We start from the raw sequence: 72,089 nt of genomic DNA on the forward strand, positions 1-72,089 counted from the left end.
TGTTGTTAAAATATATTTGTATTKAGTTTCAGAGCTGCTCCCCTGATGTGTGTAGTGACCAGTGTTCCAGTAAATACAAAAGCCACGAAGGGTGTTTGACTCACCTGTAGTGCAGCCCACACACACGTGTGTCCTGGGGTTTTGCCGGGGCCGGGAGCTGGTCAAGCTCCATGTGGCTTTTAAAGCAGTCGCTGAAGACTTTCAAGTGACGCTTCTAGTCCTGCATCCTCTGTACAGATAGASACTCTTCACATTTTGTGATTGAGATGTAGTTTTCTATTTCATTATATGGTAGCGATTCATTTYGGTTTGCAGGAGTATCTTTCTTTTGAATAAAAACAAAGCAACGCTCCCACAAAACCGTGGTTGTCCTTTTCTCCTGTTGCCTGGAGCTCTGTGTGGTTACCCCTGGTCGAAGGGCTGCTGCAGGGACTCTGGTTCTTGTTACTTTCCCGCTGCTTCCGGTGCTGCCTCAGGAGCATTGCCTGCTAATTATAAACAATGTTGATGTCTACCATATGTTTGGGGGGAAAACACGGGATTCCTGCTGTCCCACTCAAGTCAATGTCTAGTTTACAAGTATTTGTCAATCTGTAATGGAAACATTGAGTCCTTTGTCATGTAACTTCATAATAAATTCTTGTTTTCAATCTGCAAATAAATTAAGGTTTATATTAATTTCAGCTTCTAAATATATAGTCAAATCCATTTTTCATTTAAATTTGCAGAATCCAGGATCCAGAGCTCAAGCTTGTGTCCATAACAGATATTCCAGTGTAAATGGTAAGTAAGATCAATCTGTTGTAAAATGAGATCATTAAAATCTTTGTGTGTTCTTCTTAGATCTGATGAATACAGTGTCTTGGATAATGTCCTTGCCACTAGTGTTGTACAAATGTATTTAAACTGTAATTCAAACTCATGCGTTGTTCATCTTGGGTGTGCTACTTGGGTTTTGTCTTGTGTCTTTCCAAAATCTTGAGAAGTTAGTGTACCAAAACCAAAGCTTCACATATTTAAGTTACAGAATTTGGTTTAGACATCTCTAATTCATACTTAAGCTTACTAAAATGCTACACCTTGTGAATAAAGATATTGCTGTTTACAGTGTATTTTTAATGTATCAGAAAATGGCAAGACTGGCAGATGGAAGGCTGGCAGATTCTAATTTAAAGAAGGAAATAAGATTCTAGGTGATGAGGAAGAAAGAAAAAAATAGTGTCAAGGAAAATTGCTGCTGTTCTCATAGTGTGGAGAAACTTGTGCAGAGAAGAGAAATGAGAGAGTGAGCACCTAGAGTGAAAAGTAGAAAGATCCACTGGTGAAACTTTCTACCCTTTAGCCTAAATGAGAATGGGAGATTATAAAGTGAGGTTTTGCTCACAAGGGACTCTAAACTGGATAAGGAAGCAAGTGAAAATATGGAATATGGAGTATTATTTTCCCATTCTAGGTGAGAAGATGAGCTGCTGCATTTTGGACAAGCTGAAGTTTGGAAGGCGAGGACATAAAGAATCCATTAAGAAGGAAATTACAATAGTTAAGAGGAGATGAAGGTATGATGTAGTGCTTGACAGAAGCAGTGATTGAAGGGAGGTAGTTGTAGTAAGCACACAAGAATTTAGAGTAAAGCTAAACTCTTGTGGAATTGGCAGAATTACATTTGAGAGAGATTTCATGAAGGATAAATGTTGACCAGACCAAATAATGCAAAAAAAAAAAAAAAAAAATTGAAAGAATAAGATGAATAGATTTGATTCTAACCTAATGAGATGTTTTGATCATCAAATGATACGTATGGCTAAACATCAGAAAATAAATGCCCCTTCTTAAGGGAGAGAGTCAGGATGAACACAAAATACGTAGGTAAAAGGTGCTGCCGCTCACCTGTGTCTGGTGTTTATGAAAATGTTGCTTTCCTTCCGATCAGTGTGGGTTGTTGGTTTTCTTTATGCCAACATATTTTTTTGCTCTATGCAAGTATGTTACTTATATATAAGATGCTCCAGGCAGCAGGTCACAAGCTTGTCTTTATCACCTCTGAAACATGTGCCCTTCTCTGAAACATATCTTTGTATATAATGGTGGAATGTAATAGCCTTTATTCTGAGGGGGTGGGAGACGTGCTGCGGCTATTGCAGGTAGTTGCTCCAGCTGGTTTAGTTTGTGGATTGCAGAAGAGATTTAGAAATGTATTTCTTTTTGTTTCCCTATAGTTGTAGTGATATTATATTGATCTGACCTTTGGCACTGAAATGTTGGAGGGTCTGAGCCACACACAGTTGTGGCCAAAGCTGTTATGTGTGTTGTTATGTGGATGCAGAACTTGACTGTTCTCTTACGTAAATGTTATAAAGGGAACAAGAAGTACTAATCTTGCATCCCAGAGGAAAGTTTGTGTTTGCTCCACGCTGCCAACAGTCACACTCATCAGTGCAGCTGTTTCTTTTGACTTTGGCTTTTGACTCAGCTCCTCCTGGCCTGGAGTAGTCCACTCTCTTTGCTCCTGCTATCTTTTTAGTGAGTTTTTATAAAGAACTGCAGACTTGAGTGCCATGACTTTTCATCGCAGAAATCATTACTTTCAATGCTAGTTTTTGTGCGTGTTGGCTTTCTCAGTAGAATTAGCTGGGGAAGAAAGTGTGTCATTTTATTCTTCAGTAGAATTAGCTGGGGAAGAAAGTGTGTCATTTTATTCTTCAGTAGAATTAGCTGGGGAAGAAAGTGTGTCATTTTATTCTTCTCTTCATTGATGTTCTTTTTCCGGCATGTGTCCACGAGGTTTTACAAGCTCTGTGGTTTCTGTCTTGCTTCACCATGAGCTCTAACTAAGTAAAATTTTAGGAGCTGAACTTGTGGTTCTTGTTGGTGTCACAAAACTGTGATGAACAGAAAACTTCTGTGTGATGCTTTGAACACAGCATTTCAGTTGACCTATTGCCATGTAGAATGGGATGGAAGAAGCCACCTCCCAAATTGCATCATGTTGCTTATTTGTGGTCACTTTAAGCTCTGATGCGAGCTGGAACTGTTCCAGGTGACTGCCATTTATGCTGTTTTGGCTGTGTGTTGCAAGAGAGGGAAGAAAGTTGATCTCACTCTGTTGTTGCCTGTGGTGACAGCCTGCACAGGCAAGCTATAGAGTTCTGCAGAAAGGTAAACACAAGGTCTCTTTCTGTAAATGTGGTGGAAAAGGAAATGTGGAAGGGCATGTAAAAACCTGAGACTTATTTTCTCCTCTATCCTAAATTAAAGATGTCTGGAAACTACTGAAATTTAACGTATACCATGTATGTTTGGGAAGGCCTGAGGCTGAAAAGGTTAGAAAACTCTAGCAAAGTGTCATTCTGGTGTATCATGTAGCATCATTAGAACCTTCTGCAYGTAAGGGCAAAACAGCTTAGAGCTGCTGGCCGTGGACATGTTGTCTGCTGAAACCAAAAAGTGAGATTCTTCGAGCGTGCAAACTGCTTCAGACTGCCCTGTGCCTGCCCTTGTGTGAAGAGGCTGAGGTGTAGGGTTTCATAGCTGTGTGTCTGCAAATGTTGTGGCTCCTCTGTTCTGGTGCTGCTCTGCCTTCCTTCCCTCTYGCATTGCTGTAAAGCAGAGGAAAAGGACTCCCCTTCTGTGAAATTAATAGTTAACTGAGATCAAAGTAAATCCTTTTTCTTCTCTGATGGCATAACCTCTCTTATTCACTAGTTCTGCCTTTGCTGCCTCACTATTCATTAGATTGTTCATCCTTCCTTTTTGCCACTCATCTTTTACTTCACTTTTCCCAGAATGTTAAACAGGAAGCAGTTAACAGCTGAGGGCTTTTCTTCATTCTGTTATTGGAAGGACTTAGCAGGCCCCGTGTATAAGTTAATACTGAAGCATCCAGCTGAAAGAGGAGAGGAAGAAAGTCCAAGAAACGGACTCCAGCTTCCAAGCTTTGATTTTCGTATAGCTATGACCATATGCTTTAGATGATAACTTYGCATGTTGTTAACCCAGGTATTAACCAGAAGTTGGATGCCTCTTTTTTTTCAAACCACGTGTGCATCTCCTGTTACAGGTTGCTGGATTAGAGTACTGATGGCTTGTGTGTCATGGAACTGATGAAATATACTTGATTAATTTTAAGGCAAAAGAAAAAAATCAAGCTTACATATTGATGAAATTTATATGGTCTATGGCTTTTGTTTGCTTAATCCTATAGTATGAGTTAATTGCTTGTGGAAGATCAGGAACATTTGTGTACTTACAACTTGAAAACCAGGTGCAACAAAGAACTTCAGAATTCCCTTTTTTAACTGATAGTTTATTGATCAAAAAGAAATAATCAGCTTATAATGGAAGAAAATAGTTTGAGAAGGTGAAAGCTTGATTTATCTTACAYGAATGTGTGAAGTTATCTTTTCTTTGAGGTCTTAAAGGGCTCTAGCATAGAACAGCTTTTATGTTGAAGAATAAAGCAGTTGAAGAGCAAGCGTCTGTTCCTCTGTCAGGTTTTATTGTTGTTTTGAAACTGTGCAGCTGAGTAACTCTGTGCCACTGTGCTCTTTAATTACGAATTAAATCAATGAGTGAATGTTTACAGCTTTTGTCCACTCTTCAGGCCCATGTGTTTGGTGTGTCTCAAATTACCCCTGGCTAACAGCAGYCATAGGGAGATACCTTCATTTGTGTTCTCCCTGACTTGGTGGCACCTACGTGCCCTCTCTCCCACTGCTCTAAGATAGCTTCAAAGCAAGGTGGCCCAAAAAGCTACATGGATATTAGTGTTAYGGAGCTTTCTGTCTGTCTTATGGGCACAGATTTTGTTTCCATGTGGGACAGATGAACTTTGTGCTTTGTGGGCTGAAGTTAGCATATGAAAAAGTTGCATGGTAGCTTCAGGGAATTGAGCTGTTCATTTTGAGAGCTGTGAATTCAGAAGCTGATTTATTATTTATTTTTTAATCAACATATATGGTGAAAGGTTTTTTCTTTCTTTTATTTTTGCAGTACGTCAGAGATGTCTATTGTTATTTGCTCTATTGTTTGTGCCTGGACTTGCAAGCTGCTACAGTTTTGAGTGTAGCTGCCCATCTGCTTCTTGGTTATTTATAGGCAGATCTATAGAGTTTCTTACAATCTCTCAAGTCTTCAAAAAACTTACTGAATTAAACATCATGCTACCCTTGTAAAGGGAGAATTAATATATAACAGCTCCATTTTACAGATGGGGAGATCGAATGAAGACTAAACGGGATAATTGGCTTGCTGAAAGCCATATGTATATTTCATAGTGGAACAAGAAATGGAAACCAGCTTTTTTCTGCTCCTGTATTTAAAAGAACAGCTATGTTCTCTTGCTTGATATATGATGAGAGAATGAAGAAATTACTCATTCTTTGAACCTTACAGTGCTTGTTTGTGCACAGACTAATCCATTTAAAGATCCTGCTCCGTGTGCTGAGAGTATTAAATGTTTTTGGATCCAAAGAATTTGCGTAATCATTTTTATCTTAATTCTCTTTGAGCCTGGGTTCATTTTGGTTGTTAATGCTTTTTGTGGAGTGGTTCCAACTGGATCACTTAGGAAGAAAACATTAACTGCAGGGCCAGGTTCTCCCTATGCTCTTCAGGGCATCTCACAGTTGATCCTGTAGTCAGTTCCGTGTCCTTCAGCTTYGTTCTTCCTTTTCTTTCGAAAGGTGTCTGAGCTTCTCCCCTCTATTTGCTATGAGGCTCAAGATTTCTAGTAGCAAAATCAGATAATATGCTTTTAGTTATCAGAAACAATATGTGTAGGGTAATGTTTTTTTCCTTAAGAATTTTAAACTTTCTTTGACAATCTTGTGGAACCTAAAAATCAGAAGGGAGAAGACCTGCCTAGCCATGATGTGATTCTACAGTGGAATGCAGCAAGAAACAGTATTTGCATTTTATCTGTTCTCTGAATTTGTAGCTGACTTGTTAATTTGTTTACAGTTGCCTATTCCCACATATTTCTATCATGTTTATGTATTTAAGAGAAATATCTTTATGACTAGTATTAGTTTATGCTTGGGGTAAGGGAAGAGTTTTTACTTTCACTGTGTCTTTCTGCAACGCATTTGGAACACCTTCCAAGTGCTTAGGTTTTAAATACATATATTCTGTGTGGGTTTAGTCTTGCAACATTTCTCGGGGAAAAAAAAGGATTAGTGAAGAGCTATATTGATTTTATAAAGTCTGAAAAAAGGTCATTTAAGTGATTTATTTTTTATATGGCTCTTCAGTGAATTTCTTTTATTTAGCATGTTTCCTGTTAACACAAGTTTTATAATTTGACATATGGTATTTTAATTGCTGGAGTAAACTGAAGGTGGGCACTCAGCACTCCAGGTTGTTTCTGGTTTCCAGAAAAGCAATTAAACCTCTTTAACTTAGCTTCATGCCTGTAGAATTTGAGCATGTTATAAATACAGCATACTCTGTAGTGTGTTTTGAAAGTGATAAAATTCAGCTACTATTTTATAAGTACTTAAGTTTCCTTGAGTGAAATCTGTATTTTTGAGTGTTCCTGCTTTTCTTCTGTAGCTCTTTTTCTTTTCTCTTTAATGGGTCGAAATGCTTTCAYTTATTGATGAGTAAACATTGGTTCTGTTCCCTTCAGCTAAACTGTGATGCCATATAGCTGTTCATTATTCTTTCCTAATTTTAAATTGAGAGCTTGTCTTCCTCTGAACAATGTGACTTTGCACATTGCTTATAGGACTAAATATGCCTATTTTTTTAGTAGTGTACTTTTGTGAACTACCTTTGACAGYTCCCAGCAGACAGTAAAGGCCAGCTTGCTTGAAATTGTTTATTTACTAATAGAGAAGTAGCATTTAATTTTACTCGTTCTGATATTCTCTGGAGTGTTGAAGATAGAGAAGGGTATTAAACCTCTTTTTATTCTGGAGATTTTCTGGCATGTTCTTATAACTTGCTCTGATGAGAGTTTCTTTGTAGACAATGCATTAAAACTTTTACAAAAGCAAAAAAGGAAATGAAAAATTTAGGAGTTTCTGGAACAAAGACTAGGTGGTTGGAATCAACAGTTACTGTTCTGACTCAGTTCCCTCCACTCTCTGCGGGCAGAATGCTTCCTTTGGTTCCAGGAAATATTGAACAAAAGACCTATTTTAATCGATGGACAGCAGTCTTCTACTGTGGCAGAAAGCCAGGCAGTGCATTAATATTAAATAACCTGGTATTTTAACAGCAGCAAAGAAATAAGTGCTTCCTAGAGTCAGTAAGTTTATAAAAACTTCTGTTCCTTATGTGAAGGTATGAAGATAATGAAGTGTGTAAGTTTGTATTCTCTTCATTGATTATACTGAGGAATCATTTATAGTAATTTTGAAATATATCTTGAGGAGAGGGTAAAATCATTACTAGGTTTGTCTTCTGCATATTAACCTTGGCAATCCTCTCCTGAGTGACTTCTGTGGGGTAGTTCAAGTGTGGTTGAACAGTTGTGTGGTTTCTTGGAAGAACTGAAATTGCCCTTTTTTTCCTCCTGTAACTTACACGGTTGCCCAAAACAGCAGTACTGAGGTCTTGGTGGGAGGGGTGGGGATGAGCTGTGCAAAGCATTGGGCTGAGGAAGAGGAGGGACAGTATAAAGCTGTTGAAATGTTATTTCTGTGTTTCACAAAAAATGATTATTAGACTTTTGGGTCATAGTAAAACTCAGTGTTTTCAACAAGGWAGGGAATAGCTTTTATTTCCCCCCCTCAGGCTCTCTATCTGAAGTTCTTTTTTTTTCTAGAACATTTACAGTTTTGATTCCATTACCCTTTGATTCCATTACCCTTTCCTCCCCTACAGAAGAATATAGTGCTTGTACATGTAAATACTACTTTAGCGTTCACATAGAGAAGTCCAGTTCCCGGTCTGAAACACTATGCATGGCATTAAATACGTGTATATAATTGATCTGTTTTTTTCGTTGTTGTGGCTATGGTTATCAGTGTATCTCTGCACATAAAAATTCAATTTTTATGGATTGATCCATGCAAGTATGAGAAAATAGGTTGCTTTGTAAAGGAAAGTGAAGAATAGGATCCTGCAAGATAGCTATTCCTGTTTGTGGTGACCTCAGGTTCCTCCCTTTCTCCCTCAAGGCTGACAAGTGCCTGCTTCTACCTTTCAGGTCTGGTGTTTGCAAATCTGACCTGCATTTACCTTGGCCAGGGCAGCAGTGGTTTGTAGGGTCAGGGTTCCTGGCCTAGTGACTGCTCCACATGAGTCCAGCATGTAAGGGTTTAAACAGTCTACCAAAGAACGCTGACCTGAATCCAGAATTTAACTCTCCCGCTGGGCTTCCCTCAACCTGATGGTTTCTAAGTCTTTGCATGCCACAGTTAGGGTGTTTATGTGGTTAAGTATCTTGTGATAGCTGAGCAGAGGACAGTGCTAGGATCATCAAGTGTGTGTTCTCCTCRTGCTGACGTTACTGGCTTCTGCTCTCATGAGGAGCCTCCTGCTCGTGACTCATAAATCCATCTCTTCACACCCCATGCTGCCCCTTAATGCTGCCAGGGGCGCTGGGTTTTCACTTGAGATGCCAACACTGCACAAGTGACCAAGGCTCCCTCTGCCGACACGCACAAATCCCAGGAACTGATTCCTGCCGAAACGCAGCTCTCCTTTTGTGGAAATGGTGCAGGGAGCCCTTCTCTTGCGCTAATGCAGTACTCGGAGTGGCCTCCTAGGGTGTAGCTTTATAAAGCCCTTGAGCTCTTGGCATGCTCATCTTCCACCCATTTCTGCAAGCAGTAAATTTCCAAAGTAACGGACAGTTTTCCTTGGCGCAGTCAGACATCTTGACGTTGTTTTATCCGAGTAACAGTAAATCCCTCTGTTTGAAAGCTAGGCCCGGGATGTTAGTTTGATGATCCATTCTGATGACYGTGTCCCACGCTGTTGTGCATCCGGAGCGCTGGCCTGAGCACACCTTCCAGAGCGGGGCTTGCTGCTGCCCTGCTGCCCCGACCAAAATCCATTGCACCAGAGGCCTTCTTAAACTCTACACCTATTTTTCTGGCATCTCTCTGGCATTCTTGAAAATCCTCAATCCACAGTTAGATTTTGTGTAGTCTCCCGATGGAACCTGAGGAGCAGGGCACGTGTTTTTCTGCAGATGGTGACAGCTCGTCCTGCCAAGCTGTCTGCTGCCTTCTCTGACCCAAACCAGGTACAGCACCTCGCTGCCAAGTGCAGCAATTGCAGCAGTTGATTATTCTGGTTGCTCGCTAAGTATAATATTCACTCTGAACTAATGTGCTCTGTTTTGTATATTTTTTCTTCTTGCTCTATGTTATTTTTGCTTGTGATCTTGCAGAAATCTATTCCTTGTACTTAATATTTATCGTATTAAATTATTTAAGTGTATTTTCTATATGTTTCCTTTAAATATGCTTTCTATGTAGCATGGCATAGAACACTATTTTTGTGAAAGTTTCTATTCTTTTGCTTACTTTTTCTGATTTACCTGTGGAAGTCTTGTACCTAAGATTCAGATGCAGAGTTGTCTACTGTTTTTTGCTACATTCTATGTCATAGCTTAATAATCTATTGATTATTTTTAATTGCTTTAAATGGCTTGACTCTTATTCCTTGAGTTAATTTATACTTGATAGAGTATCACATCTTATCTGTATTGCATTAGCGATAGTTCCAAATATCTCTGAGGCACTCGAAATTTCAGGTAACCATTTAACAAACGGTCGTCAGGAAGTCACTTCTGAAGTATTTCCTTTATAGAATTMTCAAGAATGTGTTGCAGCACTCGGAGTCCTTGTGTTTGCTTAAGCACTTTGTTCTGAAAAAGAGTAAATTGTCTTGATAGGTGTATCAAGTGTGACCAGTTATTCTTCAGTACTTGAAGTGCTACTTTATAATAGCTCTTAAGCACACACAGATCTAGTGGGGTGAGTGACTTCTGCTTCATTTGCGTGACATCTCGGGGCAGAAAAAAATAATGCTTGAGCTAAAGCAAGTTTCTGATACAGGAGTCTGGTGTTGGGCTTTTCTTGTGGCTGAGGAGACTCTCTGCACAGTCCTTCCACAGCTGAAGTTCTGCCAGTTTCCCGAGAGAAGGATTTATCTGCCTCCGCATCTCTCTTTTTTTGAGAGTTTGTATAATTGGAAAGCWGAAATTAGCTGAAAATTGTGCAGCACGTGGTTCGTGGTGCAGGAGCAGTGGGAGAGGGCAGATACCCAGGAGCAGAAGTGTATCGCTGGGGCAGCGTGGCACGCTGCCCTGCGCTGGGGTGAAAACTCAACCGGAGAAGGCTCCCGGGGCTGCCCCACGCTGCTCTGCCTCCGTGGGGTTTTCCTGTCCTCTGGCTTCCCTGGGAAGCGCTGGAGGTTAATCACGGTTAGCGAATCACGGGGATAATGTAATGAAAATGGGATGAGGCTAAGAAGGGATTTGGAGACAATGGGAGCAGAAGCGTTTCATGTATATGCTAARCCTTTTCTCCCTGTTAGGGTGGTTTGGGTTTTGTTTTTTTCTTTTCTCCTTTCACTGAAGACCTACTAATGGCAGGTTGATGACAGTGTCCTGACATAAATGCCTAAGTATTTAGCATGATGTATTTAAATAATTACTATATTCATAATAATACAACATAGGCTATGTGAAAGTGTAAAGAGTACTAATCTTACTTATTTTATATCTGAATAACCAATCAAACAGATAATCTGCCTGTAAATTGCTTACAGTTTAATGAGTTTTGAAATAGGGCTGTTACATAAATTATCCTCTTGTCTTTGCCTGAGACCATGCTATGCTTTTTTTTTTAAGCTGAGGAGAAAGAAAGGTTTAATTGTACATGGATTTACATTGAAAATGGBYTTTTTTTTTTTTTCCTCTCCAATTTTTACAACACCTTAAATTTGCTAAATGTTATGAGCTGGTTTCAATCATAGTGTGCTGTATTTCCTTCAAGAATACTGAAGAGTTTTGGCCAGTGCTCATTTTACTGAAATGAGTTAATTGATTTCCCATACTTGACAACTTTGACTTCTTGTGTTTCAGAGCAGTGTGGTGCAAACTATCTGAAGTAGAATGGAAGCTTCAGTAATATTACCCATTCTGAAGAAAAAATTGGCTTTTCTTTCAGGTACAGTTTCTGATTTCCTTAAATGGTTCCTGTCTGTGCAATTTGGGTGGAGATTTCAATTGCATTTTTTGTGCTTGCTGGATGTATTTAACAGAGCAATGTGGGATGTATTTAACAGAACTATATTGTAGCTTGGTGTGCTGTCATATTTCAAAAACATCTCTGAAACTTTTAATCTAGTAGCCAAGCTACTGCTGTTGGCATTTGGCAGACTGCTTTCACTGCAGCCTGTAACTCAATACAACAAAGCTGATACCRTGAAGTTTTACTCCACAAATAAAAAAAAATGATTTAGTAGGGCTCCAAGAAAAACCCTCGTGGTTTTTTAAGCATTTTTTGAAGTGTAAAAGTGGTTAACTGCAAGAGTTTCCCACGTTTTTTTCTTCCTTTTCACCACTCCATTCTTTTCCATGTGGATAGAAGCAGAACTAGCCATACGTTGCAAGGTTTTGGTTCTTATCGACTACTCTGCAATGTCACTCTGCAATTATTATTATTATTATTATGTTTGTTCAAACTTTGAGAATTAATTTCAGATTTGATTTTAACTCCCCGTGCCCCCTCTCCCCTCAAAGCCAAAGAAAGCCAAAGGGAGGACTAGGTAAGGATGGATGATGTTCTGCTGATTTCACTGCTGTCAGGTAGCTGTGCTGGCTCCTGGCACTTGAATGCTGAGTTTGGGGGAGGTAGGATGCTTCTCAGCTTCACAAAATGAGAAAGGTTTCTGTAATATTATTTTGATGTAGTTTATTTTAGCTAGAGATTATTTTATGTCTTCCATTCACTTGAGAAGTGAAACTTGTTCCTTTTTTGTTAATAGGAATTTTTTGATTTCTAAATTGCCTGAAACACAATTTTTTCAGTAATATCAACAGATGCGCAGTAGGGCTGATAAGCATTATACCTCAAGCAAATTCTGATTAATTAGAGTGCATTTGCTGTTTGGCAATTAAAGCTGTCTGATTCATTTTGAAATAGAGATGATTTTAGTGAAAAGTAATTTACTGAGAGGCAGTTTAAATGCTAGAAACCCTTTAGAACTTACTGGCTACATACCAYACATACATACAATTTGGGTTCCTCTCTCTGAAATGTGAAGGTTATGGTAAATATTTATACAGCAGTTAGCTTTTGGAAATAAGTTAAAATAATAAAATGAAGATCACAGTACTGTAACTAAAACCAAATAAATAATTGTAATTATTTAGTGTGGTTATATTTGGAAATGTAACAAATGAAACCTGCGATAGCTAACACTTCTGATGCCTTAAGTTAATAATCCCTGAAATCTTATTTAATATTTTAATATTTCCTTGAAAACACAGTTTTGAGTTAATGATTAYTAGGTAATAAAGACTTAGTAGTTATTTCTTATATAAAGCACCATCTGTTGCTTTTCATGAAGAGGAGAATCAAAGATAATCCCTGCTTTGTCCTCGTGTTGTGCTGTGACAGTGTGGCAGGCTATTTACCTGAGCTATATATACTGAGTTGTTTAAGAAAACTATGGAAAGTCACTGTGCAGGTAGAATATGGATGTTTGAATTCTCCATGATAGTGTCTGCAGGTTGGGGGGGAAGTAACCCTTCAGTTTGCATACAAACTGTCAGGGATTTCTGGAGCGTTTGTGCAGTCAACAGTAACCAAGCCCAAGATGTGGAACAGGCTGCTTGAACGTACTGCATTTACATTATCTTATAGTTGCTATTATGGTTGCTATTATAATATTTGCTTTCTTCAGTATTTTTTTTACTGGTGCTGTTAGTATAGCTTATGCCAGAAGGGTTTAAAAACACTTCTGAAGATGAAAGCATCTCTGTGCTGTGTGGTACAGGGCCCTCCTTTGTGTACTGSATGTGTCTAGGAGGTTTTGCATTTCATTGGCAACTGCTGTGTCCATACTTATGTTGCAAGCTAACCAGATTCCTGATAGGCTGATAGTGTAGAAAGGTCTAGGAGATATGTCCCTGAAAAATAATCTAGATATCCTGAAATGCTTCTGGAAGACTTAATTTTTGGTGTTTTTTATATTGAAACACTAGATGACAAACTGACAGATACAGATCTGATCTATACCTTTGGTGGTGCATGAATACGGTGAATGAATTTTCACAACTGAGAGGTGAAACTTCAGCTGTGATTTTTGTGTTTCCTGATGTATTTTCAGACCATCTAATTAGAATTATAGAACCATTATTGTAGGAAAAGASTTTTGAGGATCAAGTAGAGCAGTAAAGGTACAAAGTACCTTAAAGCCATCCCATCTTTCTAATGATGTTTTTCTCCTCTAAACAGGAGGGAAGGACAGAAGAAGTGGCCTCATCCTGACAATTCCACTATGCCTTGAACAGACGAGTATGGATGAGCTGAGYGTCACACTAGACTACCTTCTCAGTATCCCAAGGTGATTTCAAGTCATTCCGTTCTGTGCTGCTCAATTTTCTGGTGGTGGAAGGAGTCATATTTTGTCTTTTATTTTTTCATTACCTTTTAAGACAAAATAGTTTACGTAGGCAATTATTTTAAATGCAATCATCTGGTTTAATTAGAAACAATATATTTCAATAAACCAAGCTATATCTACTAATAATAGTGTAAGCCCTTTTATTTTGTGTTTCTGTGACTTTGCCTTTTTGCTGTGTATGTTTATCCCTTCTTTCTTGGCATTTCTGTGTTAATTTCATTTATAATGACAGTACACTTTTCATTGCTATCTAAATTAATGAGGCACTACAATGAACGCATGTTTACAGAGATGGTTCATTGCAGTTGCTGAATTTGCTCAAACTAAAAGACCTTCCTTCTCTTCCTTTCTTYGCTGAAAGCCTGTTTTTGTAGCCTGTAGTGCTTAAGCATGTGCTTGATTTTAAAAAAAATACATGAAGTATCATTGATTGTTTAAAGCTGAGAGCTCTTAAATGTGCTGAATTACAGTTCAAGTATACTGCTTTTCAGACTTTGCTATAAAATAATCATTGATTAAGTTCTGATCATGTAACCCTGCAAGCTAACAGCAACAGTTAGCTGATCTTTTATTACTTATTGCCTTTTTTGTCTTATGACAGAGGTTGGCCTCTGTTACAGCCTTGCTTTATTTTGCTTCTAGAGTGGAAAGAAGACCTTTAGCTAAATGTTTATTTCTGATCCTTTCAATCTGTATTTTTAAAATAGCAAAACAATGATATAATTAGAGAATGCATTTTGTATATTGGAATCTGCAAAGGCTTTAAAGAAGTGGATCTGACTTTTCATAGTTATCAGTGATTAAAAAATGCCCTGGCTGGAGAGATGGAAGCAGGGAATTAATTCATATTGCTTCCAAATAAAACATCAAAATGAAGATGTGTATATCAAGCAACATTTTAGTAATGGAAATTTTAGGGATTTTTAATCAGCTTATTGTCCTTTTTTTTAAATGATGAAAATCCCAGGTCATCATCTGTGCGGGCTGCCTCACTGACTTGCGGGCTTGGCCGTGTTTAGGGAGCAGATGCAGGCGTTGTTGTTCTTGCAGGCATGAATTGTCCTGCAGGCTCGCGCCAGTACATGGCCTCAGCTATATTAGTGAAAGAGTAACTCTGAAAATTCAACCAGAGCCTGCCTCATACACCCTGCAAACTGGGAGGTTCGTTCAGAAGAGAAGTTTAATGTTTTCATTTCTAATATTGCTAGTTAGTTGTGTGGAAAAAGCAGCCTCCCCTTACAGGGATAGTATGGAAAAATCATTGTCATTTTTGTTTGTGTGTGTCCTTAGTGGGAATCRCATACTTTTTAGACTAATCAGTTGCCTTTTTTTGTTCTGGAAAATCTAACTAAACATTGTTTGGGGGCATGGGAAGGAGAACGTGCCCAAAACCCAGATGGATTTCCATGAAACATTTGTGTTATTTTTCTTCCTGCTTTTCTGTGGAAAGTAACTTGATATATTTACCTTTGAGTTCAGTTATGCATGCCATGACATGCTTTTCAACTTTTAAACATTACTGGTTGGATATTTGACTAATCCTTTCAGAACTGGTAGCGTGTGTGTTTGGCTTTTSTTGTTTTTGAATGGGTTAAGTAATGATGGAAAACAGGTGCTGATACTGCTGCTTTCCAGTGAGCATAAAGAAAGCAATGTCTCGAATGCAATAGTGACACCATTCATCTTGCTGCTCTTGGAAGCAGTGTTGATTCGCCTCTGTGATTTGTTCTGATTAAACAAAGAAAAAAAAGGCTTTTTTTTAAGGTRTTTTGGGGGAATTTGTGTATGTAATCTTAGAGGTTACTGAATGGGTTGACAGCCAAATTTGTAATTATTTTTTCCTGAATACTGTAATAGGGTACCTTTTTCATTTTTTTAATTCCAAGTTTTTTTTTCCTGTCCTCCATCCAGAACTGATAAAGTAAACATGGATGTGCTTAAGTGCAAATTGAAAATTGGTTTAATTTTCTAAACACGTGAATCAGTTCATTTTCTGAACATGTAAAATACAGTGCTTGCTGGTGCAAGCAAGCTGCATCTTTTTTTGTAAGCTAGAGATCAGAAGTGGCTTTGTTTTGTGATTACGTGTTTGAAAGTTTGGGCCCTGAAGAGTGCATAATGTTTTTCAGATGCTCATGAGTTTGACAGATAGAATTTCAGCCTCCAAAGTTGCAGTACCAGGCGTTTCTGTTCAGGTAGAGGAAACTTCTCTAGTCCTTCATTTCAGAAAGTAAGACTAGAAGAGCATGCAGTAGCAAAGCAACAAAAAGGAATTATGCAGCATGTTCATGTCTGAGAAGCTTTAAGCTATGTGAATTTAGAGCTTGGTGATGTTTTTCCAAATCCACCAGAAGTTATGAAGTTGAATTTAAAAATTACTGCTTGGGTTGACCCTGTGGATGTGTTTATGCCTTGATGGCTAAAGCCTGTGGATGGGACTTTACTGCTTTTTGCCTGCAAAATGGAGAGACTTTCTGAGGATTGCTGTGGTGTCTAATGCTAAAATTACAGGCTTGTTTCGGTGCCCTCCTCTGGCTGCTGCTGTGCTGGTTGTGAGCAGGTCACCCTTCCAACTGGTGGTGACATCCAGAGGTCAGTGCCCTCCTGGAGCTGTCTGCTCAAGCTGGAGCTGGCAAAACTGGCCGCCTGCTTCWTTCCAAAGGAGCTGGATGGGTCTGTGTGGAGATGGGCCAAGAGTGAGGAAAGTTTCCGCTATGCTTTCCCATTTGGTCCTTCAGCAGAAATGCCTTGGAATATTTGGCTTTGCAACTAGCTACATTCAGCCTAGCTTTTGTTTGTAGGACATGTACCCAAACCTTTTAAATAAAAGCATAATAGACACTGTCAGTTGAACATGCTTTCTRTAGAGAGCTCTGTGCAAAGCTTCTGTGCTGAGGCTTTTTGCGCACTGTAATTATTAGATCACTTATTTTAAGAGGAAATTTAGGTATGTTTAGGTGCTTTCCTGCTTGGGCATGTGCCAATGATTGTTATTACTATTTTTTAATTGTATCCTCAAGTTTGCACCAATGTAAGTGACCTTGTGAAGACTAACACCCCTTTGCTTGCCTTACTAAGCAGCAAAYGAATCTGTTTTATCCTTTAGGTGATTTTTGAAGCTTTTATTTGCTCATAGAGCCTTTTCAGAGGTACTGAAGTTTAAACAAATGCTTGTGTTATGAGATACACTCAAGTGCCACTGCAAAATTATAATTTGGGGTATCCGCTAATGTGCATGAGCGTTTAAAATGAAAGCTCTTTCTGGTGGAGCATACTTAATATTTATAAGAGTTTTAAGGAAAAAAACTATGTAGTTATATTAGCATGGTTGAAATTCAGAGTCACTGTGATAAGGCATGATGAATTTTGCATTATTTCTAAGGTTTTTCATTTTCTTTTTAGTGAAAAATGTAAAGCTAGAGGATTTACTGTGATAGTGGATGGCAGAAAATCTCAGTGGAATGTGGTAAAGACGGTTGTGTTAATGCTGCAGGTAAGTGTGCTTTTTATATGTTCATAAGTGACAGGTTAGTTTTATAGATAACCTAATTAGCTGCATTACTGTAAAAGCAGTCACTATTTAAAAAAAATCAATTTGTTCTGTGACAAAATTTGGGGGAGGAAGAAGCAATCTGAGAAAAGGATAATAGGCTTTGTTCAGGTGGGGGCCAAATTTGTTACATGCTCAAAACATGATGTTAGAGACTTTTTTTTGTTTTTAAACAGAGTATGAGACTGGTTTAGTTTCAAATTCCAGAAGTTTCACCGTGATATCATCAGTCTGGAGGTCTGTCATCTGATTTCTGCCAAACAATATAGGTTATTCAGTTCTCTCAAAGGTGAAAGAAGTTATAATACACAGCATRTGAATAGGTTGGAGAACCATCATGCATTTTGGATTACTGTTTTTAGAACTCCACAGGTGATGACTGAGGAAGAAGTGATCTCTGTTTATCACAGTGATTTTCCTCCCGTCTTAGCTGACACCTCAGAAAATGTATCAAATATCAATAATTTGATTTTCTTGTTCTGCCGAGCAAAATTTGTGCTCATGAATTCCTTGGTCTCTTTCAAGGTGTCTTTCTTCTACTTTCGTCTAAGATGCAATTTCGACAGATAGCATCCAGTGATAGTAATTCAGTCCCTTGTCTCCCAGTTCTGGCCCTGATTGAGCCTTCATTCCACCTATTAGTGTGAACTTCAGACCAGTGGGGCAGGTCTTTGCCCGTGCTCACATTTCACTGGCTTCCTGTCATCATGGCCCATGTGAAGTCTGCACAAACACAAGTTGCACATCTATAAACTCAATGTGAGAAGGACACACAGCTTTTTCCTTTCGGTTATGATTGCTGAGTTGTATACAAGTAGCTTGTCTTTTTTTGAAATCATGTTTTCAGAAATAGAACAAGATATACTGGTAGAGAGGTCACATATGGTCGTATGTACAGTGTCATCTTAGTAGCTGCTATTAATATGTTAGGCTGAAAAAGGTCTTCCTAATAATCACTTTATTAACATATTTGAATRTGAATATTTTTATTTATTTTACAGAATGTTGTTCCAGCTGAGGTATCACTTGTTTGTGTAGTAAAGCCAGATGAATTTTGGGACAAGAAGGTTACGCATTTCTGCTTTTGGAAAGAGAAAGATAGACTTGGATTTGAGGTATGTAGAACTATTGTTTACTTCATTTAGAAATACTGTTTCTAGAATGCTAGTAACTGGATAAAAAGGAACAATTCTTAAAAGTTGGATTGCTGTGTGGATATTCTGAAATTACTGTTGCTGCTCCATTACATGGAGTAGTTCTTGAATGTTGGATCTCCTTTAATTCTTTGCCCAGAATGTAAAGCTGTCTGATAAACCTGGTCATGTTATGCATAAAAGATTGTTGTAGAGTGTTAAGTGTGAATTTTTTGTAAATGTCTCTTCAGTAGTAGGTTTCAGTAGAGTTGCATTTCACATGGTGTCACTAGATCTGTAGTAGCTGTTTAGAAAAGCATCTTGCTGCTGGCGTCTCCTCCTGTTTGAGGTGGCACATGGCAAGACTGGAGGGCTCCCATCCCCTGGGTACTAGAGATGGGCTGATAGTGCCCTGGCCTCGCGAGGCAGAATGGGCACGAGAGGTCACACACCAGCTTTAACGGTTCTGTTCTTCTGCCTTTCAGGAAAGTTAACAGAATGTAGCTTGTTTCTAGTTTTCCCTATATTTAGAAAATCAGTCATCACATAAACAATCTCTCCAACTGTTTTTGGAGCTGATCTTATTTGAACTAGAGCTGTTTTCCTGTTTTCACCAAATACTAAAAGGTCTGTTGTTTTTAAACAGCAAAACACTATAATTAAAAGCTTTTTTTTTTTTTTTTTAATTGTGAGAGTTTGGATAGGAAAATATTTTGCAGCCCCCTCTAATGCTAGATAACTATTACTGATGTTAAGATTATAACGTTCCTAAATACTCCTGTAGAAAAGTTCATATGGGGATGGAAAGGTGGCAGCTGAAGAGTAGCCATCTACTAAATAATATAAACCCTTTATCGTTCAGGTATGACACTGTTAATTCTTGTTAATTTTGTCCTATTACATTTTTTATCAGTCCTTACCAAGAACAGGTGGTTTGATTTTTAGAAACGTACTTCCTGCTTGTGAAAGTGCCTTGAAGAAGTGCGGGGGCAAGGGAAATTTCTCTTTTCCARTCAGCTGACCACACCCTTTTATTCTGTGTTTATTTTTGTAGATTCCTTTTACAGCATTGTCTGGTGCTTTTTTTTTTTTTTCCCCCTTCTGCTTTACATTGTAATGAGTAAGCAAGTCCTGCGGCTCTGCCTTCAGGCTGCTTGTTTTGTCTGTATTTTCTCTTCATGTGATTTCTTAAGGACAGGTTGAAAAAGTAACCCGAGTTCAGTGCAGCCACCCAAAGACTTCCTGAATAGCCTTGTATGTGTTGGAAAGCCTGCAGGCAGTTAAATGTTCCCGAGTTAAGATACTTACATGCTTGAAGCTTTGCTGGGCATGTGGTTTCAAGTCACAATCCTGTGACTTCAATTGTAGTTCGTTAGTGAAGTCTCTCTTGGGCTTCACAGGTGTCCCTTCACCTGAGCCCCGTGAGGGCCTGATAAAGAAGGGTGGTCAAGGCGAATTTGTCCTGCCACAACAGCTGGGGCTGCAGCACGTAGCAGCTCACTTGTGGCCGTGCCCATGCGAGGGAGAGGAGATGAGTGTGATGGTGCTCATGCTGCAGGAGCGGACCTCTTGGCTGGTGCACCTCCGAGCTGAGCATTAAGGAAGAGAGACCGAACCACTCAAAAATATGATTTAAGAGCTTATGTTCAGGAAGTGATTTAAGATTGCACTGCCTAGTTTCAAGTAGTTGCCTGCAGGACTTCAGGTACCAAAATTCAGGAAATAGCCCTAGTAAAAACAGGCTCTTTCTTTCACAGTTACTWCGGTGTGATTTTAGGCTGTCTTTCTGCATCTGTGAATTTGGTTCTCAGACAAGTTCATTTGAAGGTTGTGATCTAAAAGAGTTTTTCTTGCGCCATCTGCAAACCAATTTACTTGCTAGCATTGAAATTAATCTTCTGCAAGCCTTTGTTGTTGTTGTTTTATCTTTAGTATGACTCAGAATGTATTTCTAGACAAATATGTGGAATGCCTACAGAAAATATGAAATAGTAGTGAAGCAAGGATAGTGTAACATAGTTATAAGAGTAATTTTTTTGTTTGTTTGTTTGTTTAAGTATTGACTCACAGTCATTCCTGGTATTTCTGTAATGAAATTTCACAATATCACAATAATAATTTTGTGAAGACTATTCTGTGCCAATGATGATGGAATTGTTGGCTTGAACTGTTGGAACTGTGTTATTTTATTTTTTTTGGATTTTTAAAAGAACTTTTCTGTTACTGAACCCTGAACATTTTTTCCTGGTCTGAAGGCTTGATTTAAGATTCTCTTGTTATTTTAAGAGTTGGGATTTTTTTAGGAATGGGGAAATATTTAAGTATTAAAGATAGATTTCATGCAAATACAGAGCAAAATGTTTTAAACTTTAATATTTAAAGGGATGAATTGATTTGGGAGAAAAAAATCACATTGAAATACAACAGCTGCATACTTGTCAGGAGGCAAACCAGCTTTTTTTTTTTTTTCCCCCTTAATGACTCTTTGTATTTTGGTAAGATGCGTGGGAAGGTCGCAAGTTTCTCCAAATAAAGGCTAAATAAGTAGTTCCAGAGTTCTCCGTGGGATAGCTCTTTGCTCTTGAGGTTTCCCCCTTAGTCTGGAAGTGCCGTTTGGCCGACTGTGCTGAGCGGGGTGATGGTGTCCCCGAGCCCAGGATACCCCGTGCCCAGGGTACCCGCCGGCTTCGGGGCGGTTGTGCTGCTGCTGGCGCTGGGTGACGAGCAGCTCTWGGTGCAGGGTGGCCACAGCCGTCAGAAGGGTGTGGGAGAGGTGCTCACACTCCTTGTTTTCTTCCTCTTTCTTTTTTTGTGCAATAAATTGTGCATTTTCTTAAATGTCTTCACCAAAAGACAGAGAAAGCTTGTGAGAATAGCCCGAAAAAATTATTTGCTTTTCCAGATGACAACAAATGACCCTTAGAGACAGGTAAACTCATGTTCTTCCATTACAATCCATTACCCTCTGTTAATCTCTTGCTTGGTTGTGTTTAGGCAAACGGGCTCAGATGACCCACTGCCTCTGTGCTCCCAGGAATCTTTCTTTTAGAGGAAGTCATACATCTTTTTTTTCCGTTTCTAATACGACTGCAAAGCAGTGATAAGAGTATGGAAGCCTCTAACTCATGCATGCATTTACAGCTGCATAATTATATATCTCTGGCATTAAAAACAAAAACCACAACATGTGTTTCAGATCACAGGGTAAATTTGCATAGCTATTAGTCAGGAAAATCAAGATTACTCTTGTACCATTGAATAAATATGGTGTAAAATTTTAAATGGAAGCGTGGAATATTTTCATTCGCTTCAGAGTATGATCTCATTTTATTTGAAATGCTGTGCAGTTGTGGTTTCAAATCTCTTCCCTGTTTCCTGCTACCTGATCTGGTTTGAATATGCTGCTTAGCACTGCCCCGCAAAGCCATCGCTTGCAGTGTCCTCCTTGCAAAGCAGAGCTGCCCTGCTGCCGTGTGCCGACCTGGACGGCACCAAAGGTGAGGAGGGAGCTGAGAAAAGCTGCTCTGTGGCGAAGTGKCAGCAGCTGGGCTTGCTCTGCTGGGGAGGAAGGTGCACGTCCTTAGTCTTCCTTGGTGACAGTGCTGGCTTTGAGCACTCCTGGTAAATTCTGCTACCACCCAGCAGCGCTTTCCTCTGTGCATTTGCTCCTCCCCAAAACATGTGTTAGCACCTACTCCTTGTGCTCCCGGATGGTTTTCTGGGGTCTCCTTCCAATCGATTTAAGGGTGCTGCATAACCTGAGAGAGTTGTTCCAGTAATTGCTCAAAGTGTCATCTGTAGGAATGTTGCACATGCTACACTGTGTAACACTTGAGTAGTAAGTCATGTTGCTAATTGCTTTTTAAATGAATGAAGAATAGGATGCTAACATTAAAGTTTCTAACTTCATTTTTGGGAGCTTGGGAGGTGTTCTTCTTGGCCTTTTTGTTAATGTACTGCACACAGTGGTGTGAAGCAAACCATTCTTTGGAGAGTAGCCTTTGTGTCTTATAGTTGATTGAGCTTTTCATCCAAAGTAATTAGAATAACTGGAAGAAAATGGGTACCGTAGAAGGAGCAGAACTGGTAAATGTTTTTGTGTTTTGGTTTTTGCACGCAATGCACGACTACACCCAGGCTGAGTGAGGGGGCTTTGTTTTTGCATTGGAGTGGGAGGGTTTGCATATCACATCCTTGGTTCGGACGTTGAATTAGTCCTTTGAAAGTCAGTTTGCTTTGAAAGGGGGGAAAGAAAAAGTATGGCTGCTTTTCTTACCCTTGTAGAAATTATGGAGCAAAATTTAAAAGTTTATTTAGAATTGATATGTACGAAATCATGGGCTCAGCAGTAAACACGGGAGAATTTAAGGTGGCTGGGGACCAGCTGAGAAAACGGACCTTAGTACACAGTAAAAGGATCCTGTTCATCCTGGATCCCGATGGGTTTTTAATTTGGATTAAGAAATATTTTTAAGTCAACGTAGTGATTTAAATAAAAATTGCAAGCACACAATGGGGTATTTTGGTGTCTACAGTTGCAGGTAGCTTCCATCCGTATGTGTGCCTTCCCCAGGGTTATTGAAAGCTGGTCACATAGSAGAAAGCTATCCCAGGGAATGGCATCCTCCTCCCAGAGGGAAGAGGAGTCAATAATTTCCGTGGTTAGTAGGCTGGTGCAGTTTGATAATGATAATTGTAGAGGGAAAATGGCAAGTAATTGAAAGTATGCTGATAACRAAGTATTAAACTATTGAGGATTCAGAGGAGCCTGTGTGAGCGAGTGCTTTGTGAAGCATGAAGGACAGAGCAGAATGATCGAATGTGAAACAATGTGAATGTACCTGTCCTAATTACTTTAGTGCATAACATCAACATATCTCGAGTAAATTATTTTTCTCTTTTTTCATAAACATATAGGATGTGAAAGAAAATACAAAAAATGACCTCAAAATAAAAATACATGTCAAAAGAAGAATAAAAAAAAAACTGTTTACCTTTTGGTCCTGGTGTCATTGGAGGGTTGGGCTGGTTGCCAGCACTGCCTTAAGAAACTGCAAGCTAAAGCTATTTATGGCAGTTGTGCATGCAGTTGTATGGAATAAGAATGGCGAGGAATGTCCTGTGTTGGCTGGATGTTGTTGGAAGACATTCACATGCTAGTRACCATTAAATACTCAGTCATTTGTTTGGATCTATTCTAAATTCCTTAGTTAAAAAAAAAAAAAAAAAATAGAGTAGCTCAGGTTTGGGACAGACCTTGGCAGGTCTGTAGTCCAGCCTCCTGCCGTGAAATATGTAAAATCCAGCTATTCAGTCCGGTCTTGAAAAGCTTCCGAGGATGGAGCCTGCAGCAACCTTTGCTTTTCAGTTGTTAAAGTTGCTCTTTCTCTGACCATGTAGTGCCAATATGTCTGCTTGCAGAGACACGTTTTCCATACRAGTTATTCCAGTGGTAGCGTGTTGTATATTAAAGCAAACTGTGCAGCCAGCTTTTGTCTTCAGTTTATATGGATGAGGCTCAGGTAGGAGGCTCTAGTTTGCAGAAAATGAGGGGAGCGTTTCCTTGTCTGACTAGCAGTGGACCTCAGTGGTTTTCTCTGTTTCCTGAAGTAGCTGATGCTCTTCACAGTTGTCTTCTGGGTAAATGAATCGGGCTTTTGAGCACCTTCAGGTTTGTATGTGACTCTTCATGGGAGAAATGTGGCACAGCAAATGCATGCCCTTGTGTGGCGCAAACTCAGGAGTGGAACTGCAAGACAGTGGCATGAACCCTTCTTTTAACTGCTCTGCAGCACTGCATCTTGCAACTGCAGTCTCTGAAAACAGATCATGGGAARAATCACTAAATGAGAAAATGTCAGTTGCCATCAATGGAATAATTAGCTAAGAAAGATCTTAAAAAAAGACTAGATGATACAGGTCATGTATCTTCTGGTATCAAATRAAAGATCATCTGCTTGGTACCTCTGGACACACTTTATATAACCAGTCAGGTACCTAGGGGAAAAAATATGAGCATTGACTAACATTACTAATGAATATGAGCATTGCTAACAGGACCTACAATTTTCTATGTTATTGCAGGTTATTTTAGTATCTGCCAACAAGCTCACTCGATATATAGAACCATGCCAACTAACAGAAGATTTTGGAGGAACTCTCACCTATGATCACATGGATTGGTTGAATAAGAGGCTGGTTAGTTTTCTTTATTTCTTTCAAATGTTTCATTCCTTAAACTGTGAATTTTTCTTTGTGTAATAAATGCTATATGTAAAGAATTTGYTGTATGTATAGTATTGTACAATTCAAATGCATGAGTAGCCTCATCATGGTAACTTAACATTGCATTTTCTTAAGGAATGATAAAACTAACGTAGTCAACAGAATAGTTGAGGTTGGAAGGGACCTYTAGAGATCATTTGGTCCAACCTCCTTGCTCAAGCAGGAACACCTAGACCACGTGCCACAGGGCATCCTAGCACGTGCCACATGCTAGGGTGGCATCTAGGAGGGTTTGGAGGATCTCCAGAGAAGGAGACTCTGTAACCTCTCTGGGCAGCCCATTTTAAACTGCATTACAGTGCAGTTTTCCATGTGGATGCAATGCACATGTAGAAGAAAATACATTGCTAAAATTAATTAATTATTTTGTCAATTGTTAGTGCACATAGCACTCCAGAAGACATTTTTAATCTGTTCTTCACTGCTWTTTATTTTTTTAGTTATTTAAATAGAGTTTTTAAAACAGTGTAAAAATTTGGAGGGACCTGTTTGCCATTTCCATGTTCTTAAAATGTGTATTCCAATCTATGACCCTGACATGGCATGCCAGATGACGGACCATCATGCTAGTGAGTCCCAACTCAAACTGTCAGAGGYCTTCAAACACACCCAGCAGCCAGTCTCCCAGCAATCTTCCCCCTCAAATAGTTTTGTGGGGGGATACCTAGTAGGTACCTTCCTTTATTTCTGCTGAATCTCAGCAGTCTTGTCTATTCTCAGACCTTATGTCAGAGAGAAGGTTATCTTCTTTACCACTTTCTATTCCATTAGACTTTGATCTGTATGTCTGTCAGGACAAAAACAAGTCAAGTTTTCCTTCCTTGCTTGAAGTTGAAAGGTCTGGACAGACACACAAGGAAAAAGAAAATTCACATAKATAGAATAAAGGCTTGGGCCTTTAATATCATATGTCTCCCTATACAGAAACCCCTGTTCACTCCCTCATTCTCCTTAATTTCAAACTTGGCCAACTTTGTGCTAATACCTCTGTAAATGTTCCTTCTTGGCTACGTTGTTATAATTTCGCTTCTAATTACTTTACATTCAGAAGGGTCATAAGCCCAGTTCTTCCATCCTAGATGTGACTTCGTATTTGGTTCAGACTTCAACCAAAAATTTTCTCATGTCTCTTCAGTTGCATAACACTAACTTCTTTTCACCTATTTATGTGATATTGAAGAACCTTCTATAAAGACTTTCATGAAGTTGGTAGTGCAAATATATCCAATATCACCATTCTGTGATAATGACTAAGAATTTTAAAGAAAATTAAATTTTCAGTCCTCCTACATTATATTTAGTATACTATTTCTACAGCCATAGAGTCTTAACATTCTGTGTTCACAATATTCTTCTAGTGTTTATACTCTACTGTACAAATGGTAAATAATTGCACCTTATTAAGATTGAAATATATTAACAGAGTTAGTGAATAAATTTCAATACTCTCAGTTATATAATTTGCTCTTTTTTAATTAAAACATGTCCTTTTAGGTATTTGAAAAGTTCACGAAAGAATCAACATCTTTGCTAGATGAGCTTGCTCTAATTAACAATGGAAGTGATAAAGGAACTCAGCAAGAGAAAGAGAGGTATGTGATAACTTCTTGAAAAAGAGTTAAGTCCGTATAAACTTTTGGAAATGAAAGCAATATTGAACAAGTGGGATGTGCATTTAGTATATTGTGAAACATATAAAGAAATTTTAGACTTATAGTGTGGACAGCAAAATTCTGTTTTTATACAGATTCTATTGGCTATTGACTCCATCTGGTTATACTTCTGATGCAACTTGGAAAAAAACAGGCCTTYCTGGCTAATTGTTTTTCTTGGTATTTAGAATCAAGATGAGCAGTTTGAATTTACTTCGCATGCCAAGCTTTTAAATAAATATTTGTGTCAATATGCTCCAAAATCATCARAAGAACTCTTTTTGTTGTTGTTGCTTTAACCATTGTGTTACAATATACATCAAAACAATGTAAGGGACAAGTTGTTTATTTCCTATGACTTTGATAAGTTGGTCTTTTTATAGATTTAAAAAAAAATGTATTTGAGGTTTGGATTGAAATACAGGAGATGAAGTTTCAGTTTTAGGCTTTGTTGGAAACTCCTTACATGACAGAGAGCAAGTCTCTATGGCTTTGATCTTGTGCTGGTATCCTTGCCAGCAGGTCACGTTCCARGAACAAAGCTTGTAACAGTGATAGCATTGTTGTTCAGTTCTGTTAAAGAGAAAAACAGCGTTATTCATACTTATCTACACTTTTTAGGTCTTGTTATATGTAATGTGTTCTCTGGAGGCAAATGGGGGAGGAGAGGTGTGAAGAAAAGAAGCATGCGAGCTCTGAATAGCTGATTAGTACTACCATAGTAAAGATGATTAATAATATATTTATTACTTTATTTTAAGATCAATAGATTTGAACTTTCTTCCATCAGTTGATCCTGAGACGGTACTCCAGACAGGTACAGTAAGTTGCAAAATGATCATTTTAGTCAATAAAGTAATGGAATTTTTTTTGAAACTTCAAGTGAAGGCGCTGAAGATGAATTTCAGTCTGATAACCTTTTTAGTTAATGTCATCTATGAGTTAAAGTAAGGTGTTAGCAAGTAAATAGGAGCCCTTCCAGTAWCGCTTTTACAGAATTAGCATAATTAATAAGCTTAGTTTGAGAATACCTTGCTTCTAGATGGTGACAGTAGGTCCGCATTGTAGAATGAACTCGGCTCAGTAGCTACTAAATGGTTGTAATAAGGACAAGATGTTTTTCCCTTACACAGCTGGTTATATCAGCCTAGTTCCAAGCAGACCAATTGTGAAAGTAAGGTATAAGTTTTCCCAATTCTTCAATGTTTAGACTCTCACTTGACCATTAAACAACTGGAGTTTCTTTATATAACTGTYTTTCAGGGTGGATTTATTACTCACAGTATAGTGCCACCGTTGATTTAAACTAGAATTGCTTACAGATTTGTGTCTTGTAACATGTATAGGAATAGCAAGTAACATATAACAGCATAATGGTCAAAGTTTCTAAAGAGTGCTTAGGATCCTTACCRAGTAGCCTTGTGCAAACTAATACATTAATCATATATATGAATTTCTGTGGAGAACTGCTGTATGTGCTCTCAACATAAAAGCTTTCGCTTATTTAAATAGAGGAGAATACTATTGAAAATCGAAACAATGTTCGAGTTCCTTCCTGCAGCTGCTAAATCTTACGTACAAAGTGGCTATTGATGCTGTTGGTAGATTTCAGAGGCTAGGTGTGCGTTCTCCTCTAGTGCTAAGATTCTTGGGCAAAACAACAGTTTTAATCTTGAGTAAGTGGCTCCCAAGAATGTTCATTTATATGTATTATTTTCTTAATTATCACATAATGAAAATTCTTTAGGGCTGTTGACATTAAGAACTTTCATTAAGTGTCTCTTAGGAACTCATCAACCTTTTGCTTTGTTTGACCCACTGTATTGACATTTGAGAAGTCAAAGATTAAATTGTCCCCAGTTAAATTTTTCTATTCTTTAATGGAAAATACAAACATTCATAAAAGAGGAAACCTTTATTTTATTTATTTTTTCCTTTCCTCCCTGTTCTGGGATTTTAAATAGAAAGCCTCTATTTTGTAATCCAGTAAAGTGGTATGCTTGATTCATTAACATTTCCAAAGTTTCCCTTTAATCTAAGAATAGATTTCTTTGTTAATCATTGTTATTTTCAGTAAAAGTGTGGAAGGCTTGCTTTTTTTTTTTTTTCCCTTATGTCTAGAATTTGTCAGATGATTTTTTTCCTTATGTTACTTGATACAGCTACACAGACTAGATGGTTTTTTTGCCTGTTAATAAAATTATATCAGTAAAATTGCCCAGTGCATATAAGATATATCACCAGGTGATCTAAAAGTAATTTTGCCTACAAGAGCAAAATTTTGTSTTTGGGGTTTGTTTTTTTGGGTCCTAATGAACCATGTCACTATTGATACCTCTAAAGGTCATGAGCTACTATCTGAGTTACAACAGCGTCGATTCAATGGCTCGGATGGAGGGGTGTCCTGGTCTCCAATGGACGATGAGCTGCTAGCCCAGCCGCAGGTCATGAAGCTGCTGGACTCGCTCCGAGAGCAGTATACCCGCTACCAGGAAGTTTGTAGACAACGCAGCAAGAGAACCCAGCTAGAGGAGATTCAGCAGAAGGTGATGCAGGTAAGCACAAAGTTCTTCTTCATACTGTGAGATGCAAGTTCATGCCTCAGGATGTTATTTCCTACCAATATCAGGGATGAAGAACTTCATTCCAGTCGTTATGATCCCTTTCACTCCTCAGACTGTGACGTGCTGCTTTGACTTGGTTCTTTATGCTTTGGACTTTCCAAAGTCTCCCATGTTCTGATACACAGAGAAGCTTAGAAAACAGAATTCAGATGGAGTCTTTTTCTTATCCACACAGTCTTTATGAAGAACCTTCACAGCATCCCTTTGCTGCACACTGTAATAACCACTCTTGCACTGTCAGCGGCTCAAATGCCTCTATAAGTGTTCAAAAAGAACACTTCTAGATGAGGCACATTGGGCTGTAGTTTAGCTTGTAAACCTACCCTCTTCACGCTTACATTACTGAAAATAAGCCAGCACTAATTCCTTTTTCTCTAATGCTTGGATGTTTTGCTGAAGATGGCGATTAAACTTTCCATCTTTCAATTTCCAGGCTACCCTGACCAGAATGATTACAAACCTTTCTAAACAATRGGTTCTTAAAGGTCATAATGAATTGATTTGGTCCTTTGGATACAGGCATGTAATTGGCACTTTCARCAGTTTCATACATATAGTCTCAGTAGAAATAATCAAGGAAATGGAAATAATTTATTTCTTATTGAAATTAGWTTTATATTTTTTTAAGCTTCAGTAATAGTTTGAATATCAGAAAATGGAGCGCATATTGTTCTTAACCTTTAAATGTTGACATTTCAAATACACAGGGAAGGAATCAAGTATTTGCACCTCATAGCATGCCAGGTATGGGTAAATATAAAAACTAATCTATCTTGCTATTTCTGGTACTCAAAATATAAATGTACTGAAATACCATTTTTTCACTTGTGTAAACATTAATCTTTTTGAAAAGAGGGGGAGGGGAGGATGTGAACATCATCTTTTGATATTTCGAGCTGAAAGCAATAAAAATATGTAAAAGATGAAAGCAATAGTGTGTAGAACACATTATCATGGCAGTAGATATACTCAGGTGATGAGGGTTTTTTTTCACTGTGGTGAAGTTATTCAGTTTGAACAATATGTTCTGATTTAAATGAGTTTATAACAGAGTTTGGCAGACAGCCATTGTTAATGCATTTAAATAGACCTGTTTACTGGGACATCAGCCTGATTTTACAATGTTTGAGTTAGAAATTGCTATTGGTTTGCTCTGTGTGTGCTACAGATGTTGCATAGTAAGTCAGCTGAGCACATGAGGAATGTTGATCAGTTTTATAAAATACATTTCAAATGTATTTAAATGACATAAAAATGGGGGGGGGGGAGAAAAACCCTAAAATCTAAAAATGGATTTCCAGGTAGTCTGTAGGAAAAAATTGGCCTAACAAAAAAATAGGAAGATAATGGTGAACTGGAGGAAACTGATTGAGGCAAAATGTTCTGAAAGCTACTTTGCCAAACCAAACAGCAGTGGCGAGATACCATGCTGCAGCAGTGTGTGGCTGCACTGAGTGGGTGCTTATGGCACACGCCCTTGCATTGCTGATTGATTTTAATGATTTGGTTTTCCCTTATCTTGTGTTACAGTTCTGTTCCTCTTTCATTCTTCTCAGTGCTTTTCATATTGCTTATCGCTTCTGGTTGTCTTTTATTAGCATTTCTATTTCATTTTTGTAATGTGCCTCTCCAGCATACTGCAATAAATTTAGTATTTGCTCCCATCTCAAAATACTCATCCATGACTGTTTCTCTTGCCCTGTTCCTTGAGTATCCTACCCTCTCTTCCAAGCCCCGACTCCTTTTATTGTTTCATAATTATCATAATTTTATTTCTTGTCCTTTCCTCTTTCATTCTGAGGGAAAAGATAGCAATGATTTTCAGAGATATTCTGATAAGCGGTTTTACTAAGCAGACAGCTAAGAGACTGATATATTATGATAACTTTCAGCTTTGTCTCACCTCGTGCAGAATTGTTAAATTATTTTTCTAACCACTTTATAAAAAATATATGCCTAGCCTTGCTGTTGTGGCTAGTCACTGACTATATAAAAGAGGTGTTTTATGAAAAAAATGATTTATCTCCATGTCTCAATAATACTCTCACCTCAGCTCAATCAGGTTTTGTGTTGGGCCACAAGGATGGCTGTGGGCTGAACTAAGCAGCTTCTCAGAGGCAGAAGAATGGTAGTGGCTGGGCACTTGTATTGGGRCAGTGGCCTTGGCTGCAGAAGGGGCTGCTTTCAGCAGGGCTCTGATTTCCAGATTTGAGCCTTCCAGGCCRCACTAAGGTGATGGAGGAACATCCTGGTGCCTGTACTTCTAGGGTATGTTTAACCAGAGACATGGCTGTGCAGAGGTGGTGAGTGCAACAAGGAGCTCCTATTAAAGCAAAAAGATACTAGAAGAGTGGAGTCCTAATTTGACAACTGAAGGCCCTCAGAAATGCTATATAAGTAAATAAAACCCAGGATGCTCTTGGAAAGAAAATATGCTCTGAAACAGAGCTTCTTTAAAAAGCTGATTACAGTCATGGATGACTAATCGTTGGAGTGAATTGAGCAAACGTCCTGTGATGGTGATGGTCATTCATGATTATGGTCTCAGTGTGGCCCAGTGGCACTGAGAAAATGATTCAGTTCATATATTTTCAGGAAGCATAATACAATATAAAATGTGACACTTTAACCATAAAGACAAGTACAGAAAAACAGTATGTGATGCTATTTTGTCATATTTGCTTAAAGAAAAGTCATACAAAATAGAGGAAGCTGGTTTTGTGTGCCTTTTTTTGAGAAATCATAATGCAGGGTTTTCCTGTATTTATTTCAAGACTCCAGTCTTGTGCATTAGATTTCATCAGAACTGCTTCTGTTTCTATTTCTGCTTCTGTTTAAAGATTTATTATAATGTTTTTGCCATAGGGATCATCTAATAATTCTGATTTATATAAGGAAAACTCAAGATACTCAGCTTTCCTTTGAATAATTTTAACATACTTAATCTAGCAATTTTCCAAAAAGGTAAATCCAGTACTGTAGTCTAAAATGCTATCAATGTCACCTTGTTGAGAGTTCTGCAAAGGCAGATACCGTGAGAAATTGCTGTTAAGATGCTGAAATGTGTTTGTGGTACATGTATGAATTCAAGGCCTAAATGTATAAAATATGAAAAGTGTTTCATTTTGACAAACATGTGTGTCCTGTGTTTGTATGTATCCAAAAAAAAAAAAAAAAAARATTACTCTCAAACATGAGGTTGAATACAACAGTTCACTGTTGCGATGAGCATTTTAAGTCATTTAAGGGAGAAAAAAATACATCTGTTTGAACATTAACTCCATTATCACATTATCAGGACAACACTTTTAAACTTGCTGATTGACAGAGATATGAAATGACAAGCATTTGTGTGACAAATCTAAATCTTTTGCTAACAGACGTGTTTTAATGGAGCTAAAAGATTAAGGTTTGGAAAAGGTTCTTTTTATCTTATGAAATGAAAGCTTTTGATAAATGTAAATGGATTCAAAAAGACTTCCATCAAGCCCTTTGGGGGGAAAAATAATAATTGTATGCTTTTAAAATATTTGTATTTATGTTTCAGAATTCATTTTATGCTAGTTTTGATTTAATCGATTTTTTGTTGTTGTTGTTGTTATTGTTGTCTTTGTGTTCCTAACAGGTTGTGAATTGGCTTGAAGGACCTGGATCAGAACAGCTAAGAACCCAGTGGGGAATCGGTGATTCGATTAGAGCCTCGCAGGCTTTGCAGCAGAAGCAYGAAGAAATCGAGAGTCAACACAGTGTGAGGCTTCCCCTACCCTCTTCAAGTAGCAAAAGAGTTCTAAGTACAGGAAACTATATACAAAGTATTTCGGTCCCAAATACCTAAAAATTGAGGGGAGTGTATGGTGATATGGGTTACAGAGAAGCACAGAGAAGTTTAAGTAAAGTTAATGTTTGCTGCATATCAGTRTTTTTTTCTGGTGTAGAAAGATACTTTTGTGTGTGATTGGTCTTGTTTTTGTTGCATTATAACAGTTATTAAATTTCACTTTTAAATAGGAGGWGTAAATTTCCTTTCAGCCATTTGGGTAGAGAGAAGAACTCCCTTTACTTCTCCAGGGAATAAGTTAACATTGCCCTTTTATTAAGTTACATTAAGCAAGCTTCAGCTCTCTGCAAATGCTTCCATTGATTCTAAACTTAAAGTATAGGTAGAATAATGCAATTTTGAAGATACTGATTTATAAACTGTTTTAACTTTCCAAGAGTTAGTAGAATTAGATGCTTTATTGTAACAAATTTGAATGCTCCCTGTTCTGAAAGGCCAAGTTATCCTGAGGGTGTTTCCTCTYGTCAGACTTTCTCAGTGCAGACACTGACAATTCAAACAGCATTTCATGAGCTCCCTTTCCAGTCATTTTTCTTYATTATATATTTTTGTTTTATGTTTTCYCTTTTTCATTTGATGTGTTCATCACATCATCATCTAAATACTAGAGATACTATTTAGGACAAATATTGGTYTTCATGGTTTTAAGCTTTCCTCTTGTTGCTGTGTCTAACTAGGAGCACAGTTCCATATTATTATCCTGTTGATAATGCAAAAAAAGTCAAAAGTATGTTTTTTATTTTTGATTTCAGTCTCTTAATTTCAAAACTATTTTGCTGAAAATTAACTATTGTAACTGTTGATTTTAATGATAAAAATGCTATTTTATTGACTCTCATGTTATAGTTGATGCATCATACATACAAATCAACCTTACTGAGTGTGTCTAAAGATAATGGGAGTTATTTGTTGCTCTTATATAACTGGCATGTATTGAACCCATAGATCTACAGTACAAATGCAAGGTTGTTTCCCCCTACMCACCCAATCTCAAGTGCTCTGGTTGGAATAGATGAGATGCTCAATTTCTTCTCTTTGCAGACAGAAAGGTTTAGAGTAAACAGGAAAAAAAACAGAATATGCATATTTATACTCTGCATTTTGCATGCTTTGTAAAGCTTAAGGCATAATTTTAAAAAATTGCAAACATCCTAATTAGAGAGTGACAAGTGTGCTAATTAAATTAGCTACTTAAGGCCAATAGATGGTGCTATTCAGTTGCATTAGAGATGCATAGGGCATTTGAAGGTCATTGAACAGGAGCCAAATGAAAGCTGTTGAACAGACGTGTTTTGCTTTACAGGTTTGTATGTCATGCAAGGTGTGAATTTGATCTTGCGATATCAAGTAGTTTCCATATGTCCCAGAATGATAAATTTTCATACCATATTTTTGCAAGTACACGACCATGACAGCATTACTAAACTCTGCAGTTTGTTTTCAGTAATCATATATTTGAAGATGAATTTTACATATTTTGAAATTAACAGTATAAATCTTAAATAAGAAAYAACTTTCTTCAAATAAGAAACAAGGTCATTAATAATAATAATAAATTTCAATAAATTTCCCTTTTTGGATATGCTGTTTTATTCAGAGGATAGAYGTTACCTTTACTTTAACAGTAGTGCTTTTTCCCCAAACAGTTAAGAAATTTAGTGCCAGTTTAATAATATTTTAAAGCTTAATTTTCTTGTGTTTTTAGGAATGGTTTGCTGTTTATGTTGAGCTTAATCAGCAGATTGCAGCCCTTCTAAATGCCGGGGATGAGGAGGACCTTGTGGAGCTGAAGGCGCTGCAGCAGCAGCTGAGCGACGTGTGTTACCGGCAGGCCAGCCAGCTGGAATTCAGGCAGAACCTGTTGCAAGCAGCACTGGAGTTCCACAGTGTTGCCCAAGACGTGAGTTTTTGTCTTTAGCTTTTACTGTCGATATCTTACTGTCTTAATATTAAAAGTATTCAAAATAATGGAAAAGATTTAGCTGGAAGAAAGCTGTGAGTCTGGAAAATAATGCTTTCTTCAGTCCGTTTATATTACAAGCGTACGCATTGTCTGTGCCAAAAGATGATACACGCTTCATAGCTTCTTTTTAACAAACTGGTGTTCATCTTTTTACTTATCTAATGACTTCCGGATTGTTAGTGGGGTTTTTTTTGTTTGTTTGCTTTGTTTCCCTCTAGGGATTTTTGCCCYTAGAACGCGTATAAGCAGAGGGGTTGGTTATTTTTCATCTTGACTTTTTGAATGGTAGAGATGCAAAGAGAAACTTCAAAATGAGAGTTTCTCAAACATTTAGCAAGATGAGCACAAAAACCTATAAAGACAAAACTTTCTAAATGTCATTATTTAACCTTTGGATATGCTGGGAGGAGGTGAGGGGACACAATCTTGATTATACTGTTTATGTACAAAGTAGTATATAAAACTAGGACAGGATCTTGGCTATTTAATTTCTTAGAGCAGTGAACTAATTAAAGAATGCTGGCAGGAAAAAAACGGATACAATTTATCCTTTTTTTTGTACATGATTTAGTTGTCTCAGCAACTGGATGGCTTGCTAGGAATGTTGTGTGTAGATGTAGCGCCAGCAGATGGGGCTTCAATTCAACAAACTTTAAAACTGCTAGAAGAGAAGTTGAAAAGTGTTGGTAAGCAAAATATTTCTGTTTCAAGCATACATCTTCTAATAAATGCATTATAATGAGGGGGGAAAAGTAATGTCTACCTCTTGTGGTTCTTGCAAAATAATGCCTTGCCATCAGACTTACTTATGCTTAAAATCTGGGAAATGTTCTGAAAATGTTGTCTTTTAAAGGTTTTGTATATATTATAAACATTTTTTACATACAATTAGCATGCTTTGCCTTTCTAAACACACCTCGGAGGCATCTTCTGTTTTTATTACACAATTCTTTAAATAATCTTTTCTTTCTCTTCCCAGTAGTGATCCTTGGATGAATAAGATAATCAGCTGCTTGGTTTAGACTACTTGTATTACACATTTTTCTGTAGCATTGGATGTGTGTTTTATTAAAAGTAATACTTTCTTATATTTTCATGTGTATCCTGTAGGAGAAAGAGCTGTGAAGTAAAACATATATGGTTGAAGTAATTGTACTTGTGATAGACTACTGCATAAGCTAGATACTCCTTCAGGGGAACAGATAGTAGACCTGCCAGATAATAGATGCAAGAACAGATTTTTAAGGATCGGCATATTGGTACAGAAAAAYGTGTCAGCCATATGAGATGTATCGTAAAATAGTAATTTCTGCTATGAAAGAATGCTTAGGCAGCAACTGCCTAGAGGTGATAAATATTTTAAGTATCGGGCAACTGTGTGGAAGAAAAACGTTAATTAGCTATTAATATGCTGAAAATTTATCACTGTCAGCTTTCATTTACTTCCTTTTTATCTGCTAGATCATAAAATGGCAAAGCCTGTAGAATATTTTTTTTCTTTTGCTTTAGACTCAGGCTTGCAAGGCTTGCGTGAGAAAGGTCAAAGTCTTCTTGATCAGATATCTAATCAGGCATCATGGGCCTATGGAAAAGATGTAACCATTGAAAACAAAGAAAATGTGGACCACATCCAAGGAGTGATGGAAGATATGCAACTTAGAAAACAAAGGTAGTAACAACACTCCTAATTGTTAGGGCTTTCTGTGAAGATTTTACTGATAGTTTGCTTTAAAAAGGAATTTTTAAAGAGACAATTTTATCTTCAGTTAAGGGATGGAGTGGAGATATAATTTACTGCATTTGTAGTATAGTTAAATGCAAGTGAAGCTTTTTCTCTTCCTTGCTTGCCCTTGCTTTGTATGAATTTGTGAGCTGGAACTTGTGTGTAACACTGAGAAGATAGGTAGCTGAAGCCAATGAAGTTCACCTCAGCTAAACAGAATCTATACATTTTTAATGCTATCGCTCTAGTATCCCTCAAGTGGTAAAAAGAAATTGGAATGCTAGAGTCTTACTAGGTTTGTAAAAACTGATTTCTGTGCTACTGTTTAAGGTGCGAGGATATGGTAGACGTGCGTCGACTAAAGATGCTTCAGATGGTGCAATTGTTTAAATGTGAAGAAGATGCTGCTCAGGTATGAGAAGGGCTGCACAACTGCATTTTACTGAAAAAATTCATGGGGTTTGGCATTATTTTTGTCACTTTGAAATGTAGTTTTATTTAAGTGAATTTGTGGATTGAAAATGCAAAAAGAAATAGCAGTAGACTGAAAATAGTGCATTTAGTGATTTTATGCATGAACAATTAAACTGGTTGATACTTTTTRTTTGGGAAAAATAGTTATGTCAGTATTGTTGTTGGTTCACCACCAACATAAATTTCTTATTTTGGTATAGAAACTGTTTCATTTGTAAAATATTCTTTTCCCTTTAAGGCTGTAGAGTGGTTAAGTGAATTGCTGGATGCTCTGCTCAAGACGCATATCCGTTTGGGAGATGATACTCAAGAAACTAAAGTTTTACTGGAGAAACATAGAAAATTCGTTGATGTTGCACAGGTGAAACGAATGACTTTTTTAATCTAGAAATTTGAATTTTGTGTTGTTTCAGAAGAGATTCCAAATAGGATTGCTGCCCTGTATATATACTGAACCACTGTTAACTAATTGTCTTCATAGTTTACCTTAATGTTTGAATGAAGAAATGCAGTTTGCTGGAACTGGTCATTAGATTAACAAGATTTTGCCAATAGTGACACTGCGGTTCTGTCACCTTTAGTTTGCTTTGCCTATATATATATAGTCAATGCAAACCAAGAACATAAGTTTGACAGTGACTTTTCTTAAAGGCATGTATTTCAGACAGTCTTTGTAATGATGCTTGAAATATTGCCACAAAGATTATGAAAAATGAGTAAACTGCTTGACTTCAGTCTGTTTTCTGTTATATGTTATGAACCAGAGCCTGCCTTTCATTTGGTTGTCCAGATCAAGTTGACTATCAGAGTTTGTTAGCCCTGCTCATGCAGGGAGTCCTTTGTACTAGTAGAGTTAGGGATAGAAGAGGAGTAACTTTCTTGGCTGTATCAGCCAACTAAAAAATCCTGTTGTACAGAAATGTACTGAAATTCAATTCATTAAAGCTTTGCACACTTGTTTGCAAACCTTCGATAGGCAAAAGGAGTATGTGTAAGTTGCATCTTCTCCAGGTACATTTTCAGATGCTTGCTGTTATTTAGGAGCATCTAGTTCAGCTTTGCCAATTAACAGATGTGTTTCTCTCCCCCACCACTTCCAGAGTACTTACGATTATGGGAGACAGTTACTGCAGGCTACAGTTGTGCTGTGCCAGTCCCTGCGATGCACTTCGAGATCCTCGGGGGACACCCTCCCGAGGCTGAACAGAGTGTGGAAGCAGTTCACATTAACCTCTGAGGAAAGAGTACATAGGCTGGAAACTGCTGTTGCATTTCATTCAAGTGCTGAAAAAGTGAGTGGGATAAGAAAAGTAGCATAAAAATTTAAGCAAAATTTAAGCATGATTTAATAAAAATATGTAAGAAAATTTTCCAGCGCATATTTTTGACTTTTTAAATGTTAAAAGAAAGAATAGGAATTTAACAAATAGAATTCTTGCATAAGAATTATGTTACTAATTATAAGACTTTTTCAGTACTTTATTATTTGCCCATAATAAATTGTTTTAGGGACTGTGTAACAAAAAGGAGAATCATCTCAAACAGATGATATTGAGTTGGAACTGGATAATTTTTTTTTAAAAACTGTTAATAGCGAGACATTTGTTTAGACTGCAATTGCTAAAAGCAAGAAAGATTTGTGTTTTTATGTAAGATATAATACAGAGTTTTGATAACTGCTTAAGAATTTTGCCAACTTGAAAGCAACAAATTGCTTATAATGTAATCTTCTGAGAAGTTGTGTAGGTGTATGAAACTCTCAAACATTTTGTTTTCTTACATGCTGAAATGCTACACCTTTATTTTACACTTGGAACTTGCTTTCTTCCGAGCACTCCCCTATCCGTGTGTGGTTTTCACGTTCCTCTAAGCGCACCCAGCTGATGTTGCTTGAAGCCACAAAGAAGGAGGAGTGGTCAGCAACAATGTTGAGGAAAACTTGCTGCTCAGTAGCTTTTTACTGAAGGGAAATGCCAGGAATTAGCAAATACCTGAATTCCAGAAAGCATCTTTGACTATAGTTCATGGAAGGCTTGACCTTTTGGTATCAGAAATATTTTTTTCTCTGTGTTTATAAGTAATAAATATTAGAAAAGCAATTTAGGGCATTCATCTCCAATGTCGACAACATTATCATTTAGAAAAATGCAGCCTTGAATACAGTAAAAGTTAAAAAAAAAAAAAAAAAAAAATGTTGTTAAAGAAGAGCATAGATGAAAAGTTTATTGATATGCTCCTTCATTCCTTTCTTGATTGTATTAATTGACTTCATGAGAATTGAAAGTTGCTGGAGGTTCATAAAAGCAGAAATCATTTGTGCTGCCAAAGAGCTGAAAATAGTCTTACCTAACACTAAGTCTCGATTGTCTCAGTCCATATTACAAGCATTCCTTCCTTATTACAGTAGTTAATTGCTCTATTCTTAGGCAGACATAAATAAAAACAAGTGGATGCTTGAAAAAACTGTTTTGTCCAAAAGTGTAATTCTGCTGCACTATTTTTGCATATTAATTAGTTTGCATATTAGTTTGCATATTAATTTTTGATCATAAAGTGCATGCTTCCATAATTGGAGGGGAAATGAAAAAGGAGGAAAAAAAAAGAGCGCATTTGGAAGAAAGTATAATATTAACCACTAATATCATAGAATCATAGAATGCCGAAGGTTGGAAGGGACCTCAGAGGTCATCGAGTCCAACCCCCCTGCTCACGCAGGGTCACCTAGAGCACGTGGCACAGGGCTGCATCCAAGCGGGTTTTAAAGATCTCCAAAGAAGGAGATTCCACAACCTCTCTGGGCAGCCTGTTCCAGTGCTTTGTCACCCTCACAGTGAAGAAATGCTTCCTTAAGTTCCTGTGGAACTTCCGATGCTTCAGTTTGAAGCCATTTCCTCTAGTCCTATCCCTGCTCACCACTGAAAAGAGGCCGCCCCCCTCCTCCTCACTGCCTCCCTTGAGGTATTTATACACGCTGATCAGGTCCCCCCTCAGCCTCCTCTTCTCCAGGCTGAACAGACCCAGCTCTCTCAGCCTCTGCTCATAGGGCAGATGTTCCAGGCCCCTGATCATCCTCGTAGCCCTGCGCTGGACTCTCTCCAGCAGCTCCACATCCCTCTTGTACTGGGGAGCCCAGAACTGGACGCAGTACTCCAGATGTGGCCTCACCAGGGCTGAGTAGAGGGGGATGATCACTTCCCTCGACCTGCTGGAGACGCTTTTCTTAATGCACCCCAGGATCCCGTTGGCCTTCTTGGCCACCAGGGCACACTGCTGCCTCATGGTCAACTTGTCGTCCACCATGACACCCAGGTCCCTCTCTGTGGGGCTGCTCTCCAGCAGGTCCACCCCTAATCTGTACTGGTGTCCAGGGTTATTCCTCCCCAAGTGCAGGACCTTGCACTTGCCCTTGTTGAACCTCATGAGGTTTCTCGCCGCCCAGTCCTCCAGTCTGTCCAGGTCCCTCTGGATGGCAGCACAGCCCTCAGGGCTATCAGCTACTCCACCCAGTTTGGTATCGTCGGCAAACTTGCTGAGGGAGCACTCCAGCCCTTCATCCAGGTCGTTAATGAATAAGTTGAACAGGACCGGACCGAGAACTGACCCCTGGGGGACACCACTAAGTACAGGCCTCCAGCTGGACTCCGCACCATTGACAACCACTCTCTGCACCCTGCCATCGAGCCAATTCCTAATCCACCTCCCCGTCCACTCATCTATCCCACACCTTCGGAGCTTGCCCAGGAGGATGCTGTGAGGGACAGTGTCAAAAGCCTTGCTCAAATCCAGATAGATGACATCCACCGCTCTGCCCTCATCTATCCAGCTAGATATTCCTTCGTAGAAGGTGATCAGGTTAGTCAAGCAGGATTTCCCCTTGGTGAATCCATGCTGGCTACTCCTGAGCACCTTCTTCTCCTCCATGTGTCTGGAGAGAGCAGCCAGGATGAGCTGCTCCATCACTTTCCCGGGGATGGAGGTGAGGCTCACCGGCCTGTAGTTACTYGGGTCCTCCTTCTTGCCTTTTTTGAAGACTGGAGTGATGTTGGCTTCATATGGGTCCAGCTCCATCACAGAAAGATTTGCAATCATTTTTTGAACTCTCATTCACTGTGTGAATTCATTGCAGGATATGGTTTTTAGTTTTGAGATGGCTTGAAAGGGGCTCTTCATTATTCATGTTTTTCTGTTTCACATTGCTGTCTTGCATTTTTAATAATGCAGGTTATTTATTGTTGGAATAGCAAGACTTCTAGCAAGACCTTATTCTTTTCTTCTTCTTTGTACTCACTTAGSAGTAATACAAAATACATTGACACAGAATAGCAGCTGCCTTGGCTCATCTTCTCAGAATAGCTGAACCGATCTCACTCTTCAAATTTATGAATCTGTTTTGATTGTTGAAGACTGATCTCATAAATGAAGTGCTGAAGATGCTGGAACAGCTTTCACTGTGACACTTAATAGCACTTTAAAAACTAGCTGCTATCTTTTGTGTACTTCAGTCTGTTCCCTTATTGTTTTACAGATTTTGCAAGAATGTCCAGAGCAGCCTGAAGCTCTTAATGAAATGGAACAATTCGATGAAATTGAAGCTGTTGGGAAATCGCTGTTGGACAGACTAACAGTGCCTGTAGTTTATCCTGATGGGTGTGTAAAATGTTACTGTAATACCTTCTAAATGTGCTTTTGGTCAAGTTTCATAGTAGTCTCATAATGTGCCTAAGAATTATGAATGTTTATTGCTGGAATTGAACAGGTAGGATTAGTGCACTAATTCTCATTAAGAATTTTTCCCACTTTTTTACAGAAAGCAGACAGGTCCTTTCTCAAACTTGCCAAAGACAATACGCCTGCTTTTCCAATTTTGTGATTTTTTTCAGTCTTAGTAATTACTAGGTTTATACAGTCTTTACAATGGTGAAGTATGTAAAGACAACAGAACAACAATCTGATCCTCTTCTCTCTTGAAACCTGTATCAGGCTTACATGATTTTATTGTATGATTAATATATTCCAAATTACACCTATCTTAGATTATGAGCCTATACCTTGAGGGTAAATTTTAATGATTTATTCAGCTTTAAAACAGTACCTCTGTCACAAGTTATTCATACCAAATGAAAAGTGATTGCTGTCTCAGACAACAAAACCTAAACTGAACTTGTATTCTTGGTCATGATAATATTGTTCTCTATGTACAGTGAAATACACTTTGCCCAGCGGGATGTTTAAGTTCCAAATTGATTTCTTTTAACTAGATATAATCAAGCCTTGGAACTAGGCTCTGGATGTGTATATTTTATTCCTTACACAATGACTAATGAGTCACCTGAGAAGACAAGACTAGTGACTAAAATAATAGTGATGTTTTCCATATGCTGATTGACTGCTCTTCTGCCAGAAGTTACGAGGCGCTTGTCTGGCTCCTGTTGCAGCAAAGTCTGGTTCTTCACTTCTGCTGCGGGTGTTGAAATGCAGGAATCAAAGGACTGAAAATATTAGAAAGGCTGATTGCCTTATGTGTTTTCCGAGTGTTCCTTGCCAGTCTTTCCCTTAGATTTTTTTTTTACTAACAGCTGTCATGTCAGCTACTCAGTAAGTTGCAGTTTTTTGGTGCTCTCTTGATGAGCTATGATCCCAGTTATCCTGACCTTCAATATTACACGTCTGTGATCAATCTCAGACTTGACTGTGACTTTCCTGAATGCTGTGGACTATTCCTTCAGCTCATCATGAGTGTAAAGCTCATCACTTGAGAAAATGCTTCTTGCTACTATTTGGTCTTTCCATTTCTAGATTTAAAAATTTTTAGAATGACATTGTGAATATTTCCTAAAAATGAATGTATTTTCTGTTTTCAGCATGCTTTGAAATAGAAACAAGGACATATTTTGGAACATAAGCAAATGCAATCTAAACAGTCATATTTTAATCAAGCTTGTTTATCTCTCTTTTGCTTTTCTGTTTATCAGAAACACATGCACTCTCTTAGACTGAGTGAGTGCATACCTGATGTAGTGCTGGATAGTTTTGTCTTGCTTATGAACCTTGCCATACACTACATAAATATTTTATTTGAAGAAGTCTTCTTTTCTACTCTTGAAGACAGTTTTATCCTGTGTTTGCATAACTGCGGATTAGAGAATACTGTATCTGTCATGCCAGGGAGTAGAAAATCTTTTCTCTGTAGAAATGGTATTTTTCTGATGAACAGAGCCCATTGGTAATGCCTCATGAAGGTGTTCTCTTGCACTACTGTTAGTGTTCTTAATAGGTTTAAATCTTAATATTTTTAAATACAATGTCATTCTCTTTAAGAATAGGCAGTAATTTTGTCATATTTCATTTTTAAAGGGACGGTATAACCAYAAACTGTACTTTTTCCTGAATATATCTTTAAATTTACAGTCTAATATATAGCATCCAGCCCATCTTGTGATACATATTTTTTTTTAATTTATTGTAGATGAATAGTAGAAGACTATTAATGCACAGCTTTGCTATTTTCTGGTAGCACTGTCAGTGTACTGAATATTTTACTACTGCCTCAACAGGTCTTTCTCCCTCTGGTGAAATTTTTGTCATTTATTTTTTCAAGAAGGCGAGATACATTAATATCAGTACAGTGCATTGCATGCAGTTGATACTCTCCGACCATGTGACTTGAAGCAACTAGTCTGTACTTTTTCCCTAAAAGTGGTATACGTTTATGGTAGGGATGGTAAAAGAGACTTCAAGGATGCCATCAATATTGGTTTTTAGATGATAAATTCAAAATGTTGTTACTTAGTGATTTGATTATTCAGAGAGGTAGCACTTAAAGAAAAACTGCCCTTTCAGTAGTGCATTTGAAAGTAGCCATAGTGTTTCAGGCTGTGAGAAAAGAACTCACAAGTGTGTTGTGTTTGTTTATATTTAAAACTTTTTATAGTAGATTTTGCATATATGGTGACACAGTAAAAATAGTAGCTGCTATTCTAAAAATTATTTACTTTAGTAGACTGTTGGAGGAAAACCAAATGTCAGTGTTCTGCAGAACTTACCTTGGCACCAGTTAGACCCTAGGAAAGCTCCTTGTAAAAGARCAAACTTGCTGCACTGCTGAGTTTTGAGTCCTAARCCAGTGCTCAATGCAGGCATGAAGCACAAGAGCTCTGGGTACCTGCCTGTGTTCTAGGCTGCCTCACTGAATCCTGAACAGTATTTTTGCTGGAATTTCTTCATCTGAATTCTGCCTGTGCCTTCTTTCTCAGAAGTGGAATTTTAGATGTCCTAACTCCAAAGATCTCATGCTGATCCTCCCTGGGCATTCTACTCTTTGCAAATTGCTTTTAAATATTTAAAAACGGTTTGCTCATTAGTAGAAGTYGTGTAAGAAATACAGGGAAACATCCAAACMTTGTACAGTGCCCACAGAYGTACTTCTTCATTAGCCTCTTCACCATTCTTGGGCTTTACTGAATTCTTCTAGGAAGGTCAGATCCCCCTCCCTGTCCTGCTCATGGCTTCTGGACTGTGTAAGAAAAAAAAMGTGTGGCCCTTTTTGTGATCATGCACACAACTGGTCTCTTCCTGTGCAAAATACTGATGTTCCGGTATCCTCATCTTCTGTGTCTCTCAAGTTTCTGTCCTACTGCTATTTCCCAAGTCTGTTCCCTCTGTGCATTGTAAGAAGGTTTGGTGCCTGTTCTCCTCCTTTTGAAACATTTATTTTGTTCATATCSTGCTTTTGCTGACAAGGTGGTTCATGGTTTCCCCAACCATGTTATTTTGTTATATTTGAGCAAGCTTGCTTGTCTTCAGTTTGGGTGAAAGATGATGTAACTTGATGGGATGTGTCTGTCACACAGAGATTGTTCAACCTCATTCAGAATTCATGGATAGATAGACATCCATCATTGTCATGGTACTCAAACTGGCAGATTGGCTTGTAGGCAGCCAGAGAACAGAGGTACAAATAGTACTGGGAAATCTTCATGGAAGTTTTTCACCAGGATTTGACTGTTCTGAAAATTCAGAGAAACTTTTGGGTGCGAAAGGATAAATTATTTACATTAATTTTACCAAGATGTGACAAATTTCATCATTGTTATGTCTTCAAAGCTTCTTTAAAGGTGGCCTTTAAACCTCAAGAGAAAAAGTGCCTATTTTTCTACACTGCTTCTTGTTTCTAGAGTTTGATATTTATATGTATATTTGTGCACTGATAATTTTTTTTCTTTTTTTAGTTCTGAACAGTACTTTGGGAGCCCAAGTGATATGGCTTCTGCAGCAGAACACATCAGAGAAAAGATGAAGCTAGTTAGCCTGAAAAAGCAACAGCTGAGACAACCAGAAGCCACTACGCCAGAGAGCTAATAGACTGACCCTTGTCTATCAATTCATCATAGGACTTCAGTTTGTAATCCAGCATGTTGTTTGCATATTACAGAATTTGGCATAATATATTAAAATGCATTTCACAGCCGTTAAAAAAATTCTTTATTTCAAATTAAATGTTCTCAGTATCTTAACACTGTACATCTATCAAGCCATAATTATTTAACATGCTATGAAACCACAGATTCCAAGTATCTTATGAAAAGGAGCTGTAAACTTTGCACTGAAATTTGCTGTAAAGCTTTACCTGACCTGTCAGCTGCTTCTTAGTTAAACAGCTGATGCAAGCTTTGAATGGTGCTAAAGAAAGYATTAGGAATTCCACCTTAAAAAATTGTAGCTCTTTGCTTCCTCTGTCCCCAGGTGATGTAGTCATTTTAGACTGTGGGCAAGTACCTGCAGTGTAGACAGTGGTGACCTTATAATTTTAATTTGAAATAATTAAAAAAAAAAAATCATTTTTATTGTGCCAGTATGCAGCCTATCCATCAAATCTTTGATATATCAAATTCATTAAACAGATGGTTTTCCTATTTGTATTGATAATGTATTAAAAGCTGTTTGTGCTTAATAAAAATCATCTTTTTAAAATCTAATATATATTTGTTTTGGCTTGTATTCTCATTCATGTTACACTCTGTGATAAATGGTAGTAAAAACCCTTCAATCTTGCAACATATTTACAATGTGTGTTTTGTTTTTCTTATMAACCAAACTGTTTAGTACCTTGTAGCTATAAATGGAAATGTTCTCAAACTATTATGGGAGTGGGAAGCCACTGTATTTTTTCTGACTTTCTGATAACAGTCCTCGCCCCATAGTGTGTTGGTATGCCCATAAGTCACCGTTAAACCAGTAACAGCTTTGTTCCCAGGTAAGATCAGCATGCATCTCTTGTGCTTTGTTTTAAAATGTTATTTCCATTTGAATGCAGAWCTTGAATAATGTGCTACCCATGGGTGCTGCCTTTGAGGATAAAGATTTTCATCTAATTAAAAAGAGCTAATGTAAAGTTCTTAACTTAAAACCATGATATTAGTAATAAAGTGAGATTTAAGAGAAGGCAGTTGGACTGAAAAAAAAGTCAACTGTGCATAATTAAATTAATTTCTTATTCTTAAGGATTTAATTTCGATAAACTTACCATGTTATTTTCTAGAAGATTGTGTCTTATCTGACCATTTTCAAATACTGTCTGAAACAGAATAGATTTAAGTATATTTGGTATCCCACTATATTTTGCTCCCGGTCAGCGTAATGCTCCGTTCTTGTAGATATTACTGTTACTTACTTTTCACATTTTCTGGATAGCTTTATCATTCAAATACAGATTTGTCTTTGATTTTTYGATTTTTCTGCACAGAACAGTGATGTGGCAATGATTTCTCTATTAAAAATATTCAAACTTGATACTTAAGGTACGTTGGAAGAAAGACTCTTGTATTTTAATATTTTAGATGTTATGGTATAATACTGCTCTAATGATATAGTTGAAAATGAACTGAAGTTTTATAGACCTTACTTCTAAAGACTCTTTTTATATAAAACATCTTAACCTTGCATTTAATTATTCAATTCCTTGTGAGATTGCAGCTTATGCAATGACTAATATTTAGATAGGCTAATATATAGATAGTGTAAATATAAAAGTAAATCAAGACTATAGTCATTAATAAGTACTGTCTCTACTTGTACAGTGTTTATTTAGAAATAGATTCCCAATAAAATAAATAATGGTCTGCAGTGTAAAATCTTGTTAAAATGTTAGTTTTCAATGCACAAGTATGTTATGAACCCGCAGCTTTTGTCAGGTTTCTAATTCTATTTTTATTTTGTTCAGGGTCTGAGTAGCATGGTTACAGAGTAAAAATATCAAGTACTTGTTCATAGGACGCTCTTTTTTTTTTTTATTTCCAGCGAGGAACACAGCTGGGAATAAGATGGGGACAGGATTTTTCTACTTTGGAGGTAAAGTGACATCTGGAGTAAAGAAAAATAAGTAGTGAAAGCGTGAGTAGATCCTGATCACAAGGAAATACTACTGAGGTTCAGCAGTAATGATTGTAACTTGTTTGTGCTGCCTCCTGCTTCTGAATACTTTCTATCCTGTAAATTCTACAGGATAATTTTAATCTGTAGGGGGAGGGTAATGCATAGGATGAACTCAGTACCTAAAGGAATTAGGAAGGCAAAAACTTGATGATTTTTTGTACATTGTTTTGAAGCSTTTGTCCCTGAAGCCTTTATCCATCAACTCTCTCCAGCCTCTTGTAACAACTGGAAGGGAGTCAGTGCTGTAAGAAGGGCTTATGTTAGATTTCTGTTCTCATGTGAAGAAACTAAAGCTGAGAAGAAAATTACTTTTTTTGTTGTTGCAGGTAGTAACCGTACAGTCATCTTAAAAGAAGTTTAAGGATTAAGCATGCTTTTTAAATGTATAGAGCTTAAATATAAATATGGCTATACATGTTTGCAAGTTTCTTAGCTCTTCTGCAGTTTGTTTTTGATTTTGATTACTGTTAGATGATATGGATGCGAGCTCCTGTTAGGAAACATCTAATGTGCTTCAAATTAGATGTAAAGAGAAGGAACACTATGCATATCTAACAAATCCTTCTCATTTATTAAGTTCAAACACCTGTGTATAAAACTTCTGAGTAGGTCTGGTATGAATATTATTAATTTCTAAAGCTTTCTTTATGAGGGCTGATTTAGCTGCAGGCCATCTGTCAAACTTCCACAGTTAACCGTGCACATTTGGCTGCATGTGACCCAAATGATCTGAAGGACTGCTTGGTGCAGCTTGCCACAACGTGGTCCGTGCTGTGAAAGTGTAAATGCTTTGAGCTCTTTGGAGGACCTAGCCATTATGTATGCCATGTTGTTTTGTTTCTGCTGTACTACTGTCCCTACCAGAAAACAACATTATACTTACATTAAGTAAACTGGAAAAAGACTTGTCCTAGAACATGCACAATTAGATGTTTGGGTATGATATAAATATTTATGCATAAGTAAAAAATATAGATATAAATCTATTTATAATATAATTGTTTAGGCTAAGTCTGTGACAGCTCCATGTAAAAGAGGCTGAAGAACTGTGAGGTAGAGAATCTTTGGCTTGCTATGAATGTGGTATAAATGCTTGCCACACGGTATGCTTACAGTTTCAGCTTGAAATACTCCACTGGACCATATTCAAAATTTCAAACCAAGCCTTCATTCTAAACTTTTACACTTAAAGCCCTCGTAAATAATGGTCACAGTTGGAAAAGATGGAGTGACTGTTCTGTGCACCATATTCTTCAGCTCTAGACCCTTCCTGCCATGGGAACACACATTCAACAAGAGTAAGTAGACATCTAGGTAGAYGTTGCATAAAAGCAAATATTGTAGGATCTGAGGTAGGTCAATCTAAGGAAAAGGTTATGGTGGTAGGCAGATATGTAACAGCACGTGCAAAGGAATGTTGCACGCAGACCAGGACTTGTGCTCTGCTGATGGTGATTAGGACCAAAGCAGTTGACACAAGCTGTGGCATGAAACATTTAAAATGACACTGGCAAGGAAGCTCTGGGATAGASAGACTGCAGGGTTGTAGTAATTAGAAATCTTCAATAGCAATTGGCAGCAGAATTGCAGAAGTGAATGTACTTTGATCCAGCCTTGTGGATCTTGCCCTATTACATACTTTAATTACATAAGTTAAGCAACTGGCAGATCATTCTTGTATTACTTGTACTCGGGAACCTGAATCATAGCATCACCTTTGAGTTTGCCTCCTCCCACTTTTATTTTCAAAAATAGCTGGCAATTTGATTCATTAATTGGGTAATACAGAATTGAAAGCGTTGTTGAGCTGTTCCACTGATATGATGACAGGATGGGAGCTGTGAGGTGAAATGGAGACTGAAGCTTATCCTAGTGGTTCCAAACCACCTCTCAGAGGAACTGATAGAAAACGCTTTGTTTGAGACACTTCATATCAGAACAAAGCATGAACGAATACTTAGCTCTCAAAACCCCTGATTTCTGTTCACTGACATTCTTCTTGCACAAGTTAATGTGTTAATTTTAGTAATAGAATTTTGAGAAGAGGTTCATTGCATTTTGCCTTGTAACATGTGGATTAATATTTCAGTTCTGCGGGGGGTTTTACTTTTTATATTCACTTTTTATTTTCTCAGCGAGAGTTTCGAACGCTGGGTAAATGAGAGCACATTCCCACTCTCATCGCTGACTTTCCAGGCATGCGTGGATTGCTGATGATCCCCGTGCCTCACGGGATTAGAGCTTGTAGAGTTCCAGTGGGTTGGACGGCACCGCGGAGAAATTTATTTTAAATACTTCATACTGTACCAGGATTTCTTTAAAGCCTTGGCCAGGAGATAAGTGCATTTGATGTTCCCTTCTCCTCTTAAGGCTTTTGGCTATGAGGAGGGTGCGTAACTTCCATTTTGTCAGGCAATTATGCAGCATTGCTGCTTGGTATTATGATTGTGTGATGTGAGCCTGGCTTCTAGAGGGTTTGGAACAAGCCTTATTCAAGCCTGGCAGGCTGTGCTCTCTCTGAAGGTTTCTGTGCAGCTCTGCGTGCTGCTGTTGGGCAAGAGATAACTGAGCTGTGCAGGATGAAGCTCATGCAATGTGTTGTACACGTTCAACTGCTGCTGCACGTATCTGTGGCGATGACGTGAGCACGATGCCCCCCCGCTGTCTGTTTTATATCACTGACTGCTGCTTGGAGCGCAGTCTTSCTCCTCTCAGACACAAACGTGCACAATGAAACAGAGCAATGCGGTCGTCTGTCGCCAGGSTTTTTGTAATGCTTTGCTTGAAATGGCATCAAAAGGCTGTAGTGAATCATGTGCTCAATGAGTTTGTGAGGTTTGCATTTCCACCCATTGTATAGAGCTAATCTGTTAGRTACCTGCTACTTACAGGTATCGTTTCGTGTTGCCTTTCCTCTGCAGGGCTAGTCGTTCATGAAGCCAGGGCTTCTGCTCTTACAGATGACAGAAAGCACATGAAATATTGGGGATTCTACCTGGTATTCAGCATTAGCTCAACCTTCTTTGCTATGTAGATGTACTTGTCTACAGGTTCTTACCAGAGAAATGTTCACATTCCAACCACTGAGCTGACTTTTCTGCTTATAGTTTTGTCAAAGACGTTGTAAGTCAGCCAACAAATGCTTTTAAAGAGATCCTGCAGTAATCCAAAGGAAAAAAAAATCCAGTTTCAGGATATAATATTGGCTACTGCTAGTGAATGGTGGGAAGAGGATGGTGGGTGTGTTCCCTGCTTCACAACACTTGCTAGGAAGATACACATTACTGTCATGCACAGGGGATATAAAAAGTGCAGAACAAAACATCCCCATCTCAGAACACTGTGATAAGGGGTTTTTTTTAATAATGTGTGTGTGTGTGTGTGTGTGTGTGTGTGTGTGTATTATATAGTAGTAAGAGCTGAAGAGCAGCATGCTGTGTAATTGTGAACAGAGAGGAAGGAGGGGAAAACTAATGGAGTGCCATAAAACCATTTAGTAAGTTGAAAGGGCTTACTTTGCGATGAAAATATTTGTATAAATCACATTTATAGCCTGAGTATTAAACAAGTGGGCTGCAGGGAYGTTTGAGAAAATCTAGCCAGCCACTTGAAGGCTGTCAATCAAATACCATGCAAGCAGAAGGAACGTGGGCACAGTGAAAAACTGTAACACAAAGAAAGGAGTTAATTACAAAATACTTATTAAATATCAGATCAAGCGTATAAAAAGCTTTGCAGCCTGTTGGGTAGTGCAGCAAACTACCTTTGAGTGCCCTTGCCTGGAATACTGCAAGCCAGGTCTGAAACATGTATAATTACTGTAGATGCTGCTGCTGCCATATGAAGAAACTTTTGTGCAATGAAAGGAAGGTGGAGAAGTCCCTCAAAGTTTGTATAATTTAGGCCTCATTCTGGGRTTAAAATCACATTGAGTGTTTATAACGATCCAGTGCAAAAATGGAAAAATATGAGACATTAAGGACTTGCAAATACATAAGCCCAGGAATGTGCAAGTCACCTTTTCAGTAAGTAACATCCCTACTTATGGTCATTCACACATTAGCAGATAGGGACAGAATAGCGTAAGACCCTCTGCAATGCTCTTAAGATTTGAGAAAATTGCGTTGTTGATACCACAATATCTTCTATTAAATGTCAGTGGATTTTTAATGTGACCTGTCCAAAATCTTGCTTTAGAAGTTATTCAGCACTGTGTGAACTTTTCCTCAGTGCCCTAGCAATGTTATTACCACTGGTGACGCAGTCCCATTCTCACACTATAACGTTTGGGCAAATGAATGTGCTGAGAAATATTTGCAAGTACTGTCTCGTGTGTTCTAATGCTGAAACTATATTAAGCTTAAAAACAAAACAACACCCTCTGAGCAATGTAGAAAATGCAGGAAGTTTTCAGCTGTACTCAACATGATTGATATTTTCTCTTTTTTCAATCCTGTTGCACAAACAAGGTCCTCGGCACTGCTTTGTGTCAGGCTTCAGAGCTGTTTYATAGTGCTTGCCTGCCTTTTGTCTCCATGCTGTTCCATAAAGGAATAACAGGAAGTTATACGAATAGACATACATTCATCCAAGGTGACATCTCTGTAGGGTTGTCTGTTGCTTCCTGCTATGGTTCCTTGTAGTGCACTGTGATGTGCAGACAACTTGATCATCACAGTGACACTTGGAAGATATATAAAGAACACTTACATAGACTTATATAGCAGTCTTATAAGTCTTTTATAACAGGCAAATATATGGGAAAATAGGAGCGTAGTCCGCTGCTATTGCACTAACCTGCTGCTGCAGACAGAGGCTGTTGGATGAGATTTGAGGCCTTAGAGCCAGAATGAGCTGCACATCTCTGGTTCCTGGTCACTATAGAGCAATGTGAGCTTCTGTCCTCGTAAGAACACACAGGTTCCAACGCGCAGGAGTAAATCTTCTCTTCAGTTAGTATTGAAGGGGTATGGAGAAATAAAGTACACCTGTATACCACAGAAAGCTTCCTAACTTTATGTAGAACTTAAATTTCTAATTGCTATATGTCATCTTCTGTAGGGTGTCCAAGTGTCGTTTGGATAAACTGGGAACAGTGAGCACGTATTAAAGGAGAAAATCTTTCTGTCTTGTAGGTGTAGGCCTGCTACATTGGGTATCAGCAGAGAGCACACGTGTGTTCAACAAGGCAGCTCCAGGCAAATAAACAGTGGAGAGAAAGAATATGGGTATTTCCTGTTGGTGGTKGTTGTTTTGATTTGTTTTTAGCTTTAGTCACACAATTCAACACTTAGAGCTAAGTGAGAGGCACAGGCAGGAATTGATATGTGCTTGGTTTTTCAATGACCATGGTCTGGAAGAGAGAAATGTGTGACCATAATATACAGACGAATGCTCAGCAGTGTGAGCCTCCAAGTAAAAGTGTTGTACAAGATGGAGTTATCTTGGTGGGGTTCCCCCCCCCCCCCCCCCAAAAAAAAAGACTGCTATTTATAGTTCCATTGATAAATGTCTTTTTTAAAAAGATTGTAAAGCCTAATGGCTCTTTAACACTTAAAATTAAATTCCCCTGTTCAAATTTTCTTTTCTGCATAAAGCCTCCTCCATATTAAATACCTCAAGCAATATGCTATTAAAAGTATCACAGTATAAGATTAGTTGTTCTAAATTTGGCTTTTTGAAACTTGTGTCCATCCAGGCAGTTACTGTGTTTTTAAATTAGTTCTTCCAAACAATTAAAATATATATATATATATATATATATATATAAAAAAAATATATATATGGCTTGAATGTTTTGTTGCTGCTAATATAACTAGTTAGTCTCCGTATAAATGTGTGCCTCATCCTGGTCTTTTTTGCATCATTGCGGACTGATAAAGGTTAAGCAGAGATATTCTGTCCTTAAACCATGCACTTAAGAAACCAATTAAACTAGTAATGCCTCTTTGAACAGCATATATGATTTTAATTGATGTTTAATACAATTATTGAAAATAAATAATTACATGGAACAGCCTTTCTATAGAGCTAAGTTGTAAACATAAATTGAATGCAGGAATTGCTAAGATGTATATTGTATAATTGCCTCGTTAGTAGAACAGTTTGCAGCTGCCTCAAATGAAGGCCTGGGCTGCAATTGCYTCTTGGCCCTCCTTCTTTTAAGGGAGAAAATGTGGCCTCTCTCACGCCTATATTTGGTGCAGGGTGCCTGCSCTGCTGTGCTAACACACCACATCAGAAAGGAATTTCAAATGCTCCTTGAGAATTTAGTAACAAAAGTCCTGCTGGCTTTCTCACGCGCTCGAATGAGGCTACATGTAATAACCAGTCTTCTCCCTGCTGCTGCTCGYGGAACCTCAATGATGGATTAACGAGTTACCCAAGGACTCTTCAGCCCCCYGATGGGGCTGAACAGACCAGGCCAAGGTTGTCACCACTGCGGTTGTGCTGAGTGGTGCCTGTACTGCCTGTGAGTTGGCTGTTACTCCYGCTGCGCTCTTCTACTCATCAATATAGACCCATAGGCTGGGCAACCATTTGCTTTGGACAACTCACCAAGGCTGAAATGTTGAGCTTCTCCAGCGGTGCTGACAGGTGAGTGATTTGGAGGATACTGTGGTGGGGAGAGGCTCATCTGCCACTGCCCCAGTAACCTCATGGGGACGCCCTGGTCCATTTCTCCTCACCGAGGTGAAAAGACATAGATGGTTTCACACCTCACTCKTGAACTTTCTTTTCTGTGTAGTCTTTTAAGCTGTTAAAACTTGGTTATATTTTTGTCATTATTATTTGCTGCTTGAAYAGACAGCAAGTGTGGGTATGTTTTCCTTTCAGTCTTATCATTATTTGCAACTTTAAGGAAAGGCATAAATCTTAACTTTTTGTTTTATTAGCTCCAGTAGCAAAATAAAATTAAACTCGCAAAGCAAAATGACACTAAGTAATTAATGTGTTTGTGTTTGGAGACATCTGTTCAGATGAGTCAGCTTAACGATGCACTTGTTAATCAGGCAGAGCTGCCATTGGTCTCAGAGTTACTGTGGAAACCCGTGCTCCTCTCACCTTCTTTCTTTCTTTCCCTCAGGTGTTTTTGTGCTCTTCAGTTTATTGTGGTGTTGGAAAACACCTTAAGCTTATTTGTGAGTAAATAATCTGTAAAGAAGCAACATTTTTGTATGGTGCTACATTCAACAAGGAAAGGAGATGCTTTTTGGAAGCACTGAAGTTTTCATGGTTTCTCYGAAGAAGAAATGTATTTTCCTGCTGCTGGAACTCTCAGTCCCAACACCTCTGTTTTGTGTGCTGCAGCTCTTGAACCATGCTAAACTGATGAGATAAAAAGAGAGCAGATCAAGATAAGCAGGCTACAGCAAGACTCGGTTTGTTTTTTTTTCCTGTATGTTTGAAAACAAATTGATTTACTGGTGACTCTGTGGAGGAATTCAAATAACATTATCATGGCGGCCAGTGACCAAAAACCTGAGCTGTTGCTCCATGTCAGCATTGCTTGCTCCATCATATATGAGCCAGGTAAAGAAAAGGAAGGCAATTTTTTAAATAACAGATGCCAGAAAGAATGGGCCCTGTCTATTTGTGGTTTAGCTGGAGATCTAAATTTAAAGGTTAGATGAGCTTTCTTAAAATATGAGAGGAGGCTGCAGTGACACATGGGCTCATAAACCCAAGCTAAAATTGGAGGAACTCTTGTATCGTTCGGGACATGCTGGAGGTTCAGGTATTATTTTGGCAACTGCTGGGTACGAATAGCCTTTGGAAAGCGTTTACTATCTGGAAAAAGAGGTAAGCAGGGAGAGGAGAGGGTTGGGAGAGGAAAAAGCGGGACATAAAATATTAATGACCAGTGCACTGACGAGCATATCGGCTATCACTGCTGCCCAGGTCTGTTTACGKTTTTTTTTAAATGTGGTTGTCCATGGAAGCAAACAAACAGCAGATATTGCGTGTATCCTTTCTCTTAACCAGAAATGTTAAGTGTTTTGCCGGTGTTTTTGATCCTTGCTGTGTTCTGCTTTCTGCAGCTTGCTCTGGTCGCGCAGCTCTGCACGTGGMGGGCGTCGCGCAGCCCAGCCCCTCGGCGCGGCCCCCTCGGCACAGGCCTGGGAGCGAGCACGGGCGGGCCTCCTGTTAGGGGCGGAGGGAAAGGCCCAGCCGACTTTATCCCATAAAATGAATCGGTGAACACCCCAATGTCACCAGGTTCCACCGCGGTGCCCTGTGTGGGGGAGTGAGACACAGTGGGGCCACATGGCGCCAGGCTGCAGCCCGGCCTTGAGGGAGGGCCCCCATCTCGCAGTGGAGTCGCTGACTACTAAAAAAGTGGTTTTGTGACAGGTTCCCCTTCAACATCTCACTTTCTCTCACCAGCCTTCACAGGTTAGTTTCCAAGTAAGCAGGGTCATTTCCAAGTAAGCAGGGTCATTTCCAAGTAGTTGCATGTTCCCCCTTTGACTTTCATTCAGTTTTTGACCCTTTCAGGAGGAGACATCTGCATTTCCTCCCTTCCTTGTCTGACTTTTAGGGCTGCCAGACTGATTTTTCTCATATTGGAGGTTTTTTTTTTTTTTTTTTTTTTTTTAGGAATGAAGAGTTTTGGCTGGGATTGCTTCAACTAGACTATTTTGCTGGAAACTTGCACCCTGACTGTTTAGCAAAGAGGAGCCTCATTCAGGAGAAATACCTCTCCTGCTCCCCCTTCAGCTTTGCACGTGCTCTCCATCTAGCATGGTTCCCTCTGCAKGAATCCAGGGCCACTTCCAGGTCATTTCCCTTCAGACCCTCTCTGTTAGGATCCCGAGTGCMTCAGAAAATGGCACTGAAGGATGAGAAAGCAGGAGCCAGCAAAAAGTAGTGGCTGCAGATTTGCTGGCATTTTCTTAGTTCATTTGTTAAATGTATAAGTTTTTCATAGACAGCTGATGAATACTATTGTTTCCTCTCTTTGCCATTCTTCCTCATCTTTCACAAAACAGTAGCTAAAAGAAAGTATTTCTCCCTTCTGACGCAGTTTGCCTGTTCCTGGCTTGTAGCACTTTTGTCTCTGCTTCAGTTTGAGGAGGCKTGACAGGTATGTAAACAAGACTGAGAAGGTCATGCATATGCTGTTAAATTTTGTTTCCCTTTCCATGATAGAAAAATAAAAAATAAAAATCATGCTGCGACCCCCAAATTCTCAGCTTTGTGTCTGTGTGTCATGCTATAAGATTTTTCTTTCCTAATTCAAAATAAGGCTATCTATTCTGTTTTAACTTTTTTTTCATGTCTTCTGCTTTCAAATTTTGTGTGACTGTTAAATTTTAAACATTTTGTTCTACCACATCAGTTGCCAAATGTCTGTCTTGTCCCAAGGACTGTTAGTATATATCTTTGCATGGATCTCATGAAAATATGCAAGGATTGTGCTAGTCCAAAAGGCCTCTGGACCTGTGAAASGTATTTCAAGTAGTTTTAGAAAGTTATGTGATGTTTGCTTCTGTTGTTGGAGAGTTCGTGGTTCTGTTTTGGCGCAAAGGTTGGTGTTCTTTGACTGTAAAAATGTTTTGGTTTCCCAGCCCTGTGTAGTTTAGGACAGTTATCCATTCTTGTGGAGCACATGGTAAAATAAGGGGTTGTTAGATGCAATTTTCTGCAGCTCAGTATCGTTAAGCTACGATGTCTGCACTTAAACTGCTAGACCAGCCTTCTGGATGCTCACTTCCAAGCTCATGGTTGGAAGATGAAGTTCACATTAGAGTTATAATGTGCTAGTAATTGAAGAAAGAGAAGTAGAGGGAAATAGAGTGGGGTTTTTTGTGTGTATGTTTTTAAGGCTGGATCTTGGCACATCAGTTGAAATAYACTGTGAGTCTGTCTTTGGCTTTCTTCAGTCCAAAATATTCTAATATTTTCCCCCAGATTCTGGTTCTGCTGCAGGGTCATCTGTTAAGTCTGCAATTAATTACAACATGCAAACTGGTGTACTCCTGCCCTTGGTGATTTTTTGTGATGTATATTCAGAGATGTTCTTCTGGTATAAAAAAGCATTCACTGTGTGTGGAACCTCAAAGATGTAAACCAGATTATTGGAGTTTTCATAGGGATGTTTTACTGCTAATGACAAAGGTGACTTTCTAAAATGCAGTCAAAATTGATGATGCTAGCAACTTAGTAAGATTTAATTTCTAATGAGAAGACCATCAGACTTTGAATTTAATTTAGAACTTAATATATCTAAGTGTTAGATATTTTTAAGCAGATTCAGCAAGCAGATGCTTATGAAGCAGTTATGGCTGTAGTTTCGTGGGATAGTGTTGCCTCAGTGACCTGCAAACCTAAACAGCAAGGGTCACTTTGTCAGCTGTTCTGTCAAAGAAAACCCAACAGCTGCTGCTTAATACTGTAGGGTACTTGTAGCATGCTCTGGGCTTCTGGCAGTAGAATTAATATGCTGAACAAATATTGTGATTTACAAGTGTACATTATTTCTGTGCGTTCAAAGAAAACCTTAAGTGGAGTGCAGGCTTTAAACAACTAAAACTGAACTTTTATGTACTATAGATAGCTTCCTGCTCTGATGATTTAGATCCAAATAAAGACTACAGAAACAAAATTAAAATGAGAACCACAGGAATTGTCTTAACATTAGGAAATAGTWAGGAATTCACACAAAGTGCGTGCTTTACTTCTGTTGTTATGGTGACTATACATTTAAATATTTTGGAGAAAAAATGCCATCTGCTTTGATTCAACAACTGATTTATATAAACATGCTCATCCTGTTTAAATGCTTTGACTTAGAGGAAGAGCTACAGTCAGCAAATACACTCGGTAAATCGTTGGGGGGAAAAAAGTTGCTACTTGCAGAATGTGAAAATTGGGCTTACAAAACTTTTGAAAAGGCTTTGAAACCCCAAAACGTAGGATTTGCCTCCGTAGCTTAAAAAGTACAACTGATTCTAGCTATTTTAAGTTAAGAATCTTTTTTTTTCCCTTTAGTTATCCGGTGTCAGGTGATGTTTGTGGAGGCAGCCCATCACATTTCAGATGGTGACAAAAAAGAACAGGCAGTTTAATGCCACCAAACTAGGGGTGTGTTAAATCTCTCAAGTACGATAAGCTCAATGGGGTTGTCTATTTTTAACCTCCTGTTCTTTCCTTTTGGCAGAGTAATCRGTGTTAGCTGAGCTCTTTCACTGAATGAATTCAAGCAACCCTACTGTTGCTTTCTGAAATGAGCTGTGCATCTTGGAAGAGTATACCAAGACTTCTTTAATGTGTGAAGTCCTCGKCTGAAACACGATGTCAAATGAAAGCAGTTTAGAGCCAACGCTTTCTACGACAACAATCAGTTCAGTTGCTGTTCAGGCTGGGGATTCCTGTATAGTTATAGCTGTACTTAAGGTAAGGCAAGAATTGCTAACACTTTGTCCTTGGCTTGGTCCTTTTCTGCTACTCTGTGGTTATTACTCTGTTAAATGTTCTGCACAAATGAACAGCTATATAGCATAAATAATAAAGCATATATCTAATTAAGTAGTGTTTTTAAAGTATTTCTTATAAGTTAATGTTTGTTTCTGTTCCAAAATTCTCATTTGGAATAGAACAATTTGGCCAAAATACATAAGCTAGTTGAGGCAAGGAATTACTTTTGCTTAGTTTGAAAAGTAACAGCTGCAGAGTGCCATGAAAATATGTTGATAAGCATGAATRTTATCTTTTGAAGAATTTAAACCATAATTAAAATTATTTTTAACTGTATCTAGACTGTTATGTGGTCTTATTGATACAAACTTCACAAATACAGATTTTGGTGTGTCTCCTTTGGTCAATTTGCTGGGAAAAATCAGCTAAAACAGATGGTTATATTTTGAAGCCATGAGTTCGTATTCCCACGTGTTTTCAAAGGAGCACTTAATGCATCTATAGCTGTTCTCATGAGCACCTAGATGCCTGTTTGCGAACTGGAATATGCAYGTAGAGATTGCACAGAACTTGGGATGTGGAGTAAAGCCCAAGGTCCTCTAGGTACCCAACTGCAGTTGGAATTTATTGGCAGTCTGAGCCTTCATTCTCAAGGCAACTTGGAAAACGCTGAAGCCTAAGCCACTAGTCTGGCTGTAATGTGGCATAAGGTGATAATGTGTTAGTGCTGTCACCAAAGGTTTGGGTGGTCATTCAGAGTGGTGCCCTGTTACTCCAGCCCTGCCAGGGGAGTGCACTGTCCTCTCAGGTTTTGTCTTTCCTGGAAGAATTTGTCTGCATGAAGGGGTTAAAATTTGTTACAAGGAAGGTTAGATATTTGAGGGTGAAGGTGCTAAATTCTCCTGTGTGCCATGGGATCCAGCAATATCACTGCTTCATTCTCTGTCATTGTCCTTCATCAGTATAATACTTCTCAGACCATAGCAGTTTTGTAGCACAGACAGGATTAGGAGGTCCTGGAAGAGAACTGGATATGTATGGATGTATAACCTTAAAGCAAGAGTCTGAATAAAATAAATGAATATGAAGCCTATATTTTCTGAAATRCATATATATATATATTTTCTTATTACAGTGTGGAAAATGGGTGAATCTTCAACTGGCTGAATCAACACCAAATTTATTAGAAATTGGCAGCAATCAAGATGAGACTCGAAAACTATTGCAAGATCATGAACTCCTCCTGGCTAAACTTAAGGTAAGGCATCTGAAAAGGCCAAGCAGAAATATTGCAGTTCAGATGCAGCAGTACATGCCTGCAACAGTGACACAGGTACCTGGGCTTCCTGCCACATTCTCTTTGTTTAGGGGGTTTCACACAAATATATTCACTGACTCACGGAATGTTTGAGGTTGGAAGGGACCCCTAGAGATCATCTGGTCCCACTCCCCTGCTCAAGCAGGGACACCTAGAACATGTGGCACAGGGTTGCATTCATGAGGGTTTGGAATATCTCCGAAGAAGGAGATTCCATAACCTCTCTTGGGCAGCCTTCAATGAGATAGATCCAAGGTGAGTGTTTGCAYTGGAAAAATAAGCTTACCGGTAGTTTTGTTGTTTTTCTCCCTTATAGTGGCTCCCTTATAGTAGCACTTCAAAATTGCTACAGCAACTAGTCTTGAAATGCTATTACATGTACCATTTTTTCCTCCAGTGTTGTGAAAGATTTGTTTCATTTTGGTAATGGCTGTAAACACAAGCAATCTCTTCGTAATTGTGAAATAGATATTCTAGGCACGTTTTTTTCAAGTATTAATTGATGCAAGTTTGGGCAGAAATGACACTTTAGCAACATGTATTGCTTGTCTTCAGGAAGGAATATTTTAGTCCTGCAATAATGCTGAAACTACAGATGCAGCCTTCYGTGGAACGTATCAACAGTGACACTTTTAAAGAATAGAAAAGGAATACATTGTAATTCTAATCTTTAAAAGCAAAGAAAAAATCAAACTACATTTTAATAATGAATCATACCTTAAAATAGTAAATATTTATAATTAATGCTAATGTTTTTAATTGTTCCAATTGCTGCAAATTGTTCTATGGGAGATTGTGCAGGTACTACTGACAACAATGACGGTTAACAATGACAGTAAAAAATTAAGTATACTCATTAGAGTCCAACTTGAAACAAAAGTATTAAAACAGGGGGAAAAAAGTCTATTTTGGTGGATGAAATTCCTAGGTGCATCCACAAGCTCCATCCTATTCTTGTTTTATGATCTTGAAACTAAAAATAAAATGTCTTAGGTACTTCTCTTTTTGTTACAAATTATTTAAATAATAAGAAAATGAATAATCTAAAAGCATTTGATGGATCTAATTTAACTTTATATTTTTGAATTTCTGTTAGTCTAGCTGCATATTTTTCAAGGAACCTTTAGTTTTTCAGTTAGCAGTGTTTACTGCCCATTCTGCTAACAATAAAAATTAAAATAATAATCGCCAAYATTTTAAATACTATTGGTGAAACTACTACTTTTCACAGTGATTTGTAAGGCTTTCTAACTGTGATTGTATGAATCCAGGTGTCTGATCTTTATTCAGTTYCCCAAAGCATAGTAGATCTGATGAGAAAAACTTACTGTGCACTATCTGTTACAGGTTGATTATGGATGACAAACACCTTGTTTCATTATTGGTATAATTCTTGTTTGATAAAATGCACAGTCAATATGACTGTTCCTTCTTTATAATAAGCTGTTAACACTYGTCAGTAATTACTCAGCCCAGTGTTATTAAATCTAGTTATCAAAAGTTTTTACAAGTGTGATCCTCAGTTCTGGAAGTATTTATTATAATACTTTTTTCCACTTAGTATTTATTCATGCATTATGCATTTGCAKTGTGAAGATGGATGAAGTATAAGACCTCATAATGTTTCAATATTGAATGTTTTAATTATTTATCTGAGCATAAAAAAGGAATTAGAGATGTGGGCAGGAGAAGGCTCAAGGTACAAGGCAAAGTAGCAATTTTTAGATAGCATCTCTTCTTTCTTACCCTCTGTGAGCAACWTAATTTCATAAATTATAGCTGTAATGATTTTGTAGTGCAACATTGAGTCTATTTTGAATTGTTTTCCAATTTCTCATTTATTAAGAAATTTGTAAAATACATCATTTTTTCTGATACTAAGGTATTGATCCTGGATGCACTTAGACATGTTTGCTTATCTTTATTTTGCTAATTATTTTAATCAAATTTAAAATAAAGCTCATGTGCTGGACAGGCCAAAAAAAAAAAAAAAAAAAATCCAGAGCTGACAGATTAACATGACACTCCACAGTGGAAGAATTACATGTTTAATATTTCATACTTCATAGAGTCAATGCTGGAAAATCCTGTGCACTTACAAAAGATAATTTATGGAATATTTGACCATGCTGGCAGGTAGAAATATTCTGAGTCTTTAACTCACATTATATTGTAAATTCAGTGTGTTTTGATTATGTTTTTTATTTTTTTTCAGATATATTATTCTTATCCTACTACAAGTGTTGTAAATTGTAATTAATATTCATGTCACATTCTTTGCTCTTCTTTGTATGTTGAGGATTCACGGGTGTAAGGAAGGACAATTTGGCACAGCAAAGAATAATCAGTTTACGGTATTTTTGATGCTACAGGAAAAGGAATGTAATCCCACGCACTTCTCCAGCAGCTGCTGCTGACTCAGCAATGCTAACAGAAGTTTTAAATAAGGGGGGAAAAAAAAAGCTTAAAAAAACCCCATAAACTGATTTGGCATTTAGGTATGCTGATGATATTCTAATGCAAGAGGAAGATAGCTGTTAAATGCTAAAGCACAAAATTTTAGTATATTTTCTGCTTTTTATGATGTTATTTTGATATCTAAAATATCTGTATGTGTAAATCATTAGGATATTATGGAAAAAAAAGATATCCAAAATACTTTCCTTTAGATAAAAAGTATTTTGTTGTATTCGGTTACCAACTTATATTAGAGTGAGATATTAGAGTGAAGAAATAAGGGAAGATTAATTTCCCTGCACCCTTTAGAAACCATTTGTTATGCTTTGCAGTTCAAGTAGGCAGTCAAATATCGGGAGTTAGAGGGAGAAGAATAGATTGTTTACATAGGTAGACATATTCTGCAAAACTTGGTTTAAAAATAAAAAGGCTTTTTTTACCAGCCTTAGCTGTAGGAAGAACTTTGGAGCTATGCTTGTAAGCAGTGCCATTMATTTCATTTCAACTAATTAGTGACCAAATTTCAAACTAAAGATATGTGTGAATATTGCAATAGTAATGATGGGAAGCTCTTATAAAATTTTAATTATGCACAGTCATCACTTCAGTTAGCTCATGTGAACAATGTTGAATTGAAAGTAGTTAGGGACGCTGTAAGGATTGATTTAGTTTGAGAGATTTGTTAACTGTCCTCCTGAGAAATGGGGATTTGCTAGAATGGGAGGCCAGATTAAGTAACAGAAGAAAGCTTGATTTAACTAGAGATGGCTACAGTTACAATGCAGTAAAAGTAAATTTAGCATTAGGGATGCTTATTACTGGTACAGTAAATAAAGTGCTTGCAACATACAGTCATGTATAAGTGTAGGAGACAGATGTAGTCTGTTTTCAAAGAGAGTTCTGTTACCCATTTGCTAACTTACTTATTCCATGACAAGTACCAGGGAAGAACATCATTATACAAATATAATTTTTCTTTAAAAATTTGCATGAGCTCAGTTCATTAACTCTGACAATTATCAGTAGTTTTCTGAAACTGACTTTTAAATTTTATTAAACCATACAACCGAATAATCTCTGCAATATAAMATTATCATGAGCCTGTACACTTTAAGGGTTCTAACTGGTGCGTGTAACACTTGTCAATCACTTGCAACAGTGTTTGACTGCCTATCTATTGTATAGATAAGCACTACTGAATAAAAGATGATTGAAGGACTATGGTTTAGGTTCTCGAGACCAGCTGCTTTTTCTGACCTGATTCTTATCTCACTCTAGTGAGATGGAGATATAAGTGTGATGGAGATATAAAATTGTTTCTGTGAATATTCACATCAGAGTGATGGTATCTACCTCATGAAACTGATCTGAATTTTTCTTAGTTGACTGCATAGAGATAACTTAAAATAGTTTCCCTGCATTTTTTTAATGAATTAAGCCTTCATTGCTTATTATACCCTTTTCTCAGCGCTGTTTTTAGAGAAAAAATGATCAGCCCTTTTAGTTCTAAATATAATTTCTGTGTGGTCTGCAAGGTCTAGAGAAGAATGGAGAATGTGATTCTSGGCTTAAAACAATTGAGAATCAGTTTTCTGCTATCTGTTTTTCTCAGTTTGATATGCAGGAGAATTTCAAGTTTTCCTTTTTAGTTTTATTAGAGGCTGTGTCATGAGTATGAACTATGATAGATTTAATTTGCCTATTAATTTCTTTCTGCATTACACACTCATGTGATAATACCTGTAATAACAGAATGAAATGGCCATTTATTAACTCATGCTCATGATAAACACTCCAACTAGGAGGGAACAAAAATGAGAATAAATGTTAATCAAATGATCTGACATGCTGGAAATGTCCCAACAATTATCTTTCTCATGATGTTAGTAAAAGAAATGAAACACAGTAGAATGAATCTCCTGACAATATGAATATATGGGTGAATATGAATATTATGAATAAGTGGCCAACTTAAGCAAGGTTTCAGAACAGGAAGTGTTGCACAATCTTTGGGGTTTGTTTTGTTTATTTGTTTCTAGAGAATGCTTGCCTGTGTTCCAGTTACTCGTCTGGGTTGTATTGGAATTATCAAAGATTTATAYGACTTAACTGACAAACCTTTAGGGTTCTTTTGGGGGAATAATCTCATTATATTATGACATAAGAAAAGCAGATCTCAAATATTTTCATAACTAGCACTTATAGGAAGATTTTTCTTACAGTAGAGTTAAAAATACTTGAATCTGAATTTTAGARATAGAAGAGTAGATTTCCACAGTATTTATTTTCGAACACAATTGCATTTAAGTGTTGCAAGTGAGGAAGAAATTCAGATTCTTGCCGTGAAACATATATGAACAGCAACATTCATGTCATTGGGATTTGATTTGTTAGTTCTGTTGAAAAGATACATTGAGGAGGCCAGTATCAGTCAGCATGGTGTTATAAATTCTGTTTATAAAATTCTTTTTTCATTTTTTTTTCTTCTTGTCAGACTTTGGAAGATCAAGTGTGGAACCTGCTGGATGAAGCAGACAAGGCTGCAGAGGAGAACAAAGAACAGAGCCAGGTGTATGATGCTATGGCCAAGACCCTTGGGGCTGCATGGGATGCCCTCATCGTTATGCTAGAGAAGCGAAGGGCACTTCTGGAACTTACAGCAGTATTCTTCGAAAATGCTCTGGAGGTTTGTATTTAAAAGCAAATGATTATCAGTTTGGAAACGCCCTCCTCTTTCAAGAATTCTTTCTATCGTGTGTCCTATATTCTTTATATCCATTGCACTCTTAAAGTTTGGTTGTTTAAGAAGACAATTTCTAGATGTTTTTTATTTCCCCACTTTTCTGGGTAGTTGAAGATGAAATTGATCAAAAACATATAGACTTTTAGAAATATCTTACTAATGACACATCCAAAATCTGTGCTTGAAAGAAAAATGACAGTGAAAAATGGAACTGGACTAAAAAGCAAAGTATATAATTCAGTGACTCTGCACATTCTTCAGAACATCTTTCATTCCTTTTGATTTAAATTATTTGACACTGAAAGAGCTAAATTCTTAAAAGTATTTCCTAATGCTTATTATATACTCACCACTGAAAGTCTTGCAATGAAATATGCACAGCTGTTACAGTTATGCTTACAAACTCATTTTTAGTTTGACTTGCTAATCCTTTACTCAAGATCTCCATATACAGCCACGTGCAAGTGACAATTGTGCGAGCACAGTGACAGATTTCAGATTGTTGCTGTTACAAAGAAATGGAGAGATAGCAGTATCTCTTATCTTGACTCACAATAGGGAGCAAAAGCTGAGAGGGTTTCCACACTGCAGACTCGTGGTCACTCTGTCTAATCCCATTGCTTAGGTTCTCTCCGTGTTATTGGAGTTATGGAGGGGCTTTAGATTACAGAAGAAGGCAAAAGTAAATCCAAAAGTTGAAATTAAATAATGTTAAGTTTTCAAATTTTTATTTCGAAATCATACATCAAAGAGCAGGACTCAGTAACCCTGGAAAAAAAAAATGTTTTAGCAATTCTCCGAGCTTCTCTATTGATTTCTTTAATGTAATATCAAAATTACAGAAGCAACCATTCTAGTGTAAACTGTCCGAAGAGCTCTGAGGGAGGTGAAAGATCTTCAGATCAACAACCTGCTACAATGTACTATACAAAGAGATTGCTACAGATTTTACATAGGCATCACTGATATGCTGCATGCAATCAAAGTGCAATTGCAAAGAAAATCCTTAAGGGACTGCTTAAATTGTCCCTGAAACAAGCTCTTCATAGTAAAAAAAAAAAAAAAAAAAAAAAAAAAAAAACCCACAGCTGAGGCCAAGGCATAGATCATACCTGTTAGATGCAAAAAAGAATGCAATATTAACATAAATAGAAATTGTTTAATTTCATTTTTCTTTAATAGATAGCCTGTAGATAGCCTCTGAAAGGTAGCCTATGACTGCTAATCTGTTTTTAATWGTGATAGAGAACAAGCTTAATCTCAAGAATATTCTGTAATGAAACTCAAAACTCAAATCTCAAATGTTGACACACAGTGGATTTGTTTTATAGCCTACTTATCAAGAGGGAGAAAAATATGGAATAATAGAAAAAGCAATTAACTTTTCATCTTAATTTCACCCTACATTTCATCATCTTTGACTACCCTGAAATACAAGTGTAAACTACCTAGATTTCTTTGTGTTTGCAGTGAAGCAATAGAATTGATATATACCAGGCTAAATTGCATAAATTAGGTCTAAATTCTTAAAATGTTTAAATACCCTAACCCAAGATGATCAGCATTCCAGTAATCCTAATTGGCAARGCCCCTTTAAAGATGGAAACAAAATAATGAATTCCAGTCTTAGGGTTTCATCTAAACTTCTTCCAGCCAGGACCTGGTCTCTAAACAATGAAATTACTTAGAAAGAATGGGAAAGAGATGATAAAAACAACTAAAAGATCGATTTAACAAAAGGAATAATATATTGCTAGCTGAGATTGTTTCTTAGTTTAAATCTTTTTTAAAATGCATGAGTAATACAAGCAGTATTATGTATACTCAATATCTGACATCTTGAAGTTTGTGGCTTACCTTTTTATTCTATACTATCTAGTACTGGCTACAGAGTACTGACTGATACTCTCAATGATTTTTCACTATACCTTTCCCTGGGTAATATCCATTCTAAGGGCCAATATCAATTTGAAATCATACTCTGCTACCCTAAGGTAAGTCAGAAGTTTCAAGACATTTTAATTACTGTATAGTGGGACAGTCTTGGCAGTCTTTTGCTTATGCAGTCTCAGAAATGGATTACCAAATCTGCTCTACATCCGTGAAATGCAGCATGTTTCAATATTTAAAATATGCAACATCTGGAAAAATGAGCTGTAAAAAATAAGCTAACTTTAATCTTTATGACAGATATACTCCTGCTGACCTATAATCTATTAATATTTTCACCATAATATTAGTTTAAATTTGCTACTCATTGCTAATGTCACAAGACTACTTTGAAGACTATCTATGTCTGATGTTTCCTTCAACTATGTGGAATTTAATGTTTTAACATGAGAGAATTTCTGGGAGTGAGACCGACGTTAACAGTTCATTAATCTTCTTTTAAAATGAGTCTTCACAAAATTCATAGATTCTTCCGTAAGAATTGTCAATGGATTTGAAGACTGTGTAGAATTCACAAAGTGATAAACTGTAATTATAGAGTACAGCAATTGAATATGGATTCTCTCAGTCAAATGTGAACTTCAGAAGGACTGAAGAAACTCAGAGGATACAAAGTGTCTGTAGCTAGCAGTCACTAGAAATGCTTATCTATTTCTGAGAATTTAATTTTTTCATGAATTTTTTTCTTAAGTACATAGATTAATTTGGAGTTCTGTAAAAGAATTATGCTATGTTTCCTTCTGCCTTTTATTTTCATAATGTAGTTCGCTGTTAAAATTGACCAAGTTGAAGATTTCCTGAGAAATACCCAAGAGTTTGAAAATATTGATTCTTTGAGAGAACTCCTTTTGCAACAAGAGCATCATACGAAAGGTACAGACAATTCCATTCCTGGTAGTGTGCATAGGTATTTGAGTTTAAAACCTTTTAGAACAAATATGAAACTCTTCCAATAGGGAAAAGAAAATGCAATAATTGAATTCTGCAGCAGTGTATGTTGTGCTGGGCTTATATTCTGAGTTCAAAGCCATCTTGGTTCTGTGACCTCCTAAGAACCTAACGGGACTTTCAGTGCTGATTGGCAAGCAAGTTCTAAAACCATCTATATGCTCTGCTGGAAATTTCATGAAAGTCAGCACATAGCTAAATGAGCTAGCATTTTTCCATGGAAAATATTCCGTGCAAAAGCTTGCAATCAGCTCCAGTACCAATCCCTTTTAGAGTCCCACAGCTCCTTGAGAGTGGCCAAGGGATAAGCTTTGCCTTTGCTCTCCCATATTCAGGGATGAAGTTTGAGGAAAAGTGCTGAAGTGAGGATGGGAACTATGAGTTGTAGCTGGCAGCTGGAGAGCTTTGCAATCTAGTTGCATGTTTTCTGCATTCTCCCTCTGACTTTGAGGGGCTGGGCTGTGGTTTACATCCCTGTCAAGCTGTCATGTTTGTTCTAAGAGGTTCTGTAGCCACAGCCTTATGGCTCTGATAGGAAGGTGCCCTTTYCCCTTCCACCACAAATCTTCTGCACATAAGTTTGCTTAGATTCCTAGCTGTTGTTTCTCTTTGTTCCTTTATGAGAAGCATCTTCTGCCACATTATGGTATTCTTAATTAAGAAATGTCATAGGATATGACCTTTCTAGAAGTCTGTATTTATAATGTATGCAGGCAATGTACAAATATACATTAAGCTTGTGTATGTTAATAGGTATTATAGTTCTAAACATATATGAGCAATATTTAGAATATGCCACTGCATTTTAAATCACTTTTTGTCTTYCCGTGAAATTCTATCCTTACAGAGCTCTTGGAAAAGTCACTGGCCCTCTTAAACAAAAGTCAAGAACTAACTGAATTCATAGAAGAATTCAAATCTGAGGGGCCAAATGCAAATCCCGAACTGATTCAGGGAGCCCACAGCAGCTGCTTGAAAATTGACAGCCTCCTTGAACTGTTACAAGACAGGAGACGGCAACTGGACAGAGTTCTTAAACATCAGCGCCGGGGACTGGAGCAGCTTCTGCGTATTTGCCTGTGGCACCAACAAGAGAACCAGGTAAGATGCCCTCCTGCATCTTCTCCTTTGCACTCATTTGTCAAGGTTCAAATTGGATAACGTGGATGACAGAGGGAAATGCCGTTGGAGAAGCCACTGCRACATCAGACTCTGTTCTTGTTTTCTGTGAGAGACTCCGCCTTGCTGAAAGAAAAAGCTTCACTAATTTAATGCAAATATACAGAAAGTCTTGCAGCATTAGCGTTGTTGGATATAAAGTGTGCTTAGAGAAGGAGGAACCTATGCAAATTTAACTGACTTTGTCAGTTAAAAGACTCAAGTGGAGGGGGCTTTTTTTGTTTTTTTTTTTTCCAGTATCTTGTAAGTGGGCTATTTTTGGTACAGACCCCAGCAGTGCATTCCTGATTGTGATAACCCTGTAACTTTCATTTCAGGCTTCCAAAATAAATCTTCCCATTGTGTCAATGGAAAGTATTAATGAGCCTTAACTATTGTCTACTCACTAGCTTTGCCTGTGAGGTTAGTTGAATTGTGAAACACCTTATTCAGCAAGATGTATTCAGATTTTTTTTTTTAAGCTACGTAATAGCTTATATATACACTGACATAATTGTATATCAGTAACTTCACTAAGTTATTCAGGCCAGAGATGGAGATGTCCGTATTCTTTATTTCTGTATCATTGTAACATGTTCAGACTTAGCATCATGTGATTTTTAGGGAAAATGTGCAATATCATTATCCTGTTAATCATGCATTCATTTTTTTGTCAAGTTCTAACTTTTTTTTTCCCATAATCAAAACAACTGTATTAATTTAGGATATGATCACACTTCAGGAATAGTTTTGCCTTCTTTAGCTACATATATTCCAATATATGTTTATTTGGGCCATGATTCATTCTGCATTTCTTAATATTTAAGTAATACAAGAACAAACATTTAGGTAAAGGCATGAATAAGGAATGAAAAATAGTTTCCTTTGTACATGACGCTATTTTGTACGTGTATTAGAGACTGATCAGTCATTTCTCAAGTTCTGTGTTAATGATTGGGAAATTTGTTGTTTATCTAGGTAACATCTTGGTACAAGAAGAATATCAGAGATTATTTTCATGGGCAAAGCCTAGGCTTGTCTTTAATGGAAAATGAAGAGTTAATTCAAGAGCATAATGAAATGGAAACCAAAGTGAAAGTAAGAAATACGATAGTTGATCAGGGAAGCAACTGTAAAGCTGAATAACAGAGCAAACTCATGCATGTAATATACATGTATATAAGTAGATATGTGATGCATGTGCATATGCTTGTGAGAAGTTTTTCACTGTTACTGCCTTATTACACATGTGTGCACCCATATACACACAAATATTTTTTATAGCTTTCTCATTTAAAACTTTTGTAACTAGTGATGAGGCAATAGAAGAGTAGTCTGTTGTGTGTACTATACTGTGTGTACTGTGTAAACACAGTAATATACTTCCCCATGGCCTCTGAATGTCCATGAGCTGTTTGTAATGTCCTTCTRTGAGAAGGAGGGCAATCATAAGCAAGTCTTCACCCAATTTGGATTTTCTATATTACAACCTACAGCGGTGAAAATGTATCTTTTCAAGGAATGTTGCCTATGTACACTGTGAGGAGTGGTTTGAGGATGAGGTTAAGTTACTGTGATGTGCTGAATGAGCATAATGAGCTGTTCTGATGGCGAGGAAGATGCTRGAAAGTCATGGTGTTCTCAAGTCTCACACAAAGATCTTTGCATGTATTTGTTTGCATGTGTTGTTGCATTAAGATCTACATACCAAGTGATTTGGTTAAATTGCTCAGAGGTTAGCCTAATACCCATTTGCAGGTCTCACAAGAGATGGAAGAATGGCTTATCACATTCTCTCGTCAATATTATGGTTTGAAGTTCAGCTCGATGAGTGGAATGTGCARTGAATTGACAGAGGTGAAACCACTTAACATTATCAATGTTTTGTATGAGAATCGAGGTCAAACACAAAACCAACAATTCATACACAATTGAAATTGGAAAAACCTTCACCCACATGTAAGATTGAAGAATAGAGAGAGAAGAGACTGATTCCACAGAGGATGATTCTGTTGCTTTCTAAGCTTATGTTTAGGAAAAAGTGCTTCAGTGGAACCACCTGCTAGCACTGATGAACTGCTTTCTGTCACATTTCTGTGAATTGCTTGGTACAATTAAAAACAAACAAAAAACAAACAAACAAAAAAACCCTGCTAGCTCCACTTTGTGGCCAAGCAACTGCAGAGATGAGAATAGCATTCAAAATTGCCTGTTGTATGGTTTCTKCCACTTCTCAGAGCTACACAGGACTAGGGGCAGCTCTACCTTTAGTAAGGGCTAGTAACCTAMTGAGGAGTGCTTCTTCCCTGTGCTCTAGATGTGCATGCTTGCTCAAGCTGCAATAGCCGTGCCGGGTACTAATGTGACAGAGACTCAGTTGGTTCTACTGTGGTCTCAGTAGAGACGCCTGTCTTTGAGGAGACTGGCACTTATCGTTTATCAGATCTAGCAGATATCTTAAAGCCCTTTTTTTATAGCTAGAATGAACTGTTTTCAAACACCAGAAGGGACTACAGGCAACTTTATTTTATCTAATTAGTCATTTGTTTTATAATTCTCATTAATGTCTGTGTGTTTAACTGTCCAAATGTGAATAAAATCCCTATTAGGATCTGATTATAGGATGCCTTTGGTACCAGCTRTGCCAACTGCAAGTAGTGGAAGGTGATGACATTGTGCTGCTGACAGAATTGGATATCAGTGACTTAATTTGACACCCCTTGCTTACAAATAGACCTATTAAAGAATAGTACATGGAGAGTAATTCTGTGCTGTTTTCAATATAAATAAAGACAAATGAGCATAGCACAGCAGACTAATTAGTCCCA

General features: G+C 37.8%; 2 protein-coding genes across 3 annotated transcripts in view; both read left to right on the top strand.

Moving 5' to 3' along the window:
• Positions 1–727: 727 nt before the first annotated feature.
• On the top strand, positions 728–45,640 carry SESTD1 (SEC14 and spectrin domain containing 1). 2 transcript variants are annotated; one of them, XM_026052043.1, is made up of 19 exons: positions 734–783; positions 1,454–1,556; positions 11,045–11,129; positions 13,425–13,533; positions 16,996–17,086; positions 18,145–18,258; positions 24,361–24,474; positions 26,056–26,153; positions 26,975–27,030; positions 28,557–28,768; positions 32,463–32,585; positions 34,381–34,575; positions 35,210–35,324; positions 36,148–36,307; positions 36,692–36,773; positions 37,074–37,196; positions 37,936–38,127; positions 41,361–41,482; positions 45,064–45,640. In XM_026052043.1, the coding sequence occupies exons 3-19, from the start codon at positions 11,075–11,077 to the stop codon at positions 45,191–45,193; spliced, it is 2,091 nt and encodes a 696-aa protein (XP_025907828.1). In that variant the 5' UTR covers positions 734–783; positions 1,454–1,556; positions 11,045–11,074; the 3' UTR covers positions 45,194–45,640. The 2 variants fall into 2 exon arrangements, with proteins under 2 accessions (XP_025907829.1, XP_025907828.1); XM_026052044.1 differs by lacking the exon at positions 1,454–1,556 and having other exon boundaries at positions 728–783.
• Positions 45,641–58,435: 12,795 nt separating this feature from the next.
• CCDC141 (coiled-coil domain containing 141) overlaps positions 58,436–72,089 on the top strand; it is a 53,182-nt gene continuing 39,528 nt past the window's right edge. Inside the window, exons 1-6 of the mRNA XM_026052110.1 lie at positions 58,436–58,666; positions 59,823–59,945; positions 64,957–65,148; positions 67,920–68,028; positions 68,951–69,204; positions 70,240–70,359. Of these exons, the coding sequence (XP_025907895.1) occupies positions 58,565–58,666; positions 59,823–59,945; positions 64,957–65,148; positions 67,920–68,028; positions 68,951–69,204; positions 70,240–70,359 (900 nt within the window). The 5' untranslated portion in view covers positions 58,436–58,564. The remainder of the gene's footprint in view (positions 58,667–59,822; positions 59,946–64,956; positions 65,149–67,919; positions 68,029–68,950; positions 69,205–70,239; positions 70,360–72,089) is intronic.

This window comes from Nothoprocta perdicaria, unplaced genomic scaffold (genome assembly GCF_003342845.1).
Source record: "Nothoprocta perdicaria isolate Ctin4 unplaced genomic scaffold, notPer1 scaffold_83, whole genome shotgun sequence".
NCBI lineage: Eukaryota > Metazoa > Chordata > Aves > Tinamiformes > Tinamidae > Nothoprocta > Nothoprocta perdicaria.